We start from the raw sequence: 70994 nt of genomic DNA, 5'->3' as shown, positions 1-70994 counted from the left end.
AACAGGGAGGACCGCAGCCTTGAGAAGATTGTCAAGCAAGGCCGATTCAAGAACTTGGGTAAGCTTCACAAGGAGTGGACTGAGGCTGGAGTTAGTGCATCAAGAGCCACCATGCACAGACGTGCCCAGGAACTGGGCTACAAGTTTCGCATCCCTAGTGTCAAGCCACTCCTGAACCAGAGACAACGTCAGAAGCGTCTTACCTGGGCTAAGGAGAATAAGAACTGGACTGTTGGTCAGCGGTCCAAAGTCCTCTTTTCAAATGAAAGTAAATATTGCATTTCATTTGGAAATCAAGGTCCCAGAGTCTGGAGGAAGAGTTGAGAGGCACAGAATCCAAGCTGCTTGAAATCCAGTGTGAAGTTTCCACAGTCAGTGATGATTTGGGGTGCCATGTCATCTGCTGGTATTGGTCCACTGTGTTTCATCAAGCCCAGAGTCAACGCAGCCGTCTACCAGGAGATTTTAGAGCACTTCATGCTTCCGTCTGCTGACAAGCTTTATGGAGATGCTGATTTCATTTTCCAGCAGGACTTGGCACCTGCCCACAGTGCCAAAACTACCATGGTATTACTGTGCTTGATTGGCCAGCCAACTCGCCTGACCTGAACCCCACCGGGTACTGTCAAGAGGAAGATGAGAGACACCAGACCAAACAATGCAGACGAGCTAAAGGCCGCCATCAAAGCAACCTGGGTTTCCATAACACCTCAGCAGTGCTACAGGCTGATTGCCTCCATGCCACGCCGCATTGATGCAGTAATTCGTGCAAAAGGAGCCCCGACCAAGTGTTGAGTGCGTAAATGAACATACTTTTCAGTAGGTCGACATTTCTGTATTAATCCTTTTTTTGATTGGTCTTATGTAATATTCTAATATTTTGAGATACTGGATTTTTGGTTTTCATGAGCTGTAAGCCGTAATCATCAAGATTAAAACAAAAAAGAGTGGACATATTTCGCTTTATGTGTAATGAATCCAGAATATATGCAAGTTTCACTTTTTGAATTAAATTACGGAAAATAACAAACTTTTCCACAATATTCTAATTTTCTGAGATGCACCTGTACCTTGAGGGAGTTGTCTAGGGGTTGATATAGAACAGCACATTTCTGGGTTTGCGTCATGTGAATATCATTATGTTCATCAGAACATGTGTTGACATTAATTGATTTCCTCAGTCATAATTACATGATATGGAGGAACTTTTTTGATTTGTCCTAAAAAAAGAAAAAGAAAAACCTCCTTAGAGTTACATGCAGTACATGTCAGAGGTCAACAAGTGGAGCATGACGGGTGTCCGGGTGGCGTGACGGTCTAGTCCGCTGCCCACCAACACGGGGATCACCGGTTCAAATCCCCGTGTTACCTCTGGCTTGGTCGGGTGTCCCTACAGACACAATTGGCCATGTCTGTGGGTGGGAAGCCAGATGTGGGTATGTGTCCTGGTCGCTGCACTAGCACCTCCTCTGGTCGGCCAGGGCGCCTGTTAGGGGGTTAGGGGGAACTGGGGGAAATAGCGTGATCCTCCCACGTGCTACATCCCCCTGGCGAAACTCCTCACCGTCAGGTGAAAAGAAGCGGCTAGCGACTCCACATGTATCGGAGGAGGCATGTGGTAGTCTGCAGCTCTCCCCGGATCGGCAGAGGGGGTGGAGCAGCGACCTGGACGGCTCGGAAGAGTGGGGCAATTGGCCAAGTGCAATGGGGGAGAAAAGGGGGGGGGGGCATGACATCTTAAGGAGTTAGGAATTGATAAAGGCAGCGCTGCAATGTTTTTTTGCTTTTTCATAATACATATAGTTGTTTAAAGAAAAGTACTTATGACATCTGAGCGATGACATAAAACCTGACGGGTGAGCAGAACATGACAGTGTTAATACAGAAGAGGCAACCTGAACATTACCAGAACTAACCATTCCATGCAACATTGACTTGGGGCATAAGAATTCAAAATGTTTACCTCCAGCTGATGTTCTCAGCTTGTGACTGTCTGCATGTTGTATATTTAAATGCATTACTATTTTGGGACCTAAACATGTAGAGTTGTTGCAGAGCATCTGTGATTGAGACAAAACTGCACAAACCTACCTTAAGAATGTAGGTTCAGGCATGCCTGGATCTGCTCCCCGTTTGAAACCTGTAAACCAACAAATAAGAGAAAACTGAAGGACACTGGAATTGACTTCCCTCGTGCAGATGCTGGAAAAGCTACACACGTGTAACACTTGGGAAATTGTCTCGACACTTGTCTTACTATTTCTCTAAAATTATTCGCTACATCAGCTCACTGTAGTCTAACCAAAGGAAATGGCCCACTGCAAGCACCTGGTAAAGAAAAACAACCAACTAATGCCAATTTCACATGAGTAGGTGGATATTTGTGTGTGAAGTGTGGGCACAATTTGAGTTGATATCAACAATGAAGGCAGTGTACTGTAATTGTGTGAGACTGAACTTGCCTGGCACAGGAGTATGGCGTTAAAATGAAACATGGAACGGTGACGGAGGGGGTGAAAGGAGCTCATTAAAATAAGTTGGTATTACACCTCGGTCAAAAACTAACTTTGCCCGTATGTTCACCAGTAAGCTCAAATCAGTAATCAGTAAGGACAAGGACGTTTTTCCTTAAAGATACCATCCATCCATTATCCAAACCGCTTGTCCGAATTTGGATCGCGGAACACTGGAGCCTATCCCAGCAGTCATTGGGTGGCAGGCGGGTAGACACCCTGGACACAGGTTGCCAGTCCATCACAGGGCCACAGCTAGGGACAATTTAGTTTGCATTTGCATGTTCTCCCGGTGTCTGTGTGGGTTTCCTCTGAGTGCTCCGGTTTCCTCCCACAGTCCAAAGACATGTAGGTCAGGTGAATCGGCCGTACTAAACTGCCCCTTAATGATATGAGTTTTGCTATTCTGTCGTCTAATTTGCATGGTTGCTACGAGCAATGATGCAACAGTGCAGCCAAAATGGTGGCTGTTAAGATTTGAGAGAAGGCGGAGGAAAGACATGTTGAGCCATTTCCCCTCGGCTGTCTCTGCTCCATGATGTCCAGCCGTCAATAGCCTCAACACAACAGTTTTGTCAGGCGTGATGGCCTGAGCAGCAGTGCCTCTACAAGCGCTTTTTGATTTTGGGATTCTTAGAATAAAATATTTATTCAACAGAGTTGAACTTTTTCTTTTTAATTCCACTAAATTAATTGAACTGATTAATTGAAGGAATAATCAGCAGACTAATCAATGTTAACAAATAGTCGTTATGTACTATGCCCTAATGCAAATTAACCTTGCAAAAAAAACAGTTTTATGACTTTTCAATTCATCTGCGAATAACCCTTCCAAATGGTCTACCGGAAAGCAACTGTAGCTCCACTTCCAGGGCTATTTCTGCAGTGTGAAGACAAAATGCATTACATCTGGAATTATTAAATCGCTTTTGGAGATACAACTAAAATCTTTACTTTTTGTTGTTGTGGATTTCTCCCCAATTGTACCCGGCCAATTTCCCCACTCTTCCGAGCCATCCCAGTTGTTGCTCCACCCCCTCAGCCAATCCGGGGAGAGCTGCAGACTACCACATGCCTCCTCTGATACATGTGGAGTTGCCAGCCGCTTCTTTTCACCTGACAGTGAGGAGTTTCACCAGGGGGATGTAGCGCATGGGAGGATCACGCTATTCCCCCCAGTTCTCCCCCCAAACAGGCACCACGACCGACCAGTGCAGCGACCAGGACACACACCCACATCCGGCTTCCCAACCACAGACATGGCCAATCGTGTCTGTATGGACACTCGACCAAGCCGGAGGTAACATGGGGATTCAAACCGGCGATCCCCATGTTGGTAGGCAACGGAATAGACCACTACACTACCCGGACACCCCACAACTAAAATTAAACAACCAAAAAATGAATAAAATTCCATAGACTTCAACTCTTCTTGGGACTCCAGTAAATAGTTAAGGACTGCAATAGCTACGGCCACAGATTTCATAAACATGGAGTCGTCCCTATTTTTCTCAGAATGAAAAAAAAAAAAAAAACAGCATCCTTCAGCCATCACACTTTCACTTCCTTAACATGTCTGCACATAAAAATAACTCAATTCCTCAATGGCACAAAACACAGACTCCACCAAAGATAGCGCAGTGATTTTAAAAATGTGGGTGTTCTAGGGGTGGGACATGAGCACCGCACCCCCCCCCCCGCCTTTGGCCCCTGTTCCAGTTGCCACAACATCCATCCATCCATCCATTATCCTAACTGCTTATCCTACACTCAGGGTCGCGGGGATGCTGGAGCCTATCCCAGCAGTTATTGGGCGGCAGGCAGGGAGACACCCTGGACAGGCCGCCAGGCCATCACACAGGGGTGACACACACACACACACACACACACACACACACACACACACACACACACACACACATTCATACCTAGGGACAATTTAGTACGGCCGAGTCACCTGACCAACATGTCTTTGGACTGTGGGAGGAAACCGGAGCCCCTGGAGGAAAGCCACACAGACATGGGGAGAACATGCAAACAGTCTCCACAACATGCCAAATCAAAATGAACGCCATACATTTCTACATTTTCTTCACCACCATATGCAAATAATATTGAGTTCAAAATGTACATTGTAGCACCACCCCCTTCACCCCAAGATACTATATTCACCAGCATTCACATACCATATAGTATTAAGCAATGACTTTAGACTTTGTGTCTGTTAAAAAACATGCTTTTCACAAAAATATAAAGAATAAGACTTTAATTCCCTTTTTTCTTATTTCATCCATGATACACAAGATGAAAACTGAGCTACATTGTCCAACTCGACCATACCCATTACTCAAAGCCAGTGTCAGTGGGTGAAACTGGCAAGAACACAGCACCTTTCACGTTACGAAAACACTCAAAACCGGTGTCAGAAATAACTAAGGGAAAGTTGTCTTTTTTGCCTAGTATTGTTGCCCCTTAAAACACAATTGGAAAGTTGTGGAAAGTTTCTGAGTGTGAGCATGCCCCTGAATTTTTAAGTAAGCAAAGGCAAAAATTGCCCATATTGCCTACATCTGCTCAAAACGTCCAAAGAGGATCCTTCTTTTTTCTCTACTAGAAACAAATTCTTTGGCAGCTGTCTTCCTGTCCAACATGTCAAGCTTTTCCTTGTGAATATGGCACACAGCCACACTGTTCAGGCATGCTTGTGTGATAGTGCTCCAGAGCCATGTCTTCAGCCTCCGGAGCCCACTGAACCCTCTCTCCACTTCAGCTGACGACACTGGGACAACAATAAGCAATCTCACAAGTGTTTCAACTGGATCAAAGAGGCCACGGACCTCCAGACACAACCCCCTTGACAATACCAACAACGTCACTGCTGGACTGGAAATTATACTTGGTTCTGAACATTGCTAGTTGTGTCTTCAGGCATTCTGAATTGAGCTCTGGGTACTTCTACACAATATCACGTACCTCTCCAGTTAAGAGGACTTGCTCCAGATTGCTGATCATTCTCATTCCTTCCTGCTCAAATCGTTCTCTAATCTGCATATCCACCACATCCAGGACTTAGTAGAGCTCTGCTCTGCAGTACTCAAGAGGGGATGCATGTACACAGCCGGTAAAGCATTGAGGTGGCTTACAGACATGTGGAGATGCTGACACCGCACTGATCTGTCTTCATACAAGACGGGCAGTCAGGAAAAACTGGGGGGATGGAATCATGTTTCTGTGATGGTGCGGGTGTCGCAACACCCGTAACACCCACGGCTGCGACGCCCGAGTACTCAGCGCTGCTGAAACTGTACGGACAGGATTTGACACCGTCAATGACATTTACAACATACGCTGGATGTCTGAGAAGATCTGCTGACTAAACGGCAACTCCAAACGGATGCGAGGTCACAACTGCAAAAGTACTGAAAAAGCCCAACTTCCCGTAAAGTTACGTCTTGAAAACAGCATCATTTACAACTACCGATGTTCCTCTACACGCAACTGCCACCAATTGTCAAATTGGGTGTGACCAAGGGAAAGAAGCCTAAAACCTCATTTGTCTTTCGTCTGAATGACATCAAGCCTCATAAAAGAAAAAATACAAATATTCTTGGTAGGCTATCAGACAATTTGTCGTCTGGCTAACAAAATGTTTTCAGCCAAGGTAATACCATAAAAGGATAATGATCATATACCCGGCTAACGCCAGCTGCTGTTTATTATAAGTATGTAAATTAGCATATTTAGTGTCACTGCTAGTTATTTTTATGACCAAAACATGTAATAAACTTCAGAATGGAGACTGTGCTCAAATGATATAAATTTGCAATGTTTGCTATTGCCTATTAAATTTGTCAAGACTGATCTTGGCGCCACAATGCATGGCCTGAGTCTTTCTTTACCCATCAGTATCCCAGGATCACCGTCATTTTGTAATTTTCTTTGGATTATTTAAGTCTTCATGTTTTACAGTACATAGGAGAGGGTGCAGCCTCAGAAAACCACAATATCAAACCGCAATATTCAGAACATCCTGAAATTTGGCTAACATATGAATGAGTAATACATCTTTGGGTTTACATCACTACCTGACATGATGTAACAGTTAAACAGATTATCATCTTCTTGTTTCGGCTGCTCCCGTTTGGGGTCGCCACAGCAGATCGTCCATTTCCATCTCTTCCTGTCCTCTGCATCTTCCTCTGTCATGTCAGCCACCTGTATGTCCTCCCTCACCACATCCATAAACCTCCTCTTTGGCTTTCCTCTTTTCCTCTTCCCTGGCAACTCCATATTCAGCATCCTTCTCCCAATATACCCAGCATCTCTCCTCCACACATGTCCAAGCCATCTCAATCTTGCCTCTCTTGCTTTGCCTCCAAACCGTCCAACCTGAGCTATCCCTCTAATATGCTCATTCCTAATCCTGTCCTTCTTTGTCACTCCCAATGAAGATCTTAACATCTTCAACTGTCATTCCTTTTCTCTCCAGTGCATACCTCCACCTCTCCAGGCACTCCTCAACCTGCTCCCTAGTCTCACTACAGATCACAATGTCATCCGCGAACATCAGAGTCCACAGAGACTCCTGCCTGACAACCTGTCTATCACAATTTCAAACGAAAAAGGGCTCAGAGCCGATCCTTGATGTAATCCCACCTCCACCTTGAACCCATCCGCCATTCCTACCACACACCTCACCACTGTCAGACTGCCCTCATACATATCCTGCACCACTGTTACATACTTCCTCTTCCAGTCCTGACTTCCTCATACAATACTACACCTCCTCTACACAATGTAACTCCTTCTGCCCTTCTCTATGCATCTCCATCAACATTCTCAAAGCAAACATCGCATCTGTGGTGCTCTTTCATGGCATGAAACCATACTGCTTGCTCGCTAATCATCACCTCTCCTCTTAACCTAGCTTCCACTACTCTTTCCCATAACTTCATGTTGTGGCTGATCAACTTTATACCTCCGTAGTTGCTACAGTTCTGCACATTGCCCTTAGGTACCAGTATACTTCTTCTCCACTCAGGGATCCTCTCACTTTCTAAAATTGTGTTAAACAATCTAGTTAAAAACTCCACAGTAATCTCTCCTAAACACCTCCATGCATCCACAGGTATGTCATCTGGACCAACCGCCTTTCCACTCTTCATCCTCTTCAGAGCTGCCCTCACTTCATCCTTGCTAATCCACCACACTTCCAGATTCACTATCCGCACATCATCCAAAACCTTCTCTCTCTCTCCCTCATTTGCTTCATTCGCTGGCCCCTCAAAGTACTCCTTCCTCCTTCTCAACACACTCTCATCGCCTGTCAGCACGTTTCTATTTCTATCCTTCATTGCCCAAACCTGCTGCACATCCTTCCCAGCTCAGTCCCTCTATCTAGCCAATCGGTACAAGTCCTTTTCTCCTTCCTAGGTGTCTAACCTCTCATCCGCGCTCGCCATATGCCTTTTCCTTCACCAATTCTAACTGAATAACTAAGTTATCTAAAGTAACTTATGTGACTTTAAAGACTTCATACGGTCTCAGGAAAAATTTGACAGATATTCCATGAAGAAGTGACTGGTCATGCTCAAGAGACAACATTTCTTCACACAGAGCTCATACGGTTTACAACATATTGTACAATTTAAATTCTATGCCTATTTTCCAATTTTATTTGTTTTATTTTTTTATGCATAAAACCCAAATCCCATTCATTTGTAATGGGAGATAACCCTGACTCCACATGTATCGGAGGAGGCATGTGGTAGTCTGCAGCCATCCCCGGATCGGCAGAGGGGGTGGAGCAGCGACCGGGACGGCTCGGAAGGGTGGGGTAATTGGCTGGATACAAATGGGGGGGGGGGGGCGCTTTGAGTGGCTGTATAAAATGCAACTTGATTGACTGAACTCGCTCTTCGCCTTACGCCGCATCTCCTTGTATTCCTGTCTACTTGCTTCAACAGTTAAATATAACGTCTATAAATGTATTGGGTTAAAGCTATGATAATAAGCCTTACGACATAATGCGACAATTCCACCAACAACAAAAAAAAGGCTCTCCGACATATGGCTTTGGTTTTTCTCAGGGTTCAACAGCTGTAGATTTTTAATCCGAATATCTTTGTCCAATATAAAACAAATGGCTTGTGTTGCTGCAAAGCCCCTTGTAATGTGCGATATTGGGCTGTACAAATAAAACTGACTTGACTCTTTGCTTCGTCATTATCTTACGCCGAGGCTGAAAGTATTGCAGCAACTTTGAGGAGGACCTGCCAGATCCAGTAAAGGACGGCGGTACAACACAACACACACACGGGGGGAAAAAACCCACGTAAAGACAAACGCAGAACTGACCTTTTGACTGTCCGCTACAGCCAGGCTCGCTAGTTAGCAGTCACTATTTAGTCGGCTGCTTATTAGCTAAGCGGCTAACGCTGGGTGTTTTACTCGGCGATCAACTTTCAGCGACTCATACTGACCTAGGTAGAGCACGGTGGGGATGAAGCCCCATCGGATGACAAACTGGCCACATTGGAACACCTGCTGCAGTCGCTGTTTGGTCTCTTTGCTGAATTTGGCCATATTTCTTCCAGCCGCTCAGGTACCACGAGGAAGAGGAAGTCACGTGGGAAAGGCGGTGTACAGCAACTCAGAGAGGACAAACTCGCCCGGTCAAACAGGACCGTAGCCGTTTTAGCGAAAACAAGTAAACTGGGGAGACGCGGGTTTTAATGGATAAAAAGCACGACAACATTTACATTTCTCAACCGATTTCAGTGGGGCAATTTTATATTCAAGGGTTAATGATATACGTGGATTGCAAAAAAAAAAAGAAAGTTGTCTCCAGTTAATCAGAATCTCAGCCGGAAGTAGTAGTAGTACTTAATCAGAATCACGATAGGTCGGCTATAATGGCTGCTAGAGGCTCAAGAGTTTTGTTTTTATTGAAGAGTACAAATGGTACAAGAACATTGTACATACATGCCACCAGACCAAGCAACTATACACAACCTTACACCTCCACATTCGATGGTCGTAACAAAAGTAAATAAATAAAATAAATAAATAAATAAAAATAATCTATAGTATTAACAATAATAATAATGCTGAACAAAAATAAAACACTTTTACTAGGGGGTAAATGTAAAGCGCACATTAAGTAAAAAAAGCAAGCGTTATATTGACTGCTTTTCTGCGTGCTTCTGGAAATGGTAGATATGTCAATTTCTATGATTAAAGCAGTAAAGAACTGTTTATTATTTAAATGTTTACTTTTATGGATGTGAAATTTTGCACAAAAAAAACACCAACAAGATTTTTTACGTAAAACTTATTGTTACTTTCACTCTTTGTGTCACGGAAACCAAACTATACATATTCCCATTCAATGGAAAAATTATTACAGACTTTGGACATAATAAAAGCATTTAGTTCCTTCCAAAGTTTTCTGGGAAAGGTGTGGTCCCAAAATAAATGTACGATTGTCTCGATTTGAGTTTTGCATCAAGAACAAATGGGGTTTATTATTTTTACAAATCTTCTCAGGTGACGGATAAAACTTGTGTAATAGTTTAAAGGAAACATCTTTTATTATTTTATTTATCTAAAATTGATGTAGTAGCTGTAATGTTTCTTATTAGAAATGAAGAAACTTGGGTTCAACAATTACAACTGTTTATTAAGATATGCTGTGACAACTCAGCTAACATGTGCGTCAAGTATCGTGTGGCGTCTTCTTCTGCCGGAATCCTACAGACTACTAAAGACAATACTGGTGCAGCTTACAGGTAGGTACGTTTGTGGCTACTGCCCTCAAGTGGTAAGTATTGGTAAGTATATTAGTATTAACTCCTATCACCACATCCCCTTTCCTTAGATGTAGCTATACACAAAACAAACTATTAATCTAGCCTTAGTAGCAACTTCAAACTGTAATAAAAACATTCTTGTCACCCACAAGCATGAACAACATTTTTTTCAACAGCATAAACAAGCATTTTTTTAACAACATAATCAGGTTCCTCTTACGAAGTGTTCAAGTTTGATTTCCGTCTTTCTTTCAAGACAACTCACAAGGATACAGCTCAGTTTTTTACAACAATTACAGATTCAACCAGTCAGGTGCTTTGACCTTGCGTGTGGATCTTCTCAGCACAGGTGAGTGTTCAGGTGAGTGTGCAGGTGATGTGTTTCTGCTCAGCTGGTAGTTCAGCTGATGCTGCGCAGGTTGGATCTTCTTCATTTGTTTGTTCTTGCAGTGTCTCTTGTGTTTTCAGCAAGCTCCTTCGATTCCTCCTCAGGATTTGACCATCCTCTGTTCTGACTGTGTAGGATCTTGGACTTAATTCCTCCAGGACAGTGGCTTTCTTATTCCAGCTGTTGGAATCTTCAAGTCTCACTGTGTTATGTCTTGCCAGCAGCACTAAGCTTCTCGATGACTTGTCATAGTTTGCTTTTTGTCTCTTTTGCAGATGCTTTTGTTTCTGCTTCACCTCTGTGCTTTTTTTGCTCTTTAGTGCAGGGAAGCGTGGTGTGTAGCCTACGTCCCATCAGAATCTCGGCAGGACACTTGCCATGTTCAAGCGGCAAAGCTCGGTAACTCAACAGAGCTAGATAATGGATCTGAGCGGCTGTCTTGTGCTTTCTTGAGCAGCTGTTTGACTATTTTTCTGCTTTATCATTTGACTGGGCATACAGGGAGCTTGAGGTCACGTGTCGAAAGTCATACTCTTTGGCGAAGTCCTGGAACTCTTTGCTGCTGTAGCATGGTCCATTGTTACTGTAGACGATCTGTGGAATTCCATGTCTTGCAAACATTGACTTCATGTGTCTAACCACACAAGTAGCAGACATGCTGGGAAGCAACGCCATCTCTGGATAATTTGACAGATAGTCGATCACTAGCAGGTAATTCTTTCCATCCAGGTGGAATAGGTCAGTCCCAACTTTCTGCCATGGCTCGTCTGGTAGGTCTGTGATTGCCAATGGCTCTTTTGGCTGTTTTGCGTGATATTCAGGCAGGTCTCACAGCTTGAGACCAGCCTATCGATGTCTGCATTGATTCCTGGCCAATAAACGGCTGTTCTGGCCCTTCTCTTGCATTTTTCCATACCGAGGTGGCCCTCGTGCAGCCTTTTCAGCATCTCTGGTCTCAGTGACTGAGGAATGACAATTCTGTTTTTTTCTGAGTAGAAGCCCGTTGATGACGCTCAGCTCAGCTCTGATGTTGTAATACTGTTGACATTCACCTCTAGGCCAACCTTAACCCTAACTGTTATTTATCCACATATCAGACAGCAGAAACTACACGACTGCTCAGTAACCGTCTACATCGGCGCTCTTTATTTTCCGTACTGCTTTTTTACATGTCCTTTTCTTCCTTCTCCCTTCTACTGCCCCCCCCCTAGTGGGCGGCGGACTAATTACAAGGTATAACCCTAACCGCCGTAGTTTTTGTGTTTTCAAATATATGTAAGTGACCAGCATTTTCCCGGGAGGCCAGACCAGCCAGAGCCAGCATCTTGATAGAAAACGTGACTCGCGCAAGAAAAACTTGGCCCATAGAAAGGCATTGGATACAACTTTGTGGTGCTGGACAAGAAAATTTCAGTGACATCGTGTCCCCCAGCACGATTTCATAGATTAAATTTCATGCTATGACACGAAATCTAGCTTACCAACAGGAAATGTTTGTTTCAGAGCACATAATTTAGTGATGTAACCGGTTGTTTTCTTGCTCGGTGGGGGATGCGATACGGGGTGTACTGCACCACAAGGCGACATCACTAACCGCTCGACTAAAGGGTCAGACCCATTAGCTAGGGGCTAACGTGTCTTATTAGTAGTGTACAGTGATATATGAGCATATTGTGGAAAGTGATGCCCTGCATCAGTAAAGACTGTAGCTTGGGGCCCCCGCATCAATAGAGACTAGCTTGGGCCTTGTATCGTGACGCAGGGTTGGAACAAACGTCCCTTGTAGGGTATGATTGGGGATCCCTACTATACACGAACATAATACCCTTGACCTTTTGGGGCCCTTTGTGGTCCGGGCCCCGGGGGCACTCGCCTGGGATGCCCGGTCCGTAATCCAGCCTTGAGCAGCAGGAGGCAGACGTGGCCCTTGTGCTGGTGAAGGGCTGGCTGGAGACAGGGCGGCACCCCGAGTGGACAGAGGTGTCAGTGCTAGGGCCCGAAGTGGGAGCGTACCACTCGCAGTGGAGCAACTTTGAGCTCCACGACGGGTTGGTGTACTGGAGGTGGCAGGTTTCCGGACGAGGGAGTGGCCTCTTGCAGCTATTGGTGCCCCATATGCCCCGTCCCTGGGTTCTTCAGATGGTCCATGGCTGGATGGGGGCGGGGCACTATGGGAACGCCAAGACCCTCCACCGCCTCCGGGGGCAGTTCTACTGGCCTGGCTTTCGACGCGACGTGGAGCTGCACGTGCACTGCTGCACCTGCTGGGCTCGGGCTGGCTCCCGAGTGCGGTGGAAGAGGGCCTATGGCACACTGTGTTTTAGGTGGCCTGTTCGCCAGCGACAGCCCCCTGGACATTTGAGGGAATATATCTTGGGTGATGGGGTCGTCGAGGACAACTGACTCCTCAGGTGGGGGCTATGTAGCGACCGGAGAACATGGTCGCTGGACTGGTTTGTATTCAGATTATTGTTTTAGTGATGTTGTGTTCATGTTTTGGTTATTGTGTTGTTTGTTCGAGGGTTCGACTCGGACTGGGTAGACAACCATTTTACTGACAGAGGGACCATGAGTAAGACTAATGTTCATAATAGGTAATGACCTCGTTGGGGGAGCCATTGTTCGGCAACTATTGGGGAGGGGCAGAATAAAGGGGTGTTCCTGGGGTTGTGTGGTGTATGGGACACAGGAGCTGCCATTCTGAATGAATCCTTGCCTCTTGCCTCTCCTTTCCTGTCAGTTCCGACGCAGTGTTAAAATGGGACACGGGACATGAGAGTTGCGAATAAGATATCTCTAGCTCTCATTCTTTCACTCTATTGCACTTCTGATAACAATGTGGCGAGCCGGCATGGCAGAATGACTATTACAAACAATTATAAGAAAAAAATAAGATACACCTTTATTGATCCCCAGAGTAGAAATTCAGGTGTTACAGCAGTATAACATATTTACATAATATGGTAAAAAAGTAAAAATATAGTACAATATAAATAATATGAAATATAAGTGTAATGAGATGTAGTAGCAGTACAACAATATATAGTACAGCATAATAGCCTATAGTACACTTTATGAGTACATTATGATATAGTAGTAATATATTAGGTTAATAATAGGAAATAGTAGATGTATTAATAGTAATATGTAGTATTAATAGTAGTATAACAAGACCAAACAGGACAGGAACAGACTACAATGAACAGTCAGGTCTGCAGATGAGATTATCGGGGCCGACTTGCCCACCATCCAAGACCTGTACACCTCCAGAGTCAAGAAACGCACAGGGGAAAATCACTGCAGACCCCTCATACCCTGGACACAACCTGTTGCAACTTTTCCCCTCTGGTGGGCGCTACAGAACACTGTACACCAAAACCACCAGACACAGGAACAGTTTCTTCCCCCTCGCCGTCACACTTGTGAACAATTTACTTACTGTGGCACTGTGCAATAACCCTGGAACACTATAACACACTCTACCTACAAATCATACATATTTATTTTAGTCTAAAATACAAATGTGAAATACATTCTACTCACCCCTGTATATCTGAACAGGCTGTATACTGTACATAAGAAATCCACCTACGATATGTATGTAATGTCTTTTTTTTATTCATCGTTTAATATTTATCTCAGCACTCCTTACACTTTTCACGTCTTTGCACTACTTGCATCCTGCTTAGTTCACAGAAACGGTTTCACCTTTATCTAGTCATTCCTTGTACACTATATTCCTGAAGATTGCTGCGTTGTTATTCTGTGCAAGTACATCGACAGCCACGAAACCGGAGTTAATTTCTTTGGATGTGCAAACATACTTGGCCAATAAAGACGATTCTTATAATAGCATGTTATATATATATATATATATATATATATATATATATATATATATATATATATATAGCGTTTTTCCCCCGAAACCATCAATGGTGTTGTTATAAGTGCTCAACTAATGAGGAGCGGAATATCAATACTGATACAGGAAAAAAAAAGTTGTAATTTGTAATACATTGCAGTACAGGCCTGCATTAGCAGCTGATGAGTGCGCGACACACGAAACAGGTCTGTACTGCAACATATCAAAACTTTTTTTCCTGTAGCTGTATTGATATGTGTGTGTATATACATATATATATATATCAAATCCAGTGAGTCAAGTAAATTCTTTATGCGACAGCACAAGCCTGTTTCATGCCATAAGCAATCATCAGCTGTCAGTAGTGACAGCTGATGCATTTAACCCATCCTAGCTGTGTAGCTAGGAGCAGTGGGCAGCCACTGTGCAGCATCCAGGGACCAACTCCAGTCCATCTTGCCATGCCTCGGTCAGGGGCACAAAAAGGAGTATTAACCCTAACATGCATGTCTTGTTTTGGTGGGGGAAACCGGAGCACCCGGAGGAAACCCACCGCAGACACGGGGAGAACATGCAAACTCCACACAGAGGACGACCTGGGATGACCCCCAAGGTTCGAACCGTGGTTCGAACCCAGGACCTTCTTGCTGTGAGGCGACAGCGCTAACCAGCGCGCCGTGATGCGCTTACGAGACACAAACTAAACCAACAAGATTGAAATATAGAAACACTTTATTCCCAGAAGATCTAGCCGTGAGTTATCTTCAGACAGAAAAGGCCCATGTAAACCAGCTTTAGTACAACAGCAGTATAATGTACAACAAGAGCTCACCGTTTCACATTCTGAAAAACCCACATACAGAAACAGGATGATTGTTATTTGTCCCAACACAATATAGAAACTGAACAGCTCTAAAACACATACCGTTAGACTTTTTCTTAACACACTTGGCACGGGATGGGATGAATACTTGTTTTAGGACACCTAATGTATCAAAATGGGTGGAGCTTCATTTATTTTCGAGTACAATTGAACATCACCATGCTCTGAAATGAAAAGCAGAGAGGAGGCGGCAAACAAGACTGATGGACATAAGAAACACATCACATTATATTACTACCAGCACCTCAAATTAAGGATAAATTGGAACGGAGGGGAGTCGAGATCCTTAATGCCCCATACTTCTTTCCCACTTAGCAAAGTGTCGGGAAAGACGGTGTGAGTGTTGGCTAAACCTGGCCTTATAAGAAGCTAGATGTAGCCATCGCTTCAGATGCTTACCATTCACTTAAATCTGAGAAGTCATTTAAAGGCTGGGGTAAGTTTGGATAACGGGTAATATTTTAGGGACTGGAGGCATACAGCCTGAGCCACTCCCAACTGCTATTGCTCGTGTCCATGTGACAGTGTGACAATACATTCATCCATCCATCCATCCATCCATTATCCAGACCGCTCATCCTATTCAGGGTCACAGGGATGCTGGGGCCTATCCCAGCAGTCATTGGGCGGCAGGCGGGGAGACACACTGGACAGGCTGCCAGTCCATCACACAGGGCCGAATACACACACACACACACACACACACACACATTCACACCTAGGGACAATTTAGTATGGCCGATTCACTTGACCTACACGTCTTTGGACTGTGGGAGGAAACCGGAGCACCCGGAGGAAACCCATGCAGACACGGGGAGAACATGCAAACTCCACACAGAGGACGACCCAGGACGACCCCCCAAGGTTGGACTACCCCGGGGCTTGAACCCAGGACCTTCTTGCTGTGACGCAAGAAGGTCTTACTTATTTGAAAATATAGACAACCTTCTGAGGGAACGTCCTCCTTTTTAAAAGAATTAATAGTCAGATATAACATGTAGCTCTTTCACATGGGGAAATAACAGTTTGAAATCAAGGACTCCGTTTTCATTAGAAAATACCACAGATGACAAAAGCTTGCTCTTTTGTGTGCAAAATTCTGTACTTGATACACCATGCAACCATACTCACGAGTCTTGTTAATCAAAGAAGTCCTGGTAATTCTTCAGAACTTGGATGTTTATTTTTCAATATGAGACACAGCAATTCAGAAAAGGTGCAACAACAGTGAGAGAGGGGGACAAAAATATTGCTTCCACATTGTGACATCAATACTGTCCGATTGTAAACACAAATAAAACAGATTATTAACATCTTGGTTGATCATTCAGTGGTTATAATGCAAATACTTTTGGGAACAATCTTGACAGAAGTGCTGCTTTGAAGTTTGTTTTCATGACAGGAGTGTTAACACAAGTGGTTGTCCAAACTTCCCAAAATATGGAAATATCTAAACAGGGGATTTTTATTGCTATGGGAAGGAAGGGGTCAATTTTTTAAAAAGTATTAAAAAAAAAAAAGAAAAAAAAGTCTCATATAGGTGAATCATATCTTGATCATTGCATCAATCAGCAGCCTTAACTCTAAAAACAGTTGTGCACTCACACACAAACACACACACACACACACACACGCATGCACGCACACACTATCTGCCCAATGACAAATTGGGGCATGGTCAGAATGGACAAATGGAAAGCCATGGGGGGGGGGGGCAAATGCATATTGAAATACAGTTTTCCAAATCCCCTAGTCATGTGCGCACTATTCCATGGCGTTTCCGCACTATTAAAACAGGGCAGCAGTTCTGTCCTGGCACAATGTGGGGAATAGCTGTGTACTACTGGTTCAAAGAAGACATCAGCGCTGAGCCAGACTCCCTCCCATCATCTGGCCCAGATGAGAATCAATGTGCTATCAAACAGGAGAAGAGGGAACTGGGCCGGAAAAGGCTGACTGGCGGTGGGTATGAGACTGGTTTCCAGTTCAGAGGAAGAAAGACACAGCAAAGGAGTGATGAGCAAAATGAGGAGTGTGTGTTCATGAGTTTGTGGTTCATTGGAATTGGCATGGCTTGAAGTTCCAGGTCACAAGTACAGGGTCACATGGTTAAAGGTGAATGTTAAGGTAGTCAGGAGTTCAAAAGGGTTCAAAGGTCAGAGCCAAGGTGTACACTGATACTGGGTGAGCGCTGTGTGTGGTTTTGCCCAGGACTCAAGTACCCCAGCCCCTCCTCCTGCAGACTGCATGAGTAGTGGCCAGCTTCAGAAGCAATGCTGTTGCTGGAGGGAGGGGCATTGCTTGCAGCAACCTGCTCAAATGAGCGGGAGAAGACGGCGCTGGCAGTGCGCGTCAGACTGCTGAGAGCACCTGCCTTGGGCACTGATTGGCTGGAGGTGAGTGTCAGGCGTTTGATGGACAGGTCATTGCACTCGCTGGCGGCCCTTCCTGTTGTTAATGGACCCACCTCTTTGTCCTTGTCTTTGCTGGTGCGCCCGCCCAGCCGGCACTTCTTCATTGCCTTGGCCCCTAGGCTTGCCGTGGTGACACTGTTGCTGATCGTGATGGTGGGTGGAGTCATGTCAGGCCCCATCACACCTGGCCACACCCCTTCGTCCACCTCTGAAATCTCCATCAGCTCGTCCGGGGAACCCAGATCCACTGCGTCTGACAGACAGAAAGTGACAAAATAAGCATCAACTTGGACAACAGACTCGGGAGCAGAGAGGAGGAAACGCCCTCGTGTCTGCCATGCAGCCATGTTGGTCAAATCAACCATCCTGATAGATTGTTTTGAATTATAAAAAAGGAAGTGGCTGCAGTTTGAAAGACTGCTACCGAAAACTTTGAGAGACCTCCGTCTGAGGTTGCATGGCAGAGGGTCTGTGTCATTGTCCTCCAGCAGGTGGCACCTTCACACTGTAAACGCAGCCAACATGGTGATCTGGTTACCTGGTGTAAGACTATGAAGGGTTTCATGTTCCAGTTCTGCACACAGGTTAGGTTAAACAGCAGCTGTATAACTCAACAGTCAGTGGTTTAATAGCAGTGGAGCGCTTGTTTTGTCATAAAGCACAGGGCAGAGGAGGACAGTGTTTGAGAGCTCAAGCTTTGGAAGATCACGAAAGGGGAGAGGGGGAAGACAAACAGTGTCACAGACCCCCACCACCACAACCCACCAACCATCCCATACACACACACAGAATCCATCACTTCATAGTTGACCACTCTAAAGACCAGCACACTTCAGTCACACACACACACACAATTTCTCTTTCTTTTGAGTATGTGCACACATGATAACACCACGGGTGAGATGTCAACCATACACAAATGTGCAAAAACACAGTGGAGTACGTGAGATTGGATGCTACCATTGCACAGAACAATAACACTCGGCTGAGAGAAAGACAGATAGGCAGGTCCTGTTTACAAGCATGCAGGGCCAAATTAACCTTAAATAAAATAACAAGAATGATCAAGATTCAAGTCTAGATTTGAGGGTGAGCAGCATTTGCTCCAGTCAGCTGATCGTGACCTGCATATCCTTCCACAGCTACATTCAGCTACCAGTCAGAAGGGAGCAGTCTGTCTCCCGTGGAAACCCAGCAATGTGTTGAGGCGTTCCAGTTTGTGCTGGTGAGAGACCAAAACCAAACAGAATCCCTCAAACAGTCAAGAAAATCCAGTTACACGATCCCAAAAAAACATCAGCCTCACTAGTCTGAACTTCCAAGACTCAGCAAGATTCAAAGTTATCAGAACTTTGTGCCATCAGAGACCTTAACTCTGTAATGACATGACAGGTGAGGTAAAACTCGCCGGTTCTTAAAACTTGCCTTTAAGGACAGGTATTTATATATCCGTGTATACCAACATGCTTGTTTACTTCTCTGTTGCTAATGTTCCCTGTTTTAGTGATGCTCTGTACTGCATTTAGTGTTCTCATTTGTTTCCCTCAATGTACATCTGTCTGTTATTATCCGGTTAGTGTTATTTTAATTTTAGTCACTTTTATGATCAGGATATTGATAGGTTATGAATTTTTTGGATTCAGTTATTGGTCTGATAGTCAGGTGCAAATATTTCATTAACCAAGACATCTTCAGGAGAAAGCCCTGAAGGAGAGGGAGAGCGAGCGAATGAGTGGATGGACAGATGAGAGGAAGAGGAGCAGTGTGATTAAAAGGCTAGGACAGGGTGGCAGAGCCCAGCGCAAAGGTAGGGGAAAAATAAGTCATCATGCAGCGTTTTAGACCACGCCCCCACACACGGTTACCTAGGTTACCCCGGGAGTGGGGCAGGGGGTAGGAGGGGCAGGACCTTAGTACTGGCTCCTCCCTGCGGAGGTGGGCCCAGAACCCTCATTCTCCACCATTCGCCTCACAGACTTCTGCCTCCTGACCTCCTGACCCCGCGTACTAGGGTCGTGACCTCTGGGGTCCTGGCTGACCTCGGAGGCAGCGCCCAGTTGCTCGGCGTCGGCCTGGGCTCGGCCGTCAGGGCGGGGCCGCAGAGAATCTCCATTGGGCATTCGCTCGCCGCTCACACCCGTTACACTGATTTCGGGTATGGCCACGCCCCCTAGTGCAGTCTCACTGTCTACACTCACCTCCTGGGACTCTGGTGAAGGGCATGTGGAGGGATGACACATGTAAACATTTATACGGACACGGACACACACACGCATGCGCACGCACACACACACACACACACACACACACACACACACACACACACACAAAATCATCATGAACACATATACGTACAACAGACAAGAACACGGCCATGTGCACAGGTACACACAGCCACAGTAACACAAGACACACAAAGAAAATCAACATAATGGCAGGGAAAAAAAGAGAACAAAAATTACAATGATCAGACCACGACAAAAAAAATGGTAAAATTGCAAAACTGTATGGAGATGGATGAGATGAACATTTTTTGAACACAATACCGTTTCATGCTGTGTCACCATTCAGCCCAACACATGAATTTTTGATACTATTTCCCCTAACCATCTGTTATATAAACAAAGCATAAATGGGTAGGAAGGGGCATGAAGGAACAGCCTCTGGTGAGATGAATGAGTGTTTGGATCCATAACACACCTACACGTCTCTTCACTGTCTGATAGCTACCACTAACTGCTGTTTCAGTCCCCTGTGACAACACAACCTCCCGAGTCCCTAATTTTTGTCCATCATATGGTGTCCCATCAATGACGCCAAACTCAGATCCCTTGGAATGGTTGTCCTCTGAACCATATCGCCATTTTAACTTGAAACATTTACAGATGACTTCATCTAAAAAGTCACAAAATGTACTGTTAGCAATAAACAAATAAAGGTGCAACCGTGTTGATGGTACTACACTACCGTCTCTGGACGTCTGTTCTCTCAGATGTGACTGCAACATTTCCACTGTAACACAGCACCGCTCACATACTTGACCTTTGCAGTGCCGCCTTTGTTGTTCACTTCAATTTTTCAAATTACAGTTTTAAAACCGAACATCTCGCCACCTCTGCACTGTTGCCACCCCGAACAAAACAAACATGTTACGGCGCTATGCAAAGAGTTCCTCACACAGTAAATAGCCCTAGCTGGCTTGCTGCTATGGGAACGCTCCAGTCTACTAATTTTAAGTCAATGGACTGGAGGAGCTGAGCAGTGATGACAACATGACAGCCGCCAGAGAGACAGGGGAGCGAGTGAATGATGGAATGATCCAATACGCTCTCTCTCCTTGGGGTTACGTCTCTTGCCACCACAGCTAAGCCATTCTAGTGTGAACCCGTAGCCCTTCATGTAAAAAAACAAAATATGCACATGAAAATGTGTATGAGTGCAATGTAGAGCTCATTCTGTTTTTGCCATTTCAGCAAAGTGACTTCCCCGCTGTGTCTGTGTGTCTCTCACCGTGTCTCTTCCAGCGATGGCCCCTGATGGATAGGGAGGTGACAGCATTGCGGGAGATCCTGGAGGAGGTAGGTGTGATCTCCACCTGGATACTCCGTGCACCCTCCTTGTTGCTTTTCAGTGCCGCACCGTGCAGCGATGATTTAATGGCATTACCCACCTGAGGCAAGAGGAAATGGAGGGAAAACAGACACACCCGATTGTCATAAATGCGTTAGTAACATTTGCAATTGTGAGGGTGACACACATAGACAGACATAGAAAGATGCTTGCAGTCACATGTGCGCTAATGACCTTTTGTTAACAGTACTGACACTGGGCCCTGCCTGGGAACAACACCAGTGATTACGACGCATTTTCCCTCATAAGTTAGGATAAATTCCCGTTACGCAACACAGTGACCTCTGATCAATAATCCTTTTCTTAGGAGATTCATGCACTGGGGTAAACATAAAAAGCTCAGTGCAAACTGACAATAGAGTTACACATACAAGTGAAAAAAGAAAAACAACAAGGCTTTGTATTTCACTTTCATAGCAGCCAAATAGGAACTCCATTCTCACTGAAAATCCTCAGGTGGTGACTGAGAGGAAGCACATGTACCAATCACATGGTTTGCCAGCTCCAACATGAGATGGCGGCAACATCATCTTTATACAACATGCGGTTTGTTGGCTAACTGCTCCACATTGCAGCTCTCATTAGAGACACAACGCTGGCGATATGCTAAGATAGCTGCCACCTGTTGCAATCCACAGCAGCGAGTAAACCAAAACCGCCAGGACCAAAAAAAAAAAAAAAAGTTTTGACCGTGTTCTGGCATTTGACCGCTTAAAGATTTATGCATGCATTGGTGCCTTGACATTGGACCAGATAGTTGTTTTTTTTTTAAAGAAAATTTGCATGAATAAAAATCCAAAAACCATGCATGGCGATTGTCGTGGAGCAGTGCACCTTGACCTGTGCTGTAATACTCTGAGCTTAAAGTGAATCCCTTGCTCCCTGGGCCTTGAGGATTACAGCTTAACAGAATATAGAGGAAAGCATGTAAATAATCTGGTGGGATTACACTCCGCCTGTAGCTCCCAACAAACACACGCAGGGGGAACACACAATGTGGTGTGACGAACGCATAGAAAACCGCAGGAAAGCAAGCATGCCCACACACACTGGGAGACACCGTAGGTGCCAAAACACACCACGGAGAGAGTCATGTGACAAGGAAGCAAAAAACAAAAACGAAACAAAAAACTTAATGACACGCACCAATAAGGCTTCAGGGAAGAGTTCTAGCTGGGCTCGGTAAAGAACATCATCCAGTGCTTTAGAACCCAGCTCCACCTCCCCGTTACTCCTAAAGACAGACACACACAGTATTTATGAACACAAGCTAAAAACTGATACCAGTTGAGGATAAGCAAAGAGGCGGTGAAGAAATTAATGCAGGTCATTTGGGCTTATGGTGTATAGCTTGGTTGAAAGGCCGAGATGATCACAAGTCATTTTAAAGGAAACGTTTGCCACAACTGGGCTGAGAAGAGGATGTCCTGTTATTTATGAAATCTGTGACATGAAAGTTAATACAGAACAATAAGGGGTGTGCGTGCGTTTCCGTGCACTTGGATCCACTCACAGGGCATAGTGTATTCCCGTGATGAGCTGGACCAGGAACTCGGACGTCACTGTCAGTCGTGTGTTGATGCCTTTGTAGCGCCGCAGCTGTTGCCGCGGGTAACCACATATACATACCCTGGAAGACATCCAATCAGAACAAAAGATAGAAGAGTTAGCCGATGGAAACTCTCCAATGAGCCACTTGGCCGCATTTCAGTGACAGGAACTAAATGGCCTGTCAAGCACGGATGTTAAAAGAGAACACGCACACACACACAAACATCCTAATTAAAGTTAAACTCCACGCATAGTGCAAAACCATTTCATTAGATTGACACACTAGTTTATTAGATTGACTCATGATCCAAATCTGGATGATTTACGGGTACAGCAGAATGTGCAGATAGCCTCCAGCTGTCAATAATATGTTAATAAACACATAAAAATGAAGGGAAACCAGTAACAGTTAAGAGTCCACTTGTCCATGAGCTTGCCTCCCTACACTGGCTCCCTGTTATATTTCAAATTGATTTTAAAATTTTATTGTTCACTTTTAAGACTTTAAATGGTCTTGCTCCTACATACATTTCTGATGTATTAATCTGGTGTGCACCCTCTCAACCATTAAAATCTGCAGATGGAGCCCTGCTGGTTATTCCCGGGTCTCGGTTTATTACAAAGGGTGATCGGGCTTTTGCTGTTGGAGCCCCCACACTATGGACCTCTCTTCCTGTTGAACTAAGACAAACCAAGTCTCCAGCGTCTTTTAAATCTTGTCTTAAAACTATTCTATTTATGAAAGCTTTTACAAATTTTTGATATTTGTTTTTAATTTATATTGTTTTTATTTTTACTCTTACTTATTTGGTCTTAAGTCTTATTTTTGCCTTGTCTGGTTTTATTTCTTTGCAAAGCACTTTGTAACAATGTTTTAGAAAGGTGTTATGTAAATTATTATTATTGTTATCATTATTATTTATAATCTCAAGAGTTTCTCTCCATGCCATTCTTCACTAATTTGTGAGAGGAACAAATGGTAGGACATTTAGGAAATAGGAGAGATGCTGCTGCTCATCTGATAGCTATCAAAGATGAATACTGATTTGATTTGTCTTCCTTAAACAAAAACGACAATTTTGAAAAATTCCAATCAGGGTTCCGTGAACACCACAGTACAGACATGGCTCTTCTAGCCTTCAAAACTGTTGACCACAGGAGCACCCCAGTGGCTCACCTGGTAGAGTGCGTACCACATAAGGCTGAGTCCTTACTGCAGCGGCCTGGGTTCGAATCCGGCCCGGGCCCTTTGCTGCATGTCATACCCTCTCTCTTCCTTGCCTTTCCTGTCTCTCTCTACTGTCACTATCGAATAAAGGCAGAAAAATGACACAAAAAAAAAATCTTAAAAAACAAACACTGTCGACCACACTATCTGCTTGATCGCCTGATGCATTGGATGGTATTTCTGGGGCTGCCCTTGTCTGGTTCTGATCTTACTTATCAAACAGATGTTTCACCGTTACTACTAGCAGCTCATACGCCACTCTTGCAACTCTCACATATGGAGTGCCACAGGGTTCAACTTTAGCGCCACATCCGTTCTCCCCTTATGAGCTCCCATTAGGAAAAATCATTCAAAATCACAATATTTCTTTCCATTGTTATGTGAATGACACCCAGATCTACTTCCCTCTCAATTCCCCAAATATGGAAGGCCTCGCTCAATTAAAAGACTGTATCCAAGACATTAAAGCTGGGTGGCGCAAAATGTCTTACAACTAAATGAAAATAAGACTGAGATCTTACTCTCTGGCCCCCAAAATCACACAGCTATTATCACTCAGAACCTTGGCCACCTTTCCATCTACTACAAAACACATGTAAAAAATCTGGGTGTGATATCTGACAGTGACTTAAAATTTGATAAGCAAGTAAATTTCGTTGTAAGGTCCAGTTTTTTACAACTTAGAAATATTTCCAAAATCAGACATTTCCTATCACCTTTCAACCAAGAAAGAGTCATACATGCACTGATCCAGGCTTGACTACTGTAACTCCTGCTACCTCGGCATTTGTCAGGCTTCCATTTCCCGCCTACACTTTTGTCTAAATGCTGGTGCCCGGTTATCAACAAGATCCAAAAATCACATCCCCCCTACTTTTGCATCCCTTCACTGGCTCCCCGTTCATTTCAGAATCAATTTCAAAATCCTCCTATTTGTATTTACATTTCTCAACCGTCTCCCCCCCCCTCCCCCTATTTCTGACTTTCTCACTCCCTTAGGTCCTCCCACTGTGGATTGTTGTTCATCCCCTGTTCATGTCTAAAAAAGGCGGGACATAGAGTTTTCTCTGTAGCGGCCCCTTGGCTCTGGGAACAGCCTGTCTGAGACCAATAGACAGGCCAAGTCTATTGAAGTTTTTATACTTGTCTTGAGACCCATTTTTATCCCTTCGAGTTTAACTTTTCTTAACCGGTTTTCATCTTTTAACTGGTTCTACTGTCACTTTTTTTACCCCTGCTAAACTCTTTTTTTTTTTTTACCTTATCTGTTTGTACTGCCTTTAGGATAATTAGGTGCCATTGGCACCCATTTCATTTTATTCTCCTGATCTACTGTTTATTTGTTCTGTTTGTGAACCACTTTGGTGCAAAATGTGTTATTGTTTTAAAAGTGTTATACAAATTAAATAAACTTGAAACTTCCTTTTATTTAGCTCTGTGCTTATAGCAGTGATGCTCAGCTGCCATTAGCAGATTACTAAAACCACACACTGAGACTCTATGTGTGTATATTCAAGCCCTTTGCCAAGTGGCGGTATCTTGGTTTGCTCTGGCAGTAAAGTCTGTAAGAGGATCAGATGAGCAAAAGCTGGCAGAATAGTGTGCGTGTTATCTGTTTGCATGTGGAAGTCTTCCCTTGAAAAACAATCAGGGGTCCTGACAGAAGCCACGTTTCCATACAAATGTTAAGCGCAATTTTACAGAATTTGAAAAGGGACTATTAAAATAAGGTCAAACTAGAGGAGCGCACTCAGTAGAGTACAAATCTCCACCAGGCGTACATTTCTCCCCTTCTTCCATGTTCGAACTTGGTGACAAACCATCCCTTTTTTTGTCTACCGAGAGAAGAGAAATACACACACGGACAGAAAAAAAACGGTGTTTTTCCTGACAGCACCCAAGTCGATTAAATGGGAAATATGGAAGAATTTTTTTTTAATATGAAGCGCTCAAGCTAAAAAAAAAAAATCTACCTAATAAAAACGTTTTGCCTGTCAGTCTGTAGATGCGCAGCCTCCTAGGCAGACCCTCGTAAGAAAGTGACCTACTCTGACATGAAATGACAGTAATTAATTAATTTCAAAGCCCTTATTAAAAGACTTGAAACTTGTTTAACTGTCGTGGTTTTCATGATATAAAATGAATTAAGGCAAATGGCTGCTCGGCTGATTGACTTTCATTCATAAAACAACGGTAAGAAAACATAGTTCAGACATGGAAAATGTTTTATCATAGCTACTGAGGTGACTTCCAGCTGTGACTTATTAATTCTACTCTTGAAGTTGTATTTTTATAACGGAGTTTTAAAATTGGAGACTATGGCACTTCCGCATGGTGACAAGGTAAATAAAGCGAATTATTTTTGGTTCATCCAGTGTTCCTCCAGTTCTCCTATGCTGGAATCAGCAGTGAATGATCTGCTGGCTTGCGAAATATGATCGACTTCTCGTTTTATCTCAAGACTCATACCGGAATACATGATGTTTTGATTCTGACACCGTCGCTGCCTGATCTGACTCAACCGTGCGCATGCATGACTCACATCTACAGTTGAGTCAGATCGGGCAGCGACAGAAAGCACTGCTGGTTGAGCGAGCTAGAGAGTGAATGGAGAGAGGGAGCGGTTACAGCGAGAACAGAAGGTTTTGAATCACAGCAACCACGAGAGGTTTTTCATCATACAGTCATAACTGCACAAAAAACGTTTAGGCTGTTCGGTCCAGTAGTTTGCCAGATTAGCTGCGGACAGATACACACACAAACACACACACGGACACGTGACCAAACGCTAATCCCCTCCCCCCATACCGCCTGGTGGAGATAATAAATTGATCAAAAGCAAATCAGTTGCTTATCACATCAAATGCAAATCAGTTGCTTATCATATTAACTGGTCTCAAGATATTGAACAATTGTCCCTGTACAAATCTGTATGTCATCAAAGACATTTCACAAATAAAATGGAACACAGAATTATTTGCCGTTGGAGAAAACTGAAAAACCTATTTTGTCTGCTCTTTATCAGATAATCCTTATCAACATGTTGACCTTTCTACTTCAAACAAGCTTGAGAAGCCTTTTAACAACATTTAGGGAGTTTCTTTTTCCCTCTTGAGATTTCGACATATCCACTCAACTTTTCTTTTCTGCAATTTGAAAATATACACAAAAACAGCTTGATGGAGGAGAAGCCAGAGTGATGCTTGGCTCATCATGTTGAGGTATCATATGTATGTGCGTTACCTGGAGCTGAGCTGGCAGAGGGACTGGAGGGAAGAGATCGCCATATAGCTGAGAGCAGCATTGTAGCACAGCAGCAGGAAAGTCAGCACCTCAAACCTCAAACACAACCACATACACTTAAAAAAAAAAAAACTTACCAAAAATTACATTTCTCTGATTTGTAGTCTTTAAACAAAGGTATACAGCAGAAATCTAACATTGTAATTAAGCTTCCTTCACAAAAACTGAAAAATTACAAAAGGAACACTGTTCAGCAGTATTGGTAAATTGCTGATACCGAGACGTCGCCATTAAATTTGTGGTCGACTTAAAAAGTGCAGCACTGAGGGTGAATGATGTTCACAACATTTTGATTTATTTGCATCATCTAGGTCAGTCTGGTGAAGTTTTAAACCCTCCAAAACTTGAGAGGTACCAATGTTAGAATTAAGCTGTAAGAACATGATTATTAACAGCTCTCAGTCTTAAGTGCAGAAAAACATACTGCTCAGGTCTGATGCCTGGCGGGTGACCTTTCGGAGAATGGGGAAAAATGCATGCATTCCTCCCAAGCTCTCTGTCTTGTTTTGGTGTGAGTGGAAAGAAAATTCAAATATCATCATTAGGTAACGTGTAAGCTATTAGGAAGTGACAAGGGTGTTCTCTACCACCAGACATTATCCTATGGGATGATTCATAATATTTCCAATTAAAAATAACAACTTGTGCCAATTAAGCCAAAATCTGTATTTTTATAATAGCATGTTAGAACATCCAACAGATGGATCTGGAGTCATGTCTCAAAACCTTTGTCATGGATCTTCTTCCATCTTCCTCTCAGCAAAATGACTTTGAGAATCATGAAAGAAGCCATGACATCTCTTAATCATTGAAGCTAAAAACATTAAGCCTCTTACCTGTTCTGAGCTGTGAACGTCTCCCTTTGGTGGTGTGGCCCACTGTACACCACCCTGCTAAGCCCATGATTGGCCAGGGCCCCTTCTGTTAGCGCTATGGAGCCGATGGCTGAAGGCTATGGGTGGGAAGATTAATTTGAAAATAGTTTACATTCGTATTGTAAACTTGGTATTCCTGCAAATACAGACAAAATGTGAGAGGGATTGCTCACCTCATGGTATACTGATGGTTTGGAGAGGGAAGGGACAGTGAATGACAATATTTTACTCTGTCCATCTTTATCAACAATTTCCTGGGGAAAGAGAAAAAGGGAGAAAATTTGCCCTACTCCTCCAGTGAAAAAAGTGTGCTTATCTCCTCTACCAAGTGTGCTCGTTTTTTGTGTGGTGATGTGTGTCCCTGGTTCCTTGCTTGCTGTGTGTCTGGGGGTATATGTGTGCTTCCTTGTTTGTTTGCAAGTATATGTTTTAATTTGAATGTGTATGTGTGAGTGTACCCTAGGGTGTCAGTCCCCCTGAGTGCGTGTTAATGTCAAGTAGATTAATGTGAGCCAGCCAGCCAAAGAGTTGAGTGACAGCTGACCTACTCAGATATTCAAGACTGGGGAGTATACAGCCACTGTTGTTTGCACAGAGGGAAAAAAATACAGATACAGCCAGTTTGGCGGAAAATGTCTTCGAATAACATTTGATCAACATAGACTTGTGCTTAATATACATAAAACAAAACCAGGAACAGATATAAGGCATAACTTAATTTAGTTGCCCCTTTCCATCACACACAAATATATCATCTTGTGCACACACACGCATGCATGCATGTACACACACGATTATGTATTGTACAATGACAAAATACACTAAACTTGGGTCAGAGTAAAATGGCAAGGGGTTTAAAAACACAACTGAACGACATTTAGAGTAGTAAGTAGCTGGCTGATGATTAAAAACTTTGTGGGAGGTATTCTAGTGACTTGGTGAGCTAGGTGCATGTCATATACTTGCAAAAAAGGGGTGTTGATTCCCCTCCCCCCATATTTTCCTTCACTTTCCACTGTAACTGTCTGAAAAAGCTATAAAAAATCATCTTAACAAAAACACAGCAACCCTCTCTTACTAGTCTCATATTTTTTATGTTTTGTCAACAGTTTGATGTTGCACAATACCTAAGGATTTGGTAATATGATACTTAAGCATTATGTAGCTCTATCACAGACACACAACACCACTAGCCTCTCCCTTACCAGGTTGTAAATGCCCAGCAGTAGGGCCTCTATGCAGCCGGAGGTGTGGGGGTCTCTTGCTGCGCTGACGGAAAGAAGGCTCCACAGGAGCTCTGGGAGGAACTGCAAGGTGAAGCGCTGCAACCGCGGCTCACCACTCCGGTAGAACTCAAACAGCTGGTGGCACACTGGCTCCAGCAACTGGGGGAGGGCAAGAGCACAGGAAAGTACACACAGTTATAACATAAGCAACTATCAACATGCTAAGAAGGTAAAGGGTATTTCATTCTGATATTAATTTACAAGAAGTGGATGCAGGATTACACTGGATATCATTCCAGACCTCCAGGAATTAAGAGAACTTTGGAAATATAATTGCATGACTATATGGAATACACAAAAGCTCAGTGTGTAGAGGGTAGACAGATTCACAGATGTGTGTGTGTGTGTGTGTGTGTGTGTGTGTTCATACATCGCTGTAGTTCTCTCGGATGACTTTGTAAAGTGCTGGGACCAGAGAGCCTTTGTCTTTCAGAGATGTGGCATAGGTGGACAGAGCACTGTCAGGCAGGGTCTGAAACGTATAAACATGGGTTGGACAATTTGCCTAATAAATGACCCCAAGATAAACACGAAACATGCTTCTGTCAGCTAAAAATCTGCTGATACTAATTAACAAGATTCTGACTGATTTTAATCCACAAGAATTTGTGTACATGTCAGATTTTAAACTTATGGCCCATTATTTATGATACTGTACAAATTAAGTGCACAATTCATAGACATCACTTAGAGGTATTTGAGATGAGCATTATATTGTTTAGCAGGGTGGACTAACTGACAAATACAATTAAATTGATGGCAATAACTGGGCTGTGGGGAAACATTGGTCATAACTGTAAACAGAATTGCCCCAAAATGGTCCATTAATAGTGTCTGTAGCTGTGCACAGTAAAAGACATTAGAGCTTTGGTTAAAAAAAAAGAAGGTGCTAGGTCAGCCCCATTGATCTAAGGTCAGCCTAATTCAGAGCAGAGTGGGTAACAGGATTAGGTCAGTCTACACACACAGACATGCAAAATCTTACCCACGCCCATGTCATCGCACCTCACCTAGCCTCTGCTTTGTATCTGTTTGATTATGAGCTCTAGCAGGCAGGTCGTTTGTCAGTAAAGCACCTCGGAGGATCGTGCGTGTGCGTGTGTGTGTGTGTGTGTGTGTGTGTGTGTACATGTGTGTGTAAGTGAGTCTGCCAGTAATAAGCAGCATACACATACAGACACACACACACACACAATTACCTTAAACTCTGACAGCCAATCCTCCACCACTCCTTGGTCCATAGCCAGCATCTTCCCTCATCTGTAGTGGAGCCACCGCTACCTGAGAAATGCATTACAACACACAAATGCATAATTGCTGCCAATTACTGCAGATAAACCCTTCTCAGTGGTTTGTATAGACATTATCATGGTATAAAATGAAGGCTCCCTCAGCATTTGCCTAGATTCTATTATTTGGTACCATCATAGAAATACAGCCCCGATCATCACGTTCCATGTTCAGCTGAAAGCACGTTATAGAAATTGTTATATGTGAATGTAGTTTAGGCATCAATGCAATTTTCTACCTGAAAATACGCAACAGCACACACACTGTGCTTGCACAAAGTGGATAACCTTCTCTCAACTCACCCTTGCAAACCAAAAATCACAGACACGAGTAAGCCTGGCTGACTTCGCTACTGGAGTACCAATGAGAAATTATAACGCCGCAAAATTTAGATGGCTTATTGTTGCTACGTGTGTTATATGATAAGGAACATATTGCAGTGTTCAACATATTGCAGCGACCGAGGGAGGCAACGACGATGTTCTTACCTACAGACGATACCAGTCACCCTCTGTGTATTGCATCCCGATATGTGTGTCTCTCCTTGCTGTCAATACAAAATCTGTAAATCCATCTCTGTCAGTCCTCCACTGTCGCCAGCCTACATGCAGACTCCTTTACACATTGCTTCCTCTTTCAATCTCTAACAGTTTATACATGTAGCGTTTATACGCTTAGCTTTCTTTCCGAGACCCCCCAACAGCATGTCTTGCCTACCGTCTGCTTTCTTTCAGTCTGTATGGTGTGTCAATTTCTCTGCTGCTGTCACATGTTAATTCTCCCAGTCTGCTTTAGTAAGCGTCTGCCAGCTTCCCTTTCCTGACACGGCCATCCTGGAGTTACATAAGGAAGAGGAAGAGAGCGGGAGATGTAAAGGGAGAGTGTGAAAGAGACGCAAAACAAACAACGGGGTTAGATCGATTTGTTTTTGCAGCTCTTGCCAGATGTTCGGGCATGCCTAAAAAAAATTTTTTTTTTTTTAAATGTCGTTTGCTGCCCTCACCATTCAGGGGCTCAGACAATGGCAGAAAACAGACCTGTACTTCCTGCCAAGTGGGGAGGTCACCTTCTCTTGATTCTTCCCGCATATGCAGCACTGATGAGCTTTCAGTGTGGGAATGTCGCGCATTAGTCTCTGTTCCTAAATAGCCAGTTCATGACCAGGCGACCTAAAAAATTCCATGTTTGGTAACAGGCGCTGAGAGAGAGAAAGACAGATCCTTCGATGTGCACCAGTCATGTGGAAACATGTGCTCAGATTTGGGTTGAAGACTAAATAATTCCACCACTCTGACATACATCAGTCGTCAAATGACTAACACAAATGCACATTATACAAACACAAACACCCTGTAGCAAATACACTTTTACAAGTGTTAACCATACAACTGCTGAACCACACAAGCCCCGAGGAGACGAGACGTATTCTCTTGTAACTGGGATCCATGAGAAGGCGGTCATTACGACCACTTTGGATTTTAAAATTTTAAAAACTTTGCGAGAGAAAAAAAAAGATACAGATCTGCCGCTCCTTGAATGCTCCTAAAAGCGCATATACAGTGCATCCGGAAAGTATTCACACCCCTTTACTTTCCCCACATTTTGTTATGTTATAGCCTTGTTCCAAAATGGATTAAATTCCTTTTTTTTCTCATCAATCTACACACAATACCCCATAATGACAAAGTGAAAAAGGTTTTGTAGAAATTTTTGCAAATTTATTAAAAATAAAAAACTGAAATATTGCATGTACATAAGTATTCACACCTTTTACTCAGTACTTGGTTGAGGGACCCTTGGCAGCGATTACAGCCTCAAGTCTTCTTGGGTATGAAGCTACAAGCTTGGCACACCTATATTTGGGGTATTTCTCCCATTCTTCTCTGCAGATCCTCTCGAGTTCTGTAAGGTTAGATGGGGAGCGTCGCTGCACAGCTATTTTCAGGTCTTTCCAGAGATGTTCAACGGGGTTCAAGTCTGGGCTCTGGCTGGGCCACTCAAGGACATTCACAGACTTGTCCCAAAGCCACTCCTTCGTTGTCTTGGCTGTGTGCTTAGGGTCGTTGTCGTGTTGAAAGGTAAACCTTCGCCCCAGTCTGAGGTCCTGAGCGCTCTGGATGAGGTTTTCATCAAGGATCTCTCTGTACTTTGCTCCATTCATCTTTCCCTCGATCCTGACTAGTCTCCCAGTTCCTGCCGCTGAAGAACATCCCCACAGCATGATGCTTCCACCACCATGCCTCACTGTAGGGATGGTATTAGGAAGGTGATGAGAGGTGCCTGGTTTCCTCCAGACGTGACGTTTGGCAATCAGGCCAAAGAGTTCAATCTTGGTTTCATCAGACCAGAGAATCTTGTTTCTCATGGTCTGAGAGTCCTTTAGGTGTTTTCTGGCAAACTCCAAGCGGGCTGTCATGTGCCTTTTACTGAGCAGAGGCTTCCGTCTGGCCACTCTACCATGAAGGCCTGATTGGTGGAGTGCTGCAGAGATGGTTGTCCTTCTGGAAGGTTCTCCCATCTCCACAGAGGAACGCTGGAGCTCTGTCAGAGTGACCATCGGGTTCTTGGTCACCTCCCTGACCAAGGCCCTTCCCCCCTGATTGCTCAGTTTGGCTGGGCGGCCAGCTCTAGGAAGAGTCCTGGTGGATTCAAACTTCTTCCATTTACGAATGATGGAGACCACTTTGCTCTTCGGGACCTTCAAAGCTGTAGAATTTTTTTTGTACCCTTCCCCAGATCTGTGCCTCGATACAATCCTGTCTCGGATGTCCACAGACAATTCCTTTGACTTCATGGCTTGGTTTCTGCTCTGACATGCACTGTCAACAGTGGGACCTTATATAGACAGGTGTGTGCCTTTCCAAATCATGTCCAATCAATTGAATTTACTACAGGTGGACTCCAATCAAGATGTAGAAACATCTCAAGGATGATCAGTGGAAACAGGATGAACCTGAGCTCAATTTTGAGTGTCATAGCAAAGGGTGTGAATACTTATGTACATGCAACATTTCAGTTTTTTATTTTTAATAAATTTGCCAAAATTTCTACAAAACCTTTTTCACTTTGTCATTATGGGGTATTGTGTGTAGATTGATGAGAAAAAAAGGAATTTAATCCATTTTGGAATAAGGCTGTAACATAACAAAATGTGGGGAAAGTGAAGGGGTGTGAATACTTTCCAGATGCACTGTATTTGCATTAAAATTAGTTTGAGATCAATTGTACAAAAAAAAGTTATGATAAGATCTACCTAAAACGACCATGACCGGTCAAAAAGACGGCTCGTAACTTGCGCGTGATCGTGCACGTCATGCCACTATTTACGACGTGTGTTGGTTACGTCATTTCCTCCATGGAGTTCGTTGCTGTGTGCTAGAAACACACTAGTGTTCTCCAGTGCAGAGTAAGTCTAAACTTGATCCGTGATTATTTCCAACACGTCTGGGTACAGACGCTGCACCATGACGACCACCGCGGCGTTGCAGCATTTACAGGTGCTGGACAGCGACCATTTAAAATTGTTTGAAAAATAGTATTAAAGTTGTTAAAATTTTAGTTTTGTTGTCAGTTTCTTAACAGATATAGTAACATATGCAATCATCTCAGTTGGGTATGGCCATTCTAGTAGTTTTTAAGTTCCGGTCATTGTTTGGGACTGTTTCAATATTTATTTTCAGTTTTTTTTTTTTTTTACATTTCACGTTGTATAAGCCTTGTTACGTTTGTTAGATTAGCAATATATGTTTTCCGTTTGGTTTTTCAGGTAGTATTTTTACTTTTTCAATTTTGCTATTCAAATTCGACCATGTCTCTCTGAAGTTTAAATTGTTTAAAACTAGTATTCAAGTTGTTAAAATGTTAATTTTGATGTCAGTTGTTTCCTAACAGACATACTAACATATGCAGTGCATTAATATCTCAACTGAGTATTTATCTTGACAGAATAAAGAGTTTAAAAACCGGCCGTCATTTTGACAGCCCACGGTCATTTCAGGTAGGAGTGAAATCCCGGTCGTTCTAGCGTTACGACGACTACTGTCCAGATGTTTAACAATATGTCAACCTCCATAAGCCCACACAAATCCAATGTTTCTGGGTCGATTTTTGCCACTGTCTCTCTTCCTATCCGCCCTTATCACTGCCATCTTTTTGCAGAGGAACATTTCCTTGCAGACCCCCGCTCCAAGGCTTTGGCGCTTCATAAATCTCTTTCTCTGCACGTCTAAAATCCGGTATTTTGGATGAGGTCTCTCTCTGGCAGGCAGGTGCATATTTATAGCCTGACAAATGACAAGAGTGACGATGCAGGAGGGAAGAGGGTGAGTCATGTAATGGGCAGCATTATGAAGAAAGCCTTCATTTAGAAAAAAAGAAAATTGTCAAACCAACTGCTTTTTTGCTGCTGCCCATCTTTCAGTGCTTTTATGCTGCAGAGTATGATGAGAACAGCGCTATCTAAGGCCAGATGTGCATAGGTTGTGCATGCACGCGTAAATGCAAGCCAATAGCAGGCTCTGTTTAGTGAAATGGTTGTGATTAGGGTGTGGAGGATTCAGTCCTGTAAAACCACAGGCTCCCCTCTTACACAGGCTCCTTCAGCCCATGGCCCTGTCTATACTTGTGTCTGGCCTCTCCCAGCTGTAACCAGGTTGGGCCAATACACAAACAAAAGAAAGTCACCTAACCACCACAAAACAATTACATAAGCAGAAATACAAAATTGCTCACCCCCGCATGTTTCTTATTACCACACTAAAAAGAAGGGGTGGAAGCTGAGGGGTAAAAGTGTCGGTGTCTCACAGCAAGAGGGGCATGGGTTCTCATGTAGAGTTCGCATCCAACCCCCACATATGCATGGTGTTTCTTCGGAGAGAAAAGATTTCTCCCTCAGTCTGAAGACAAGCATGTCAGGTGGATCAGAGATTTTACATTGCAAACAGGTGTGAATTTGAGTGAGAATGTGTGCGAGTGTAGGATGTCTGTGACGCCTTGCGTCCATTGCCTTCAAGGACAAGCTTCCCCTTGTGAGCCTGGAATGGATTAAAAAGGTATAGAGAATGAATCAGTGAAACGGTGAATTATTCTCTGGAGTCGACTGGCAGATTTTTTGCCCCCCCGTAACATTTGTCTTTGAAAAAAGGAGAGAAGCAGCCAGTGACACCAGGGACGTACGCCCCCACCGACACAGCGGCTGGGGAAGGGGAGAAACCCCACATTACACAGGTCCTGGTTATCCTAATTGAGCATTAGTCAAAGCCAGGAAGATGCCCAAACACTGCACCAGCCAATCGAAGAGAGAAGGACAACGGCCGTCTAAGCGTAAACCAGTGTTGATTCCATATGTGGCGAGAGTTTCAGAACAGTCGAGACGCGTTTTTTCCAAACACTGCGTCTCAGTTGCTTTCAAACCCCAAAACACACTGTGCCCAAAATTGGTCCACCCCAAGGATCTGGTCCCCCGGCACAAACACAGCATTATAGTGTATGCTATTTAAGTGCCAGGAGGATCGCAATGAATTGTACATCGCGGAAACCAATCAGACACTGGTGAAGAGGATGGCACAACACAGGAGAGCTAACACGTCAGGCCAGGACTCTGCAGTCTGCACCCATCTACAGGCCAGTGGCCGCTCTTTCAAGGATGAGGATGTGCACATCCTTGGGAGGAACGCTGGTTTGAATGGGGAGTCAAAGAGGCCATCTATGTGAAGAGGGAATGACCATCCCTGAACTGAGGGGAGGCCTAAGCGTACGTCTGTCACCATCTTACAATTCTGTGATTGCAACTATTCCCCAATCCTCTGTGAATAGTACACGTGGCCATTTTAACATTTATTAATGGTCACAGACTAAACGGTTTATACGTTTTAATGGCCGGCACGTTAACACAAGTGTGTGGCTGCTTTTCTACCATGTATTTGCTTACATCTCAACCATGTTAATCCCTCCATGTCACTGACTGCCGCTAGCAACAGAGTTGGCTGACTAATGTTAGCATACTGGAGCTAACAGGAGGCATAGCTGACCTGCAGCAGCTGCAATCATTAGCAAGGCCCACTGCCTTCGGACCAACCAATATATGAGACAGCGAGAGATGATTGTGTGTGTGTGTGTGTGTGTGTGTGTGTGTGGACGAGTGTTTGTTGGAGGTGGAGGGAGTCATCAGGCTCTTAGTTGATGCTGTGTTTTGGGGGGTTATTTTGCTTAGTTTATGACTAAATCCGATAAATATGACTTATTCCGCGCTTACTACTTGCCTCGTGAATTTCAGCAGCTGTTCTTCACGATAGTGTACATTCATGCGTGAGCTATTGCATCCGCCGCTGCACAACCGATTGCCAACGTAACACACAGGCTCGATTCAATCTGTCCGGATGCCCCCAAATTTATCCTTGGAGATTTTAACCACGGCCCTGTGATGGCCTGGCGGCCTGTCCAGGGTGTCTCCCCGCCTGCTGCCCAATGACTGCTGGGGTAGGGTCCAGCATCCCTGCGACCCTGAGAGCAGGATAAGCGGTTTGGATAATGGATGGGTGGATGGATGGACAGCAATTTGCATATGAAATCAATTGCTGGTTTCCGTTGTGACACAACTGTGCCAGTTTCAGTCATTATGCAACTGTCCTTTTTACACAGGTGGGGATACCTGCAGCCAGCTGAGACTGACAAAGTCACTTAGATGAGTGGTGAAACGTTTCTCCCACTAAGCGTTGTGTCTGGATGAACTGATTCAACTTTCTGGGAAGCAGCCAGTGAATTTCTCAGACATTACTGAATTAATAATTTTGTAAATTTGTATCAAACCTAGGCCTATACCACAACACTTGGATGGAAAGTTTTAATAAACAATGTTTTACAAGATAAAAGCCATTACCACTGAAAATAGGTTTATGTCAACGTACATATAGCCCTGTGATGGCCTGGCGGCCTGTCCAGGGTGTCTCCTCGCCTGCCGCCCAATAACTGCTGAGATGGGCTCCAGCATCCCCACGACCCTAAGAGTAGGATAAGCGGTTTGGATAATGGAAAAGAATATAGTATATATATAAACAATTCATCCAAAATCATGTCTTTACACTGGCTGACACATTATTTTGATGTACTCCCCATCACGAGAGATCTGCGTTACCTCCCACCGACTCTCCTTTTCTTTACACTTGCTGGATTAATTTTACTTATATATTTTATCTTTCTGACAAGGTGAACAACTAGAGAGAGAACAAAAATCTGACAAGCTCACTTCTTTGTCTCCGCATTAAAGAAAAGTGTATAGCATTGTAGCTTTCAGGTGAGAACATATGTTTATGCCACAAATCAGTTTCACAGACATAATCTGTGATACTGTGCTTTAATCTGTTAAATGTTTAATAGCTGTAAATTATTGCACGATGAAGTCATGTTGGCCGCAACAAAATTTGCTTTGAGCTTCCAAGCAAGCAACATGGTGGCGCAGTGCTTAGCGCTATCACCTCACAGCAAGAAGGTCCTAGGTTCGAACCTCGGGGTTGTCCAACCTTGGGGGGGGGGGGGTCACCCCAGATCGTCCCGTGTGGAGTTTGCATGTTCTCCTCGTGCCTGCGGTGGGTTGTTTCCGGGTGCTCCGGTTTCCCCCACCATCAAAAAGACATGCATGCTAGGGTTAATACTCCTTCCTGTCTGTGCTCCTGACCAAGGCAATGGAAAGAAGAACTGGAGCTAATCCCCGGGTGCTGCACAGCAGCTGCCCGCTGCTTCTAGCTAGGATGAGTTAAATGCAGAACATAATTTCCCTATGGGGATCAATAGAGTATATCAAAATAAATAAATAAAACAAGCAAGTAGAGTTTAATCTGGATATTTGAGACTGCATTTATCTTAATTCATCTGACAGTTACGGTCCCACAAGAAGGAACTACTCCCACGAGTTGTAATAAAAAGAATCAAAGTCCACCACTGGGGCTTATTGCTTCAACTACTCACAGTGATAGATATTCAAAAAGGCCCCTGTTTTACACCACAAGATGTACACACAAGCATACAACGCTCCAACTTAAACCCAGCCAGACTCTCTTGACATTGCCTTGAGGCTGCACAAGCCATTTGTGGGATAACACAGGAAATTAATTGTCCTGGAAGTGTGCTACTGTAATCAATTAGGCTGTTTAGGCAGATGCTTTCCTTGTTGGTCTCCATCTGGATAACTCCTCAGCCACCTCCGCGTCATTATGGACTTGCAGGTAACAGCAGACACCAACAGAGACATGGAGCACACTGGCTTGAATGATACAGCAGAAGTATGTCCTGTCCACCTCAACTAGCGTGGCAAGCGCAGGCACACGCAAGCGCAGGCACACGCAAGCGCAGGCCTGACAGACAGAATAAACAAAATGAAAGGATGAACGAATGAGGAGATCAATGATAAAAGCTGGGGAGGGACAGCCAGAGTGGCAGAGAGACATTAATGAAACAGATCAGCAGCAGAATCAATGCCTGTTCAGAGAAATGGACATATGGACGGGTGCAGTATAAAGGACAGATATGTTTGCAGTATATGGAGGTGTGCAGGGGGGGGATGTTTAATTGAGGAGTGAGAAGGTGACGAACAGATCTGATTAAAGAGAAGACGGCGAGCTCTTCATCTCTGCTGCCAATGGCAACCTTTCAGGCCGAGAGAGACTGATGAACAGGTTAAGAACTACAGACTGTCTTTAAAACCCACACACGCACACACACACACACTTATGTAAATGTCTATGTTGGATAGACTGGTCAATAAAAAGATGGCTGCGTAAATGTAGCCTACAACAGCCTGGTTATAAATAGTTTTTAAAATGCAAAACATTGATGGAGCTGACTGTTTGCCAAGGAGTGATGGGAATGTGTCATGCATTTCACAACAGCCAAGTGTGTGTGTGTGTGTGTGTGTGTGTTTATTCACTTCTTGGTTTCACAAAACCTGTTCCTGTGAGCTAGCTAAATTGACAGTTGACATTGAAGCCGCACATACCCCTCTTGTTCCCAAATGCACACACAAACACCTACATAGCCACTGTATTTTTGACAATCTGTATGAGCTCATCATCTTTTAGGCTCCTCTGTTAGAGGGTTTCGAAACACTCCTCCAACACAAACAGTACTCCTCGGGTAGTTTACGCTCCTAATCCCGTACAGATGTACATACACTGAGGATGGTACAGTAGAACATTTCAATTTACCACAGTGTACACACACATTGAACACCACCACCACCTTCTTATAAACAATAAAATTTCCACAGGCGAGTCTGCTTCATATTCCACATTCTAATCGCAATTTCCAGACGAAATCCAATGACAGCCTCTCGTATCAATGGCTACAATATAAACCAAGCTGACAAATACAGATCCATTTAACATCAAGACACTCTGTGTGGAGCCCAAACAGGCTGCACTGACAAGGGGCAAACAAACGGCACTAATAAGGGACAACTGTTAAACTGTAAACATGTCAGCAAACAGTTTAGAATAACAGACTTCCGTTCACCGATTTCTAGCACTGAAGTGAGAACTTACGAAGCTGGGCGAGCCGGTGAAGAGTTCAGACCAGTGCAAATGAGAAAGACTTAGAAGCATTCCCACATACACATGGTCCTCCCTGACCATTACCTCACTTCCTGTTTCACACACACACACACACACACACACACACACACACACACACACACACACACACACACACACACACACACTTCTCTCTTTCCATCAGGAAGTAAATGGGCCAATGAGAATTAGGGCTTACACAGACGGAAGAAAGAAACAGCTAGAAAGTGGGTGTAGATTAGAGTTATTGAGCTGCCCTAGCCGCTTTTTCCTGAAGTACAGGGTGCAAGCCATGCCCAAGCTATCAGCATTCATATCATTGCAACCTAAATGAGATAAAGAGCAAATAAGCCAGTGGTTCTCATCTGTGGTCTGGGACCATCCAGTGTTGCTAGTTTTCCATTCTGCTAAGTATTATGGCTTCCTGGTCGGGGGGAGTTTAAACCTGAAACAACAGGGCTAAAACCTGTTGTTAATTACTGGTGGTTCCGAGTACCGGAGTCCAATACAAACAGTTGTTCATGACACAGAACAAGCTAGGAGAACGTCAGAGTTGGCCATAATTACCAATCTTGAGACAAACTCGTCTTAATGTGTAGCACACTGTCGTGAACATATGCACAGAAGCCACTGTGCATATGACAAGAATTGCAGTAAATGGTGTCCACCTAAAATCTTTAATGTAGGCTAGTTACAAACTGCCAGTGAGGTCAATCTGTGATTGCACAAAGGTAACTAGAACCTAAACAGAATACAAGCCAACAAGGGAGCACTGTTGTGGAGTTGTGGTTCAAAAGGTAAGGGTGATGGCAAGGTTATGACCATAATTCTCTAGGCCTGAGCTTCCTGAATGTCCACAGCACATACTGACCTCTGGGTCAGTAGTTGTGCTTGTGTTTACGCCTTTTATATCCTCCCTTTGTTCTTTACACCACAGACTTTTTGCCCTCCAGCTGCGCCATCTCTTTTTTCAGTATGCATCTCCATCCCTTCATTTCCAGTCTGTCTGTCAGTCTCCCATCGCCTGTCTTTATATGGATTTTCGTGGCCTGTGGCTATTCTTGTTGCGTCATCTATGCCCACCTAACTCCCTCGCAGGTTTTCTTCAGTAGCAGGTTAGCCTATAGCTAGGGCTTTTCTGCTTTTTCATCTCCCTCTCCCTCTCATACACACAAAAAGCCTTAAGCTATGAAGACACCACAGTAGAGTCTGCAGTATGTTTGTCTGTGTGTGCAGGTTCTGAGGGAGAGAGCTGGAGAAACCGATGGGGAGGAAGCCTTAAAGCAGCCTACGCCCCCCGCTGTCTCTGAGTCAGTGATACATCTTCATCCCCCTCCACTCCTTCCCTCCATCTCTCAATCCTTCCCACTCTTCCTTTAGCTGGTGAGCCTAAAGGGATCAATGGTTAACACCGCTGATTTCTCACTTCAGTCTCTCTCTTTCATCTCTCCTTTCCCCATGCACTGACTTTCTATTTCCATAATTTTTTTCTCATGATGGGGGGGCTACAGCTTTAGTTCTTACCTATATTTAACAGCTCTCTTTCATGCACTATTAGTGCTAAGCACTAGAATTTCACTCCTAAATAGCACCTCTTGTGTGGATAATTAGCTTGATTTCCAAGATTCTCCTGGGATCTCCTCAATCTAAAACTAGGCTACTTCTATTGACATCTGGGCCTATGAACACGCTTCTGGTAAAAGGATCCATGTCTGCTTTGTCCCCTGTATAGTATCTCTGTGAGTCTGCTTCTAACTCAACAGGGCAGAACATAATGAAAGGGGAGGGATGGCAACGGGTTTGGAGGCCAAAATGAGAGGAATGTTTTATGGGGCATTGGGCATGGAGGCCTTTATCTGTGATGCTTGATGACAGGAGCCCCAGCGCTATCTTCCTGCTCTGTGGCCCGCCAGGCTTTCCTGTCACAAAGCATTACAAGGCCAGAAACAAGTAGCCAGAGACAAGACACATTAATAGGCTTGTACACACATGGACATACATGTGCACAAACATACTCACTCATTTATGATAGAATTCTAAACAGCGCATCATCACTACCATCATCTGCTCCAAAAACACACCCAATGATTAAGGGCAAGCCTATCCCAGATAACTAACTGACGAACTAATTAACTAACTCACACACTCACACAATAAGGGCAAAGAAAGAGCAGTGTATGACCACAGCAAGACAGGCTACATTATTTAAACAACATATCCATACTGCCTAAATCAGTGCTTTTGGGAAGGACACACAAGAGTCAAATAAAGGAATTCAACGTCAGACTGCACATTCTGAACGAGGAATTCGTGAGCACACTTCATACAAAAGGAAAACGGAAAATAGGGCTGCCTAAGGGCTCTGCAGCAGAGCCTCACACCAGTCCCTCTTAGAGGACGTTCACGGCCATAGTTTGGTTGAGTGGTGAAAAGAGGAAGGCTGAAATCCCGTGATCGTTATGATCAACATCAGACCAACGTACTACCCAACATGAGAGTGGCAAAATGGTTCGGTCTGAGGAATCTGATCAAGTATGCGAGACAGAACACACACGGTGGGGAAAGCCCGACACAAAAGACGTCTTTAATCCAGTAGTACACAGGTCTGACTGATCCTTCGCAACGACAAAGCGGGTGCGACGTAAACGTGTTATATTACTGTGCAGAGGCGTCCTTGTTCTTCCTTCCTTGTTCTTTTGTCTTGTGTCGTTACCAATTTCAGCAGGTGACAGCTTGCTATAATTGCTAGTTGGTAACTTTCTCTGGGACTGAGTAGCATGAGTGAACCAACGAGCTAAATATTTCTGACCACTAACGCCAGGACGTGTAAATTAATCCCCTGCCGACACACACACACACACACACACACACACACACACACACACACACACACACACACACACACACACACACACACACACACACACACACACACACAGAGTCTTGATGAATGGTGTCCAGCTGTCAATGTGGTTCTTACAGATTAGCCTAGCTAGTCAATTTGGCTAAGGGGCGACACAAAGTAGGCTGTAGAAGCACGTCTTTACTTACTCGCATGCTATCTTCCCTTTTCCCCTTATCGTCGTCCTTTATTGTTCCAGTTGGGTTGACAAAAGGCTATCGCTTAGCCAGTAAATCTCCTTAATAATTCAACAGCATCAAACACTTCCATCTTCCTTACTTTCTTTGCTCAGACTAGCTTGAACAAGGGCACCGTCGCAGAGTGGCAGATGACCAAGCCAATGCATGAACAGAACATGATAAAAGCCGCCCCGCCTTAAAATCAGTCGCCAATCAAATTAGCAGCAAGGCTGCGCGTTTGCAATTTCCATCATCATATTAGGTTGTCTCTGTCATTGCTCTTTGACAACCGAGTGCACTATCAAAGATGCCTTTGACAAATCACATCAATAAGTCAAAACACTCAATCTTTTGACACTTGAACTTATTTTTGGGACTCATTAAATAAAAATCAACTTATCCGAGTTTTATATGATTTCCCCCCCAATACAATTACTAAATCACCTTCTTCCCAATGAATTCGTTTTTTCTTTCATTGTAAACAGTAGCCTATTTGGATATTCCGACCCTTTAAACTTAACAGCCATGATAATTGTCAAAATAATGTGAAACTATTTAGGAGAATAGTACACAGACAATACTGGCTGCCTCTCTTTCTTTCTCTCTCCACACACACACACACACACACACACACACACACACACACACACACACACACACACACACACACACACACACACACACACACACACACACAAAGATTGCCCTAGCCTTTTCATTGAAAAACAAACCACATAACACTCTGTGCCATTGTGTTGTGTTCAGCATTCTGGAAAATGCACATCAAATTGACCTGTAAAGGTTAAGTGGTAAAAGAGGGCTTAGCTTTGGCTGTTAATAAATAATGGGCGATAACTGACCTCAAATCTAATGGCTTTCCCTCTTATATAACCACAAAAATAATAACTGAGATTGGCATATGACAAAGATTTTATTTAATGCTAAATTCAGTAGTGCTTAAACTTAACTGTGCAGTTTTTTAAAAAAAATCGATAAATGAATTTTAGGTGTAATTACTATGAAGCTATTCTTGATCCGCCGCAGTTCTACAGTAGCACAACTGGGAAGGTCAGCAAATCTCTAACTCACTAAAAAACCTCTACTCCACTCTAAGTGCTGAGACAAGGTACTTTGGTCTGTTTTTTGGACAGTGTACATTATAAAGTCCCTACTCCACCGCAACTCATCAACCAGGCTGCTACACAAACCATATGATACTCTTCAGTTATATTCATCCAGTATAGTTACTGTATAACACTTGATAAAAAAAAATCTATCCATAATGAATGATGTGCATAGATCTTAATATTATACAGAGCTTCATCCCTTTAGTTTGACTTGCTCCATTCTAGAGACATCAAGATTCACAGTGTCACCTCATTCAGTTAAGACAAAGTAAGAATAGAGACAAACATTCAGCAAAAGTTGAAAAAATACAGTAAGAGCTTCTGAAATAAGTATGGGGTCATCTTTTGCTGCATATATGAGAATGGGAGTAGTGAAAGATTAAAGTTAGGGTACAACGCCCCCTAATGATCCTCTACATAACAAAACACTGCAGACAGCAAGCACACTGTGGTAAAATTTCACATATACTATATATTATGTCCGCTTTTTATCAAGTTAATAAAAGCAGTCCGGATCACAGTTAAGGTCTTCACATGTCCTAATACAAAAGCAATACTCTTGTTATACCAGACAAGTATCCCAGAACAGTGAACAATATCTGATATGTCATTCAATCTGATACCGGAAGCAATGTAGTATGAATGTTTTTAAATATTGATAGTATCTATACTTTTAATGATTTTGACTGTGATGTGTTTTTATTGATTCTGTATTGTATATTACTGTAAATAACGTTCCGTTAGTTATTCTTCCAGCGACATAGGTCAGCTCCTTGGTGCACAAAGAAGCAGGGACTCACAAAACTTGACTGAGCAACAACCCAAAATCGTGTCCCACACCATCCAATCAGTGCAGCCCACAATGAGGCCGGAGGGAAGGACGTATGCCGACTACGTATCCGTGAATGAGTGTATGGAAGGCATGTATGATATATGAGGAGCACCTGAGGAGAATGAACCCCAACAGCCCTTCAATAACATCCGACATCAGCTAGCTGTTTGACTTCAGTGATGACCTGGCAGACCTCAGCTGCTTGGTGCGTCGTGTTGACACGCAGATGTACCAACCATACAACAACGACTGGGTCAAAGAGAAGATCTACGTTCTGCTTTGCCATCAAGCCCAGCAAGCAGGGAATGAAGCTGGAGCCTGAGTACATGAGGGACAGGTGGTGGAGGGAGAAACTGGTTATGGAATGGACAAGGGCTGAATGATGTTATGGAGCCTAAGGGTTTCCTATTTGCACTTTTCAAGAAATGTTTCCTTTGTTACTTGTTTTCTATGATGGGGATTTTTGTTGTTGTTGTAATAGCATGTCCATTAATAAAGGTTTGGCTTTGCTTTAGGGTGGCAGGGTCTCTCTAACCAAATTGACTTACTACTTGTAGTCTTTGAAGCTTAAGTTTGATTTTAATTAATAATGTGGTTCCTATTCGGCCTGGTAGTAACTAAAAGACCCCCTCCCCCCATTTTCATTATTTTAGGAGTAGTTCCAGAACAGCATACAGTAGTAACCTATTGTATGTACACCTAATTGATATGGAATTTCATTCCAATGTGCATGGGTTTGTGCGTGTGTGTATGTATATATATATAACTAAAGGTTAATTCCTGCCATCTGAGCAGCCTCCGTAAGGACCTCCCCAGCCTGTTGCTTGTATTTCAGTGACATCTCTTTTGCCCTCATCACTTCTTTCAAGCTCTCCTGCAGGTTCTCATCCAGCCTCTGCTGCTCCTGGTAGTTTGGTGCTGCCTCCTTCACCTGCTCAGCCATCTGCTCCTCGCTACGGAGAAGCCAACCAATCAGCTCCTGGAGTTTGGTTCCCACTGAGATGATGGCCTTGGCGGCCAGAGACACACTCTTCAGCTCATCCTGAGCCAACTGCAGGCAGGGAGGCAGCGTCTCCTCCAGTTCACCCTTTGGGCTCAGCAGAACAACAAAAAGAGAGAAATCATAGCCCTTCATCTGAACAGCTACCCTATACCGGGCTCCTTGGAAAAGATAGAATCAGAGACAGGGAAAAAAGAGAGAGAGAGAGATGATGAGAAAGAGAGTGAAAAAGGGCCAGATGGGGAACAACAAGCAATACGATATGGCCACGGGAAGGCAGCACCTGTCTACACATTGCTTATATTGGCAGGAAATGTAAAGGAGCACAGAGCAATTGCCATCTGTTAATGTGTTTGTGTGTGTAGTATATGCGCATGCGTATGTTTTTTTGCATGCATGTGCTTGCATGTATTGGTTGTATGCCACTCACCATGCTCCTCTCTGATCTTCTTCACACATTCATATAGAAGCAATGTGTTGTCATGGTTACATCCATAGTTCTGTCGCAGGTTGATGATGTGTTTCACCATTGTCTTGTAGTGGTCATGCTGCTCATTGAAGGTCTCTGCCACATCAGAGAACCTCTTGTCCAGCTCTGACACACACACTCGCCTCATCACCAACTTGCCACTGCGCCTTTGCTCCTGTGCATCTGGGGGAAACGCCTAAGAATTATTAATAAACCCCCCCCCCCACACACATATCTAAATGCCATTATTTAAACTCCTACTACAATAAAGATAGACGAATGAAATCAAAGACTATATACCAATGTGTGCTGGTTTTTGTCTCGCTGATTCAGCTTTAGTTGGTTCTGAGGATGTAGGTTGCAGGAGCGGCTGTCTCTGAAATGACAGAGGTCACAGGAATTATAGCATAACAGGAGCTAATAGCCGAAATCTGTTTTTCACACTTCTGATACTTCTCAGAGACAGAAATAAAACACAAATAACTTATTTAGGCTACTATCCACATAGTTGGGCTATACAAATAAAATTGACTTGACTGTCGACATCCGGTTATGCAATTTGAACAACCCAGTGATACAGTTTGACATCTCTATTAAGAAGCAATATCTTTGTTACGCAAGATACTGCCGTAAAAGGCTGACTATGTATTTTGCCCACTAATCATATGTAGCTCAATATCACTTGTCAATTCCATAGCCTACCTCGTTTTCGTTGCTTTCATGGGAGAAGCAGCAGCAGCAGAGTAAATGGGACATACTGCAGCTCTGATACTCGCTGTTTGTTGAGAATCGGGGTCAATTATCTCTGCCAATTCCCGCATTCCCGATGACGTCACCGTCATGGGACGTGAGAAGAAGTTTTCTTCCTGTATTTTCCTGTGCGGTTATGAGATTGACAGGTGCACCTGACAAAAACATGAGGCCCAGTATGGAATGCGACGTGTTGCAGTCGCACGAAGACTTTCAGTGGCAAAACAACCACAGTACTTGCGCAGCGTCTTTAAAACAAAAAATTTCCTGTCATAAGTTTTGTATTGAAGAATAAAGGCCCGCAATTGTGAGGCGCGAGCAGTTTCGAATTCGAGGCGGGATTCCTGATTCCATCCACTAGAGGGCAAATATAGATAATCACAAACCGACAGCGATTGCAGAAGAAGACAAAAGACCACAGAAGAAGACAGAAAATAATAGCCCAAGTAAAGCGTGAAAGTATTGCCAACCATTTTTTGCTCTCTTTGCCAGGATTTGACAATTAACTCGTTGTAAAGCGTTACCACTATGCGCCCTTCCTGAGAGGAAACCGAATGCAAAGCAGCAGTTGCTAGCGCACAAATCTCAAGCTGCTTGTGACTTGCAAACTTGCTAGCTTGTCCCGATACATCAGTGGCTCAATCAAAATAAAGGGTGTACGCTGAGAATCACAGCCCGCGATTTTTTTTGTATAGCGATCTTCTTCTTTCGGCTTGTTCCCCATTTCACAGGGGTCGCCACAGCGGATTTGATAGTTTCTATCGGTACACTGTGAGGGCACAGAGTTTTTGTTTTTTATAGCAATATCACTGAAATGACTGGAATGGCTTCTCCAGAGAAGACATCAGGCTCCAAGAAGAAGAGTGAAAGAAAGTGTGCCACAAAAGAGGAGGACAGACAACTGTCCAGCTTGATGGGAGCCATGAACAACTTTAGGAAGCAGGTGTGTGTGTGTGTGTGTGTGTGTGTGTGTGTGTGTGTGTGTGTGTGTGTGTGTGTGTATGTGATGAGAGAGACAGAGTGATAGTAATTGAAAAGTAAAGAAAACGAGCACATGGATTTTAGAAATAATAAGTGAGGTTACAGTGATACATGCGTGGTTGAATTTTGTGTATTGGGAGACGGTATGTGATAGTCTACGCTTGTGACAAAAAAAGGACATGGCATGTTCAAGGCTGAAAATTGTGCTTCTTAGATATGTGTGCATGTTTGTCTTCTCATTGATGATGTGTGTGCTTTTCCTTAGGTTACTCTCTGTGATGTGGTCCTCGTGGTCCAGGGCAGACACTTCCCTGCCCACAGAGTGGTGCTGGCATCTGCTAGCCACTTTTTCAGCCTCATGTTCACCAGTAAGTCGGCACATATACATATAATAACACATAATCGGAAATGATCACGTTTGCATCATGTGTCAGTGTGCTCCTTAGCTTTAGCAGGCCACCATAGTAAGAAAATTACCACTTCTGCTACTGAAAATTTATGAGCAATGCACTTTATCTTCCCTTTCACTTCCCTCCATCTCACCCTTCCTTCCTTCTTCATTTTAGCCAGTATGATGGAGTCAAAATCCCATGAGGTGGAGCTACGAAATGCTGACCCAGAGATAATTGAGCTGTTGATTGAGTTTATCTACACCGCCCGGTAGGTGACACGTTAATTAGACTACTACTATGACTACTACTTTCGGGTGCTCCCGTTTGGGGTCGCCACAGCGGATCAACTGTTTCCATTTCTTCCTGTCCTCTGCATCTTCCTCTGTCACACCAGCCACCTGCATGTCCTCCCTCACCACATCTGTAAACCTCCTCTTTGGCCTTCCTCTTTTCCTCTCCCCTGGCAGCTCCATATTCAGCGTCCTTCTCCCAATATACCCAGCATCTCTCCTCTACACATGTCCAAGCCATCGCAATCTTTCCTCTCTTGCTTTGTCTCAAAACCATCCAACCTGAGCTGTCCCTCTAATATAATCATTCCTAATCCTGTCCTTCTTCGTCACTCCCAATGACTATATAATATACATAAGCGTTTAAGCTGTCAGACAGTTTTTAGATTTTTATTCACAAAATGGGCTTAATGAAAGATATTTGTTTACTGTGGACATTTTCTAATCCTGACTTTAGAACATGATTTTGACAAAACCACCTCCACAATAATATAAACAGTCTTTATGCATGCTCAATAATCCAGGTAAAAAAAATCACAGAAAGTTGGATCAGTTCCTCTGGACACGTTTATCAAGAGAAACGTTTCATCACTTATCTAAGTGACCTCTTCAGTCTCAACTGACTTGACTCCAGGGAACCCCACCCTTATAAACAATAATACAGTGGCATAATGACCGAAAACAACGATTGGTTTCATATGCAAATTGCCATGACCGTTAATGGAGTTTCAATGGCAATGTGTAATAGTCGCAGAGGATTTAGGAATGGTTGCAATCACAGCATTGTAAGATGGCAATAGATGTAGTCTTAGGCCTTCCCCCCTTCAGTTCAGTGATGGTCATTCTCTCTTCACATAGATGGCTTCTTTGACTCCCCGTTCAAACCAGCGCTCCTCCCTATCAAGGATGTGCACATCCTCATCCTTGAAAAGGATGATCCTTCAAGGATCAAGAGCCATCTATGTGAAGAGGGAATGACCATCTCTGAACCGAGGGGAGGCTAAGAGCACATCTGTTGCCATTTTTCATTTCATCTTTTATTGCCTCTGTGCACTACCTGTTGACACCTAAGTCCTGTCGGACTTGAACCTAGTTTTTTAGCACTTACTTGTGTTGTCACCCCCTGACTAGATCTTTGGTTGTGTTGTATTAACTCTCAGATGTACGTTGCTTTGGATAAAAGCATCTGCTAATTGAAATTGTAAATTATAATTGTAAATCTTACAATGTGTCGATTTAGAGAACCTTAGAATTGTACCTCTGCTCTTCGCAGATGATGTGGTTTTGTTGGCTTCATCAAAACGCGACCTCCAGCGTGCACTTGGGCGGTTTGCAGCTGACTATGAAATGGCTGGGATGAGAGTCAGCAACTCCAAGTCTTAGGCCATGGTTCTCTACTGGAAAATGTTGGATTACTCCCTCCGGGTTGGGGAGGAGTTTTGCCTCAAGTGAAGGAGTTCAAGTATCTTGGGGTCTTGTTCATGAGTGAGGGTAGGATGGAGCAGGAGATTGACAGGCAGATTGGTGCAGCATCAGCAGTAATGTGGATGTTGTATCGGACCGTTGTGGTGAAGAGGGAGCTGAGCTGGGAGGCAAAGCTCTCAATTTACCAGTCAATCTTCGTTCCAACCCTCACCTATGGTCATGAGCTTTGGGTAGTGACCCGAAAGGGTGAGATCGCAGATACAAGCGGCTGAAATGATTTTCCTCTGTAGGGTGTCTGGGCTCAGCCTTAGAGATAGGGTGAGGAGCTCGGACACCGGAGGGAGCTTGGAGTAGAGCCACTGCTCTTTAGCGTTGAAAGGAGCCAGTTGAGGTGGTTCGGGCATCTGATTAGGATGCCTCCTGGGCGCCTTCCTTTGGAGGTTTTCCAGGCATGTCCAACTGGGAGGAGACCCCAGCGTAGACCCAGAACTTGCTGGAGGGATTACATGTCCAATCTGGCTTGGGAATGCCTTGGGATCCCCCAGGAGGAGCTGGAGGGCATTGTTGGGGATAGGGATGTCTGGAGTGCCCTACTTAGCTTGCGGCCACCGTGACCTGACCTCGGAGATGCGGCTGATGATGAGATGAGATGAAATCTTACAATGCTGTGATTGCAAACATTCCCAAATCCTTTGTGAATACTAGACATGGCCATTGTAACTCAAATTAATGGTCATGCCCAATTTGCATAGGAAACTGATAATTATTTTCAGTCGTTCTGCAACTGTATTGTTTATAAAGGTGGTGATACCTGCAGTCAGTTTAGACTGAAGAGGTCACTTAGATGAGTGATGAAATGTATCTGTCAATAAACATATCCAGATGAACTGATTCAACTTTCTTTGATTTTCTTACCTGGATTATTGAGCATGCATAAAGACATGTTATAAGTACCTATACTTGATTTATAACAGTATACAAAGTAGTGTCCCCTTGAGAAGGAAGTGCTGGTATTTTCCTTCGGCACTGAGATGTAAACTAAGTTTGCTGCAAAAGACATGACACACTGTCACTACCAAGCACAATAAATGTTGTAATACCATGCCTCTTTTTCATAGTGTAGCGTGAATTTGGGGAGCAGGCGGTATCAAACCTGAGCTCCCTGCACCACGGGCAACTGTGCTAACCAGTCAACTAAAGGGTAGGACTCATTAGCTAACAGACTAGTGAGTCTACACTTCCATGGTCGTACACTGTTACACTACTCTCCTCCTTCAGGAAGCTTCTGCATACCAGCTCCCTCTTACACCTCTGACCGTATATGCACCAGTGGGTATCCACTGCCACCAAATGTAGCGCGAATTTAGGGAGCAGGCGGGATTGAACTCGAGTTCCCTGCATCACGTGCGACTGCGCTAACCAGTCGAACAACGGGTCAGACCCGTTAGCGAACAGGCTAGCGAGTCTACAAATCCGTGGTCGTATACTGTGACATTAGCACAGTCAGTTCTTTTAGGTAAAAGCTCAATCAAGTAGTTGTTCATTACGACAACTTATCAGCCAGCAGTCCTCTTACTGTGTGTACTGAAAGACACAGATGCACACGAACTAAATAAGCATTGGGGGGTCTTTTCCTTTAGGCACTCATGGTTCTTTTGGCCTCTTTACCAACCCTCCCCTGTGTACTGTGTGTGTGTGTGTGTGTCAGAATTTCAGTGAACAGCAGTAACGTCCAGTCACTGTTGGATACAGCCAACCAGTATCAGATCGAGCCAGTGAAGAAGATGTGTGTCGAGTTCCTCAAAGGACAGATTGATCCTACTAACTGCCTGGGTGAGAAGTGTCGGAATCAAGTTACTGTTCATCTTCTGCCATCTTCACATGTACATCCAGGGGAGGTTGGAGGCTGTCACTATTTTTTTCCCCCCATTTTTCTCCCCAATTGTACTTTGACAATTACCCCACTCTTCTGAGCCGTCCCAGTCACTGCTCCACCCCCTCTGCCGATCTGGGGAGGGTTGCAACTATCTTTTTTAAATGTTTCCCTTTTACAAGTATCACAGAAAGGTGAATCAGTTCATCTGGACACAACATTTAATGAGAGAAACACCAGAAATTGGTCCACCCCAAGGATCAGGTCCCCCAGCACAAACAGAGCAATAGAGTGTACGCTGTTAAGTGCCAGGTGGATTTCCATGACTTGTAAATCGGAGAAACCAAATAGATGTTGGCCAAGAGGATGGCACAACACAGAAGAGCTAACGCGTCAGGCCAGGACTCTGCAGCCTACACCCACCTACAGGCCAGTGGCCACTCTTTCAAGGATGTGCACATCTTGATAGAGAGGAACGCTGGTTTGAACTGGGAGTCAAAGAGGCCATCTATTTGCAGAGGGAATAACCATCCATGAACTGGGGCGGGGGGGCTAACAGTACATCTGTCACCATTTTACAATGATGTGATTACAACTATTCCCCAGTCCTCTGTAATAGTATAGATTGATGGTCATGGCAGTTTGCATATGAAACCGATGGTTGTTTTCGGTCGTTATGCCACTGTATTGTTTATAAGGGTGGGGATACCTGCAGTCAGCTGAGATTGAAGAGGTCACTTAGATGGGTGGTGAAACGTTTCTCTCAGTAAACCTTGTGTCCAGATGAACTGATTCAACTTTCTGTGATTTTCTTACCTGGATTATTGAGCATGCATGACGATACATTTACAAGTCAGTTAGTTTTGAGTAGAGTGGACCTAATAGCAGAGGATTTGGGGTAATGCTGGTTTTACAGTTTACCCTGTCGTCCATTTTGGAGTTACCAGTCTCCACTAAGTGCTAAAGGCTTTCACTGTGATATCTAGTTGTAGTCTTTGTTATATTTGTTTAAAGTATCCGAAGGAGACTGAAGGAGAGAAAAAAATCCAAGAGATTCTAGGTGGTGTATTATCTTCCTCATCATCAGTCCTCTCATCAGTCCTTTCCCTGCTCACCTGTAGGTATTTCAGCGCTGGCAGAGTGTATGGATTGTTCGGAGCTGAAGGCAGCAGCAGAGGACTTTGTTCAGATTCACTTTACCGAGGTCTACAAGCTGGATGAGTTCCTTCAGCTGGACGTCAAACAGCTCACACACCTTCTGCACCAGGACAAACTCACTGTCCGCGCCGAGGCCCAGGTACGCACACACACACACACACACACACACACACACACACACACACACACACGGGATGCAAGACACCCAGCAGAGCAGGGACCTCATATTAAAAAAGACCTCTTTGTGCAGTTACTGTGAATATTATATCAAATTACATTTAAGGCATTTGTGGAGATTAGTTCACATATGCCAGTAGATCTCAAAATTGCAAAATCTGTCTCCAAGAACATCTCCTAATGAGGAATGGCTTAATTAATATGTGCAAATAAAGTAATTCTATAGATTTGGGTTAGCTGACAGTATCAAAAAGTATACTGACCTCCTAGTTCCTTCCTGTGATGATCTCAGTTTCCAGCGTTTGACTGTGCCAAGTAGTGACCATTTTGTAAATCAAAAAAAAAGAAAAGTTTTTGCAGATACACTTTGACCCAAAAGTGACACTGAAGCACACATTAAGTCAAGCAGTGCGAATACGAAAGCTGTGAAATTCTACACACATAAAATGTGTACATTCCTCACACAGAAGAAGAAAAAAATCACACTGTTCATCAAGCAGGAGTGCCAACTCAGATAAATTCACACCCACAACAACCTGTATTAACACACATGTTGTGTATGTGCAGATTTACGATGCAGCGGTGCGCTGGCTGAAGTACGACGTATGTAACAGAGAGCGCTATATGGTGGAAGTGCTGGGCTGCGTCCGCTTCCCACTGGTCTCCAAAACCTTCCTGTCAAAGACGGTACAGGCTGAGCCCCTCATTCAGGATAACCCCCAGTGCCTCAAGATGGTCATCAGTGAGTGGAGAGTCATAGCGCAAACAAGATACAGACATGTGCACACAACTGAATTTGATTTTTACATGCAAATTAGTATTTTTTTCTTCAAACATTACATCCAAACGGGCGTCTGGGTGGCGTGGTGGTCTATTCCGTTGCCTACCAACATGGGGATTGGCGGTTCGAATCCCCGTGTTACCTCCAGCTTGGCCGGGTGTCCCTAACAGACGCAATTGGCCGTGTCTGCAGGTGGGATGCCGGATGTGGATATGTGTCCTGGTCGCTGCACTAGCGCCTCCTCTGGGGAGGATGGGGAACTGGGGTGGGGATAGCGTGATCCTCCCATGTGCTACGTCGCCCTGCTGAAACTCCTCACTGTCAGGTGAAAAGAAGCGGCTGGTGACTCCACATGTATTGGAGGAGGCATGTGGTAGTCTGCACCCCTCCCCGGATCAGCGACCGGGACAAACAGTGAGATAATTGGCCGGATATAATTGTGGAGAAAAAGCGGGGGGGGGCATTACATCCAAACAGCAGAATGTGTTACATTACCAATGGTGCAAGGCAGACCTACTGTGTATCGTCATGTAGAGTAAAAATTACATGGGTGTTCCTTGGGAAAATCAACTCAGTATTTATTTTCCAGGCAATTGATGTTCAGTGTTGCACACACCAGTACTGAATTTACTCAAGATGTGTTCTCACTGATTTGTGAAAAGATTGAAAAGAAGTTTTTTTTTTTTACAACATAACTCACCTATCAATTTTAATACCGTCTGTATAGACACGGCCAATATTGAAAAGCCTTCCACAACCTCAGAATATATGTCAAACTCCTGTTTGGTCACACACTGACAGGTCGTTGTGGTGAATCCTAGTCAACGGATTTCAAGGTGAAAAACGTCTTTAATCCAACGAACTGAAGGCACATAACATATTTGGTTTGAGGGATGGCGTTATCCAGAGCAGCTTACACTAACATTACGTTTGTACCTTTTTATAGCATGGGTGGTCCCTCTGGGAATGGAACCCCCTAAACCCCCGCAGTGTTGGTGACTCTAAGCAGTTTAATCAAGACCACAACATCAAATTAAAATCACACACAACACAACCAATGATGTGGTTGGGGAAACCAAATGGTTCAACAAATGCTCCAGTAAGTGATGAGCCGGTGTGTTCTGCATTAACACGCGGCGCTGGCTTGAAGAGATACGAGGGCAAATGGAGGACAAGAGCTGCCTGCCGGTGGCTGCAGGTTTCATATGAATATGCACACAGACAAACAGCATTGCCTTTTTGCCCCAGGTGGGATGCGCTACCACCTGCTGTCCCTGGAGGACCGGGAGGACCTGGGCGAGAGCAGCCGGCCGCGTCGCAAGAAGCACGACTTCCGCATCGCTCTGTTTGGAGGCTCCCAGCCGCAGTCCTGTCGCTATTTTAACCCTAAGGTAGGACCACCTGACTCATTGCATGCATGTTTTTACAAACCCTTGGCTTGTAACATACTGAGATACACAATAGTGCTCATTTTGTGAACCTTGATAGTGCAATCCAATTTTAGTGTTTTAATTAGTGGTGGGACTTGATTTAAAAAATTAATCGAATTAATTATGGGCTTTGTAATTAATTGTAATTAATCGCATTTTAATCGCATATCGATATTTGACACCAGAAGCAACATTTTTCAATTCAAACAGGTCTTGGTAGATGACTAAATCAATGAATAGACACATACATAAGTTTAAACAACAAAATCCTGTTTATTTTGTTCAAAACAAGTTTGTTTTGTAAACACAGTACTTTTTGTAACCCCTGATCTTCTACCACTGAAAGTGCTCTACAGTCCACAGCAATCCATTTCGCCTGTGAGTTTGTTAATTTATCATACGTGGGCTTACTCATCTTGGCTTTGAAACCCGTCATCTGGTGGAGAGTCGGTTGACGACTCCTCTTGGTTGTACTAGGAGCACTAGCGTTAGCGTTAGCTCCGGTGTTCGTACTAGCTGCAACGTGTTTCGCATGTAGGTGGTACCGGAGTCTTGAATAACTGTGGTGGAATGCCAACTCTTTGTTGCAGAGTCTGCACACAACAGTGCTCTTATCTAGGCTTCCATCCGACCGGTTTTTAAACGTAAATTTCCCATCCACAGAGCTAAGCAACGCGGTGTCATCCTTGTCGTCCATCACATCTGTTGTTAGCATACCAACTTGTTAGCCTAACCTACTCCGCCTTCCGCTTGACTGACGTCACTCGGTGCATCGGTATAATCCGTATGCCAGAATCGAGTGCACTGAGAAGCGTTCCGTGTTGACTGGAGGGTAAAAATAAAATGCGATAAAATGCGTTAATTTTTTTTAACGCCGTTATTTTTCCTATAATTAATGATCGAATCAACGCGTTAAAGTCCCAGCCCTAGTTTTAATTAATTGGTGCATTAATGAATAGCAAGGGGTTACAACTATAAGTGATGTTTTGGAGCAACTTTGCTAACAATGACTTGGTCGATTCAGTTTAATCAAATCCCACCTAGAGGGCATCCGGGTGGCGTAGTGGTCTATTCCATTGCCTACCAACACGGGGATCGCCAGTTCGAATCCCCATGTTACCTCTGGCTTGGTTGGGCGTCCCTACAGACACAATTGGTTGTATCTGTGGGTGGGATGCCAGGTATGGGTATGTGTCCTGGTCGCTGCACTAGCACCTCCTCTGGTTGGTCGGTCGGACCGGGGAATAGTATGATCCTCCCACGTACTATGTCCCTCTGGCAAAACTCCTCCCAGTCAGGTGAAAAGAAGCGGCTGGCAACTCTACATATATCGGAGGAAGCATGTGGTAGTCTGCAGCCCTCCCCGGATTGGCAGAGGGGGTGGAGCAGAGACCGGGACGGCTCGGAAGAGTGGGGTAATTGGACAGGTACAATTGAAGAGAAAAAGGGGGGAAAAAATCCCACCTTTGGTTTGTCTGTCTGTCCTAACAACCAGGACTCTAGCTGGACTGACATTCGCTGCCCATTTGAGAAGCGTCGGGACGCCACGGCCGTCTTCTGGGACAACGTGGTGTATATACTGGGCGGCTCGCAGCTGTTCCCCATCAAACGCATGGACTGCTACAATGTGCTGAAGGACAGCTGGTACTCCAAGCTGGGACCGCCCACTCCACGCGACAGCCTGGCTGCCTGTGCTGCCCAGGGAAAGATCTACACATCCGGGGGGTCAGAAGTAGGTGAGTGTGGGAGGGCAGGGAAATGGGAAGCCGGACAAGAGTTAGAGTATTTTTATATTTGGCAGGTAGACTGGGGTCAGTCAATAGATCGGTAGGACTTGATGGATAAAAAAAAAAGACTATATTCCTATGCACATCTGGAAAGTTCTGATAAAGTGTACATATTGCACAGTAAGTCTAGAAAAGACATTTTTTTCTGATCCAGGAAGTATCAAACAAGTTGTAGATCACAGACCACATGTCTTTAACATGACGTGACCTGTTTGACAGTTAATTGCACAGCCATTATCACCATCCTTTATAACTTTAACTGATGGATTCTGTAAATATTATGACATTTATAAAAGGAAATTGTGTCGGAACATATGTACAGATTTGCTCACTGGCCATTTCAAAGGGGAAAGTACATGAAACCATTTAATCACGGTGTGTGTACGTCTGCAGGCAGCTCCGCCTTGGACCTTTTTGAGTGCTATGACACCCGGACAGAGTCGTGGCAGGTGAAGTCCAGCATGCTCATGGCCCGCTGTAGTCATGGATCTGTGGAGGCCCATGGCCTCATCTACGTATGTGGAGGAACAGTGGGGAACAACGTGTCTGGCAGAGTCCTCAACAACTGTGAGGTCTACGACCCCAACACACAACAGTAAGTCAAAAACGCATTGACACAAACTCGTTTTTCTGAGTCAGTTTTGCAAGTGCTTCACGTTCATACAGTCCCGCTCAGTCGCACAGTGAGAAGTTACCCAGCAGAACCACAGTCTGCTTCAGTTTACCGCTGATGGGGTTGGATGCATTGCCAGAGGACACCTCACCAGTAGTTTTTGAGGGAGGAAAGAGAATGACTTAATCACTTTTCCCAGCTTTGTTTTCCCAGAAGGTCCAAGGGTCCAAAGAAGCGACCTTATAGTTAAAAGTGCAGTTCTTTAACCTCCGAGCTGAGCTCCGCCCCTATGTGTCACCCTTCTGGTGAACAAAACTGGAACATTTTTACCACTGGCACACCTGCAGTGTGTGTCAATGGTACCCACTGATTTACTGTAAGAAGACAAGGATTCCTTTTTATAGTATGAACTAAGATTTTAGTTAGGCTTTTTTTACTGGCCTTAATTTCAAACCCTGTTTTATCAATAACCGCAATGACAAAGCAATCACAATTTCAGCAAACTGCAAAAATACACCGATCAGCCAAAACATTAAAACCACTGACAGGTAAGTGAATAACATTATGTTGTTACAAATGACACTTGCCAAGGGGTGAGATATGCTAAGCAACAAGTTCAGTTCATATATATATATATATAAATAAAGCAACAAGCAATCTGTTCTTTATATATAATCTTTGTTAAAAGAAACACTCAATGGTAGGGGAAGTGCTCAACAAATAAGGAGCAAAATAATCCAGTGAGTCAAGTAAATTCTTTCCCATTTTTCTTTTTTTTGTCCTTTCCCGAGTAGCTTTATTGACAGCTGATGATTGCTTATGGCATGAAATAGACTTGTAGTCTCAAAGAATTTACTTGACTCACTGGATTATAAATATATATAAAGCAACAAGCAGTCAGTGCTTTAAGTTGATGTGTTGGAAACTGGAAAAATGGGCAAGCATAAGGACCTGTGTGACTTTGACAAGGGCCAAATTGTGATGGCTAGACAACTGGGTCAGAGCATCTCCAAAACGTCAAGTCTTGTTGGGTGTTCCCAGTATGCTGTGGTCAGTACCTACCAAAAGTGGTCCAAGGAAGGACAGCCTGTTAAACGATGACAGGGTCATGGGCGAACAAGAATCACTGATGCACGTGGGGATTGAAGGCTAGCCCGTTTTTTTCGATCTCACAACAGCTACTGTAGCTCAAAATTGCTGAAAAAAAATTAAGGCTGGCTATGATCAACAGGTGTCTGATACAGTTTATCGTAGCTTGCTGCATATGGGGCTGCCTAGCTACAGACCGGTCAGAGTGCCCATGCTGACCCATGTCTGCTGCTGAAAGCACCTACAATGGGCAAGTGAGTGTCAGAACTGGACCATGGAGCAATGGAAGAAGGTGGTCTGGCCTGATGAATCACGTTTTCTTTTACAACAAGTGAATGGCTGGGTGCGTGTGCGTCATTTACCTGGAGAAGAGATTGCACCAGGATGCACTATGGGAAGAAGGCAAGCTGGTGGATGCAGTGTGATGCTCTGGGCAATGTTGCAGGGAAATCTTAGGTCCTGGCACTCATGTGGATGTTACTTTGACACACGCCAACTACCTAAACGTTGTTGCAGACCAAGTACACTCCTTCATGGTAACTGTATTCCTTGATGGCAGTGGCCTCTTTCAGCAGGATAATGTGCCCTGCCACACTGCAAAAATTGTTCAGGAATGTTTTGAAGAACATGATATGGTGTTGCCTTGGCCTCCAAATTCCCCAGATCTCAATCTGATCTAGCATCTATGGGATGTGCTGGAAAAGTCTGATCCATGGAAGCCCCACCTCGCCACTTACAAGACTTAAGGATCTGCAGCTAATGTCTTGGTGCCAGATAGCAGAGGACACCTCCAAAGGTCTTTTGGAGTCCATGCCTTGGCAGGTCAGAACTGTTTTGGTGGCACAAGGGGGACCTACACAATATTAGGCAGGTGGTTTTAATGTTTTGGCTGATCAGTGTCTTCCCCCATCCTTCCAGCTGCAAACAGGTTGGCGTGATTTCATCACTGAGCGTGAACATTTCCTTCATTATATTCGTCATCAATTTTATCTTTTTCTGTCTCCTCCTTGTTCCCATCTCACTATATCTCTGTTTCTCTCCCAAGATGGCGGGAGCTATGTGGAATGAAAGAAGCCAGGAAGAACCACGGACTGGTTGTGGTCAACAATCGTATCTACGCTGTAGGAGGACAGGGAGCCCTGGGTAATATTGATAATACTGCTACTACTATATTAAAAAAATGAACAACATTCTGCTCAAACACTATAGTCCCAGGTTGTAGCAGCAGATTTGTAGCTATTGTATTGATAAAACTGATAAAATGTGGTGAAAAGTTGAACCATGCCATCAGGAGACGGTTGTGTGTGTGTGTGTGTGTGTGTGTGTGTGTGTGTGTGTGTGTGTGTGTGTGTGTGTGTGTGTGTGTGTGTGTGTGTGTGTGTGTGTGTGTGTTTTGCTTGTAGGGGGACTGGACTCAGTAGAATACTACGACATCATGACCAACGAGTGGCGTGCTGCGGCACCCATGCCGTGGCGCGGCTTAACAGTGAAGTGCGCCGCAGTAGCCGGTGTCATTTATGTTCTGGCAGGGTTCCAAGGAGTCGGGCGCCTTGGACATGTCCTAGAGTACCACACCGATACTGACAGGTGTGTATGTGAATATCTGGGTTTTGAACAGGTTTATTCAGTCCATCAAAGGGGGAAAAAATGCTGATATCCGAACCCATTGAGAATTTATTGAGTCTGGCAGTTGGAAGCCGGACTGATCAATGGAAAATAGGGAAGGTTTAGATGATGACCACCTGTGAGCAGCGCCACCATTGTTGTGGTTTTCCAAAAACGGTGCTGTTCATTGGTTGTCATCATCTAAACCCTCGCCATAGTTCCATGATTGGGCCAGTCTCGAGCTGCAAGGCTCAGTCAATTCTCCATGGATCCTTTCCAGATCAATATCTTGTTGCGAAAGAAAAAACGAGCTGCCGAGGTTTAGGCTGGCTGTGCGGGGCTACCATTTGATGGATTTAACCCATGAGTTGTATCTACGTGTATACGCAATTCTGTAATTCATAGTATACACTGTGTTCATGAGGGTTCTAACTCATTTTCCAGGACTTTTCAAGGTCATTTTCCATGACTTAAGCTATGATATATATTACAACTGTTGTTCCCAGAGGGTCATATTAGTCGACATTGTCATTGAAAGCCGCAAAAGTCTCTATATTGGACTGTTTGATTTTTAGCTGGCTGCTGATCATCACCCCCAAACTTCAAGCACTGACATGCAGTCTGAGCAACTAAAAGGATGCAATCTCAGCTGAAATTAGGCAAAAATATGCTATTTCAGTGGGTAAACAATTATTTTATAATTTAATTTCCCATGACCTCAATAAAATTTCCTGTACATTTGACTAATTTTATCATTTTCCAGGCATTTTCTATGACTGGAAAAGTAGTCTACTATTCAGGTTTTCTAGGACGTGCGGGAACCCTGGTTCATGTTTTTGCTCTTTGTGTCCAGGTGGGTGACCTGCAGCAAGGTCAAGGTGCGAGCGTTCCCCGTCACCAGTTGCCTCATCTGCGTAGTAGACACATGCGGAGCCAATGAAGACGAGGACATGGACCTCATAGACTCTCAGACCCATACACTTATAGCATCTTCAGCCGCCTCATCTTCATAGTACATATGAGAGAAGTCATATGCTGTATGTTAAGGTGTTACATTTATGTGCCGTGTTAAGCAACACCGTGGACTGTGGAGTCGATTTCAACAAGCGGGGACTTGACGTAGTTTTGGAATCATGTCTGTACAGCACCTTTATGTGTTTATGCATGCACATCGGGTAGTCAGTTACCCGCGTTTTTAACGATACCCTGTGATCAGCTCTCAACCGACAAGTTTTATCAGTTTTTATGTTACTTTTATATGGTTCAAAGTGAGTGTGTTGAACGTTCCCCGACTGGATTTCTCGTGGACTTTATTTGGAGCCACTCGAACCTAGTCTAGGTTTAAAACGTAACCGAGGAAGCTGCCATTTGAATTCCCAGAGGGTTTGGGAAAATCTTTAAGATGGTAAGAATGGCAAATTCTTTAAAAAAAAAAAAAATCTAGACCGTCAGTAGTTGTACACATATTTTTAGGTTCTTTGTGAAGTACTGTACATTTTAATCAATGTATGACTATATGCTTCTGTACCATGGTGAAACAACTTGAAAACAAGTCATGATTTTATGATGAATGAATAAACATTTTATTCCAACATTTGTGGTGTGAGCTCACCCAAAAAAAAAAAAAAAAAAAAAACTTGCCCAGTATCAGAATTTACAAAAATTAATATCAATGGATCTGGTTTGTTCTTTCACTAAACAAATTAGTAAACAATTCCAGAGCACCAGTGCAAATGGATTAAGGCAGTCAGGGATAAAATGACATAAGCAGCAGTGGACGACACACACAAACACATTCGGGTGAAAGTGGCTCAGGAGATAGGGCAGGTTGTCTGGTAACTGGTGGGTTGCCGGTTCGATCCTTGAGGTGACCTTGAGCAAGACACCTAACCCCTAACTGCTCCTGATGAGCTGGTTGTTACCTTACATGGTTGACACCGCTGAGAGAGAGAGAGTGTGTGTGTGTGTGTGTGTGTGTGTGTGTGTGTGTGTGTGTGTGTGTGTGTGTGTGTGTAAATGTGAGGCATGTATAAATGCAATCCAGTTACCATAAGCAGCATAAGATTGTAAAAGGTACTCATTAAGATATTAGCTGCCAGAAAATCATTATGGTCCACATAGAAATGCTAAAATAAGGCAAGAGGTTGATTTGGTAAATAAAATTGGTCAGCTCTAAACTCAAAATTGTATATACCTTTTTGATGACAAAAATCTCAATGCCCTCGTAGAACAGGTTTTGGACCACGCACTGGGAAACAGAATTCCACATTCGTATACATTTACTTTTGTTTTGACACAGCAATACGATTCGACTACGCGACAGTTAAGACAAAATTTAACCAACAAAAAACGCAGGTGGATCTCACTCCTCACCGAGGCAGATCGATCTAAAAATAGTGCAATGCATTTATGAGGACAGACGCAGAGTGGTAGAGAATAAAAGGTGTCCTCACTTATGAAGAGACAGTTTAAGGTAGGGCTAGGCAATATGGACAAAATCAAATATCACCATATATATATATATATATATATATATATATATATAAATATAAAATCCCCCCCCCTTTTTCTCCCCAATTGTATCCGGCCAATTACCCCACTCTTCCGAGTCGTCCCGGTCGCTGCTCCACCCCCTCTGCCGAGCCTGGGAGGGCTGCAGACTACCACATGCCTCCTTCGATACATGTGGCGTCGCCAACCGCTTCTTTTCACCTGATGGTGAGGAGTTTCACCAGGGGGATGAAACGCGTGGGAGGATCACGCTATTCTCCCCAGTTCCCCCTCGCCCCCAAACAGGTGCCCCGACCAATCAGAGGAGGCGCTAATGCAGCCACCAGGAAACACACACATCCGGCTTCCCACCCGCAGACACGGCCAATTGTGTCTGTAGAGATGCCCAGACAAGCCGGAGGTAACACGGGGATTCGAACTGGCGATCGCCATGTTAGTAGGCAATGGAATAGACCGCCACGCCACCCGAACGCCGATATCATGATATTTTCGACCAAATACTTCGATATCGATATTTTAACGATATTGTATAGATGACTATTGGTGCTCTCACAAAATACTTACACAATGACATTTTTGATAAACCATGGCGACAGGTATGGGTGCAAGTCCATGAATACTGGGATGGCATCCAGCACTTTACCTGTGCCAGGAAGGACATCCAACGTAAAATTCTGCCAAATCAGTATGCGGATTGACAAAACCATACCGGATCGATCGAGGCTTGTGTTAACAACGGCCACCATTGGTGCTGCGCCTTCACAGGGTACCAACGGAAACTACAAAATCCGCTGTGGCGACCCCTGATAAACAGGGAACAAGCCGAAAGAAGAATAAGATTTTTTGATAAACCAACATCGTATTCCCATTAGTAATGTGGATATGATGTCTAAACAGGTAGAGACAAATAATATAACAGCTACAACAGTCTAATAAATTTAGAAAACTGCATCACTTTACTGTTATGCACCCTTTAAAACCAAAAAAGACAACACTTATTAATGTCATATTATAGTGGTTATAGGGATGCATAATTCCCCTTATTGAGCTAGTAGGAACGTTTGTTTACAGCTGCTGTTTTCTCGGTTCGTGTTTACAGGGATACACTTCTGCTGCGCGGGTTTTTGGTTGTTGTTATGGTGAAGGAATAACTGGTGCACGTTGTGTAGCCGAAAGAGAAAGTTGTCACGACTCCTGTTTGAGCTCCTTTACAATATCATAATATTACGATAGCCAAAATCCCAGATGATATCTAGTCATATCACAATATCGATATAATATCAATATAGTGCCTTGCAAAAGTATTCAACCCCCTTGACAGTCGTCACTAATTTCTGGATTATAAAAGATACTCACACATCTGTTCATGGACAATAGCATTTTTGTGAACCCATAACCTCTAGCAGCATGTTCCCAAAGCCAAAATAAGTTGTGTTTCACTGACTTTTTGTAAATAAATTAAAAACTAAAATATAGTGCTTGCATAAGTACTCAACCCCCACAAATCAATACCTTGTATGTAGAGTACCCTTTTGCTGTCATAACAGCCATGATTCTCTTGGGGTAAGTATGTACAAGCTTTGCACATTATTCCGAAGTAATTTTTGCCCATTCTTCTTGGCAGAATTTGTACAGGCCTGCAGGTTGGTGGGATGGTGCCTCTGGACTGCAATTTTCAGTTTGTGCCACAGATTTTCAATGGGGTTGAGGTCTGGACTTTGACTTGGCCACTCCAAAACATTCACCTTTTTGTTACTGAGCCATGCCATTGTTGCTTTAGCTTTGTGCTTAGGATCACTGTCCTGCTGGAAGGTGAACCTTCTCCCAAGTTTGTTTTATGGCAGACTGCAACAGGTTTTCTTCTAATATTTCCCTGTATTTAGCTCCATCCATTCCTCCCTCAATTTGAACAAGGTTCCCAGTGCCTGCAGATGAAAAGCAACCCCAAAGCATTATGCTGCTGCCACGATGCTTCACTGTAGGGAGGGTGTTTTTAGGGCATGAGCAGTGTTAGGTTTGCGCCACACATAACGCTTTGAGTTTTGGCCAAAAAGCTCAACTTTTGTCTTATCTGACCACAAAACCTTTACCCACATCCTAACTGGGTCGCTCTCATGCTTGATAACAAACTCCAAGCGTGTGTTATATGCATAATTTTGAGCAACGTCTTCTTTCTTGCCACCCTCTCATACAGGCCAGATTTATGGAGAGCCCCCGATATGGTTGACTCATGTACATTTACTCTCCAGTTTCAGCCACTGCCCTCTAGAGCTCCTTCAAAATGATTGCAGGATCATCTGTGGCTTTCCTCACCGACCCACTTCTTGTTCGGACACTTAGCTTTGAGGGACAGCCTGTCCTATAAAGCGTCTGGGTAGTGTGATACAGCTTCCACTTTCTGACAATGGATCCAACAGTCTTCCATGGGGCTTGTTTTGTATCCCTTTCCCGCCTTCTGCATTTTAGTCACTTTGTCTCTTACTTCAGTATCATGCTCCTTTGTCTTCATTTTCTGATGGGAGTTCACGCCCGGCTAATGAACTGTACACAGAGTGCTTTTTATACCCATAAAAAAGACTGTTACTTTAATATCTTACAGCTGTACACTAATTATTTCCAATTGTGTTTACCTGAGTTCATTTTAGGAATAATTTGTCAGTTGTGTAAACTTGTAGCTTTCAGAGCACAAAGGGTTGAATACTTTTTTTTCTTTTTTTTTGCAAGCACTTATATTTTCTTTTTTAATTTATTAAGAAAAAGTCAGTGAAACATAACTTATTTTGGCTTTGGGAACATGCTGTTAAGAGCTTATGGGTTCACTAAAATAATATTGTTCAGGAACAGATGTGTGAGCATCTTTTATAATCCAGAAATTAGTGATGACTTGTCAAGGGGGTTGAATACTATTGCAAGGAACTGTATATTGCCCAGCCCTAGTTCATGGCATTTCCTGAGTATAGTTTTATAAACTACTGGAATGTCCTGCCCCTCAAAACACAGTGTGGCTTACAGGGGCAGCACTGTAACTACGCCTTGTTCCCTTTTTTTTCTCTCCTCCTTATCGCCCCTCATCATCATCAAACTCCTACTCATTCAGCAGCAGTGCAAACTTGTTGTTTAACTCCTCAGACCCCCTATCCCCTCTCCCACCTCCTCCTCTACCTCCACCTCCCCTTCTTCTCCCCCTGTGGCCCGATCTCTTCCTCCCCCCTGATGCTGAAGAAGAGCGGGGTGTGTCGGAGTTGTTAATCTTCACAGCGTCCAGCAGGGCACAGTAGAGCTGTTGAGAGAGGGTGCCCCCTACCAGGAAGGATTCTGGGGTTCTTCCCCCTCTCAAAGATCTCAGAAGGCCGTGTACCAAGGAGCCACTGAACAACCTGAGAGAGACAGACAGACAGACGGACGGACGGACGGACGGAGAGAAAACCTTTGTATTGTTCATGTCCAGCTGCTCAGTGTGTAAAGTCACACTGGGCCTCAAGCAAGAACAGTGTCTTAAATTTGTTCTTACAAGAAGTACAAAAGAGAAATTAACGTAAGCGCCACCAAAACTTGTTCTTAGACATGTGCACTGAATAGTGAATGCCGCTTGCTTGGGAATTGTAGCCAAGTGAACCTTAATTTGGCATAGTTTACGCCTCAAAAACACCACATAAAGACAGCTGGTTGAGTGTTGGGGGCAGATTTGAGTGGTTCTTGCATCAGACCCAATAACTGTGGTTTGATTGGACAGATCAAGATGATTTTATGTGCATGTGATGCTCCAGCCATTTGCAGCTTAATACAAATATATTCTCATTCACCATGCTTTATCACATACAAAGAGGTAAAAAAACAAAACAACTTTTAATGTGTATGTGTGTGTGTGTGTGTTACTTGGCTTACCATGATGTGTATGGTTCAGGCAGGGGCAGCATTAAGAGCTGATTGAGACAAAGTGTGCTCCAGAGGCAGGCCTGCCATTGGCTGAAACTGTGAGCATCTGCCACATCCATGCCCCTCCTCTTCCTTGTTGTCAGACGAACTTGATTCAGCCCCAACCACACACTGTGCTCTGCAGCCCATTTTGGCTGTCGCACTAGGATAGGTTACATCCATCCATCCATCCATTATCCAAACCGGATAGGTTACATAGGTATGTAAATAGGTGGCAAATAGGTTAGATTGGGAATGGATGATAATTTCCTCTGTGAACCAGTAACCCACATATATACAAATTAGACAGACAGGGTGCACATACACATCTGCTCAAACTTTGGGCAGACCAACAATGACACAGTAGAAAGTCAGATGCAACACAAAACAACACAAAATTATTTAAATACGCTGCACGTACCTCCAGACTGGTTTTTCCAGGACAGCTCTCCATAGACTATACCCAGTGAAAGAGCCTGGAGCTGGGGCAGAGAGGGAGGAGGACTGGCCTCTTTCATCCAGAAGCACGTCACCCCAACAGCCAGCTGGAGATGAGGGGGAATAGGAGCCAAATAAGGCTTCTTCACCCCTAAGATGTCTAACAGGGTGCATAGTCGCACTGCCAGAGGAGCCTTCGATGTGGTTAAGAGGGAAAACCATAGAAAATGTTACCAGTTTATTTTGTATTCATGTTGACTTTAAGACATAAAAGCTAATACAACCAAATGAGGCAATAAGATGCTGAGTGCACAGCTACTAAGCCAATGAAGTCGGTGACTGACATGCCTAATAGAGACTATTTTTTTCTGCCATGGTTACCTGGCCAATTGTATCTGGACAGAGGGTGGTCCCAAGTGAATATGCCTCCACCTGGTTCCTCTTCAGGTTTAGATCCAGCCGGTCATACTCCTCCACACAATTGGGGGCACTAGAGCTCTCAGCCTGCAATGCTCCTGCACCAGTCCCTTGTCTATTGCTGGTTTGTGGCATAATTAGGCCCTGCTGTGTGGGCAAACTTGGGTCATGACCCCTTCCTATTCCAGTCTGACTACCCCCATGCCCTCTCCTACCTCTCTTACCCTGGCCCATATTTTCTTGTCCTCTTACATCCTGTACTTGGACATTACGTCCTGGTATTTTAGCATGTTGAGCACTAGCACTTCCACCAATCCCGTGAATTTGGGTGTCTTGCCCTAGCCCACCTTTCTGAAGTAAAATCCCATATATGGCCTGGCGTATGGCTCTGGCGCTACAGTGGCTGCTAGCTAACTTGCTGTTCTCTACCTGTGGGATGAGCAAGACCCTGCGCAATACCACCACATCCAACACTAGTGGGGGTAACGTGCCCTGTGCCACAGCCAAGAAAAGGCATTCCGGCACCTGGGCATACTCGAGTCTCTGATTTCCTGGAGCTACCTTCCCTCCAGAGAACCAGTGAGAGAGAGAGCTTTGGGTTGCAATGTGATATTCTTGCATACCGTTCCACAGTTGGGAACTCAGCTTACCCTCCTCTATTCTTTTGCCCCTTCTACCTCTATCAGTCTCTGACTCCCCCATCAGCCTAGCTACTTCCTCCACTGCTTCATGTGGGCCTGTGAAAGAGGAGAGCCAGAGGAGGATGCCCTCAATACGAGAAAGGGGTGCCTTTCTCGTTCCCTTCCAACCACCTCCCCCTGGCCCAGCCAGGTCTAACAGAGCAAGGAGTGTGTCCACTCCATTCGGTCTGCCATAGTCATTACCAGAGAGCACAGCACACAGCGGAAGCAGTTCACGATTCATGCCCCCGAATAACCAACACAACTGGTTAGTGGTGTAACGCCGAGCTGTAATGTATTGATGAGGGGCTTTACCATTTAGGTTGGTCCAATTGAAGAAGCTCAATGGTAGGTAGCCTCCTACAATGACAAACCACAGGACAAGAGTATTTAGAAGTACAACCAGGAAAAATATACTTCAGACAAGCAACCTTTTAGGTTCAAGTTAATTGGTATCACATTATTCTCTTCATTAAATAGAACTCTATTTGGATACTTTCATAATTCATCCCCCCTTTGACTATAGAAGGGGGGATGAATATTGTGATGGAATGAGACAGACAGACAGATGAGCTGGAAAATGTTTATGTCAAGCCCAGGTTCTTCTTCAAACTGCCTCAGAAAGTGAATACACACCTGGAAGGTCAAAGATATAAAAATCACTGTCATTTGACAGAACAGGGCAGTTCCACTGGCGAGCCAAACATGCAATCTCCCAGTCAGCCTCAGCTGGACACTGGACAAAAGGAATGCCTTTTTCAGAAAGGATCTGAGTGAAGACCTCTCGTGTGAGGATGGGGAGAAGAGAGCCATGGCGTCCATGGGAGAGAGACTCTGCATCCCTAATCTTGGATTGGAGACGCTGCCGCAGAGTGGAGAACTTCTTGTCACTCGGGTCCATACCTTACAACCAAAAACATTACAACATTTCAATGCGCTCTGACATCCCAACCATAACTATAAATCATCCCTGAATGTAAAATTCAGCCTTCGGTCAATTGAATTCTTTTTTTTTAAGATTTATCTATTGACAATGCACCAAACAAGTACATTGTCACTTTTGTTCTAAGTACAAAATACAATGACAGAAAATAGAGGGAGGAAAAAAATACAGAGAAAAGGGAACGAACAAAACACAATAAAATAAATACACTTTCCCACCCATCCCATCCCAAGAATGGTACAATGCTCAACATCATTCACAACTTTGTCCTTTAAAGATATGTTATGAGAAAAAAAATACAACAGCAGATTTAATAATTGAATCAACGAAGTGGATTTATTGAAGGAAGAAAGTCCAAGAAGGGGTCCCAGATTTTATTAAATATCGCAAGTTTTCTCCCGACATTGTACAGAATCTTCTCTGGAGTGCAATATGAAAGTTCATTCAGCCAGTGCTTTTGTGATGTTGAGTTTTCTGATTTCCAATTTATAAGGATAATTTCCCCCCCTGCTGTAATGGCAAGTAATATGTGAGTTACTGTTAGCATGTCAACATCATCCAATAACCAAATCCAGGGATCATATGTTATCCAAAGGAGTTGAATCAAGTGCAACTGGACTTGGTATATATACC

The 70994-nt window shown here is 44.0% G+C and overlaps 5 protein-coding genes and 1 pseudogene across 8 annotated transcripts in view; 2 read left to right on the top strand and 4 right to left on the bottom strand.

The window, feature by feature from the left end:
* tomm7 (translocase of outer mitochondrial membrane 7 homolog (yeast)) overlaps positions 1 to 9148 on the bottom strand; it is an 11926-nt gene extending 2778 nt beyond the window's left edge. Inside the window, exons 1-2 of the mRNA XM_056298742.1 lie at positions 8996 to 9148; positions 2092 to 2140 (exon numbers count right to left, since the gene is read on the bottom strand). Coding sequence (XP_056154717.1) covers positions 2092 to 2140; positions 8996 to 9098 — 152 coding nt within the window. The 5' untranslated portion in view covers positions 9099 to 9148. The remainder of the gene's footprint in view (positions 1 to 2091; positions 2141 to 8995) is intronic.
* A 5998-nt stretch (positions 9149 to 15146) lies between these two features.
* Positions 15147 to 43784, bottom strand: hycc1 (hyccin PI4KA lipid kinase complex subunit 1). Of its 4 annotated transcripts, XM_056298514.1 has the most exons (14): positions 40571 to 40643; positions 32041 to 32235; positions 31526 to 31870; positions 30947 to 31028; positions 30118 to 30219; positions 29667 to 29846; positions 28635 to 28715; positions 28423 to 28538; positions 27527 to 27622; positions 23018 to 23134; positions 22651 to 22738; positions 21385 to 21544; positions 19740 to 20083; positions 17989 to 18127 (listed from the first exon to the last, which is right to left on the bottom strand). In XM_056298514.1, exons 4-13 carry the CDS (start codon positions 30995 to 30997, stop codon positions 19785 to 19787), a joined length of 1290 nt encoding a protein of 429 aa, XP_056154489.1. In that variant the 5' UTR covers positions 30998 to 31028; positions 31526 to 31870; positions 32041 to 32235; positions 40571 to 40643; the 3' UTR covers positions 17989 to 18127; positions 19740 to 19784. The 4 variants fall into 4 exon arrangements, with proteins under 4 accessions (XP_056154486.1, XP_056154487.1, XP_056154488.1 ...); XM_056298511.1 differs by lacking the exons at positions 19740 to 20083; positions 40571 to 40643 and adding an exon at positions 43649 to 43781 and having other exon boundaries at positions 15147 to 18127; XM_056298512.1 differs by lacking the exons at positions 19740 to 20083; positions 40571 to 40643 and adding an exon at positions 37943 to 38009 and having other exon boundaries at positions 15147 to 18127.
* Positions 43785 to 45544: 1760 nt separating this feature from the next.
* Positions 45545 to 46232, top strand: LOC130128350 (enhancer of rudimentary homolog; annotated as a pseudogene).
* A 24-nt stretch (positions 46233 to 46256) lies between these two features.
* Positions 46257 to 47921, bottom strand: si:ch73-345f18.3 (uncharacterized). Its single transcript, XM_056298810.1, has 4 exons — positions 47809 to 47921; positions 47407 to 47482; positions 47068 to 47289; positions 46257 to 46798 (listed from the first exon to the last, which is right to left on the bottom strand). The coding sequence occupies exons 1-4, from the start codon at positions 47860 to 47862 to the stop codon at positions 46404 to 46406; spliced, it is 747 nt and encodes a 248-aa protein (XP_056154785.1). The 5' UTR covers positions 47863 to 47921; the 3' UTR covers positions 46257 to 46403.
* Positions 47922 to 48354: 433 nt separating this feature from the next.
* Positions 48355 to 63442, top strand: klhl7 (kelch-like family member 7). Its single transcript, XM_056298490.1, has 12 exons — positions 48355 to 48799; positions 49103 to 49205; positions 49404 to 49497; positions 52653 to 52777; positions 53939 to 54114; positions 54720 to 54894; positions 56182 to 56324; positions 57859 to 58099; positions 58544 to 58745; positions 60898 to 60995; positions 61256 to 61439; positions 62311 to 63442. Exons 1-12 carry the CDS (start codon positions 48671 to 48673, stop codon positions 62468 to 62470), a joined length of 1830 nt encoding a protein of 609 aa, XP_056154465.1. The 5' UTR covers positions 48355 to 48670; the 3' UTR covers positions 62471 to 63442.
* Positions 63443 to 67053: 3611 nt separating this feature from the next.
* The window catches only part of aste1b (asteroid homolog 1b), an 11787-nt gene continuing 7846 nt past the window's right edge, over positions 67054 to 70994 (bottom strand). Inside the window, exons 2-6 of the mRNA XM_056298836.1 lie at positions 70055 to 70321; positions 68703 to 69778; positions 68305 to 68515; positions 67854 to 68046; positions 67054 to 67345 (exon numbers count right to left, since the gene is read on the bottom strand). Of these exons, the coding sequence (XP_056154811.1) occupies positions 67054 to 67345; positions 67854 to 68046; positions 68305 to 68515; positions 68703 to 69778; positions 70055 to 70321 (2039 nt within the window). The remainder of the gene's footprint in view (positions 67346 to 67853; positions 68047 to 68304; positions 68516 to 68702; positions 69779 to 70054; positions 70322 to 70994) is intronic.

Source organism: Lampris incognitus, chromosome 18 (assembly GCF_029633865.1).
Source record: "Lampris incognitus isolate fLamInc1 chromosome 18, fLamInc1.hap2, whole genome shotgun sequence".
Taxonomy (NCBI): Eukaryota; Metazoa; Chordata; class Actinopteri; order Lampriformes; family Lampridae; genus Lampris; species Lampris incognitus.
This window is presented reverse-complemented; position numbering and strand designations above follow the sequence as displayed.

What these genes read in the sequence shown, in the direction of transcription:
- hycc1 (XM_056298513.1), bottom strand. Translation starts at nt 30,997, where the DNA reads ATGCTGGCTATGGACCAAGGAGTGGTGGAGGATTGGCTGTCAGAGTTT. An exon ending in ATTGGCTGTCAGAGTTTAAG is followed by an intron (nt 30,220 to 30,946) that starts GTAATTGTGTGT and finishes TATACGTTTCAG; the next exon opens with ACCCTGCCTGACAGTGCTCT. An exon ending in AACCATCAGTATACCATGAG is followed by an intron (nt 28,539 to 28,634) that starts GTGAGCAATCCC and finishes TCCCACCCATAG; the next exon opens with CCTTCAGCCATCGGCTCCAT.
- klhl7 (XM_056298490.1), top strand. Translation starts at nt 48,671, where the DNA reads ATGACTGGAATGGCTTCTCCAGAGAAGACATCAGGCTCCAAGAAGAAG. An exon ending in GTGCCTCAAGATGGTCATCA is followed by an intron (nt 54,895 to 56,181) that starts GTGAGTGGAGAG and finishes TTTTTGCCCCAG; the next exon opens with GTGGGATGCGCTACCACCTG. An exon ending in AGGAGGACAGGGAGCCCTGG is followed by an intron (nt 60,996 to 61,255) that starts GTAATATTGATA and finishes TTTTGCTTGTAG; the next exon opens with GGGGACTGGACTCAGTAGAA.
- si:ch73-345f18.3 (XM_056298810.1), bottom strand. Translation starts at nt 47,862, where the DNA reads ATGTCCCATTTACTCTGCTGCTGCTGCTTCTCCCATGAAAGCAACGAA. An exon ending in ACAAAAACCAGCACACATTG is followed by an intron (nt 47,290 to 47,406) that starts GTATATAGTCTT and finishes CGTTTCCCCCAG; the next exon opens with ATGCACAGGAGCAAAGGCGC. An exon ending in GAAGATCAGAGAGGAGCATG is followed by an intron (nt 46,799 to 47,067) that starts GTGAGTGGCATA and finishes ATCTTTTCCAAG; the next exon opens with GAGCCCGGTATAGGGTAGCT.